At 36.0% G+C, this 70,315-nt stretch overlaps 8 protein-coding genes and 1 non-coding gene across 11 annotated transcripts; 3 read left to right on the forward strand and 6 right to left on the reverse strand.

Moving 5' to 3' along the window:
• Window positions 1-1,909: 1,909 nt before the first annotated feature.
• LOC113748582 (uncharacterized TPR repeat-containing protein At1g05150-like) lies at window positions 1,910-4,939 on the forward strand. The gene has a single exon (XM_027292051.1). It carries the CDS (start codon window positions 2,336-2,338, stop codon window positions 4,745-4,747), a length of 2,412 nt encoding a protein of 803 aa, XP_027147852.1. The 5' UTR covers window positions 1,910-2,335; the 3' UTR covers window positions 4,748-4,939.
• A 2,846-nt stretch (window positions 4,940-7,785) lies between these two features.
• On the reverse strand, window positions 7,786-11,553 carry LOC113750166 (protein LTV1 homolog). 2 transcript variants are annotated; one of them, XM_027294119.1, is made up of 5 exons: window positions 10,984-11,553; window positions 9,976-10,371; window positions 9,091-9,696; window positions 8,605-8,736; window positions 7,786-8,132 (listed from the first exon to the last, which is right to left on the reverse strand). In XM_027294119.1, exons 1-4 carry the CDS (start codon window positions 11,416-11,418, stop codon window positions 8,605-8,607), a joined length of 1,569 nt encoding a protein of 522 aa, XP_027149920.1. In that variant the 5' UTR covers window positions 11,419-11,553; the 3' UTR covers window positions 7,786-8,132. The 2 variants fall into 2 exon arrangements, with proteins under 2 accessions (XP_027149920.1, XP_027149919.1); XM_027294118.1 differs by having other exon boundaries at window positions 8,609-8,736; window positions 10,984-11,551.
• Window positions 11,554-11,661: 108 nt separating this feature from the next.
• Window positions 11,662-11,734, reverse strand: TRNAE-CUC. Its single transcript has one exon. It is a non-coding gene; the product is annotated as a tRNA-Glu (tRNA).
• A 1,300-nt stretch (window positions 11,735-13,034) lies between these two features.
• LOC113750037 (glycine-rich RNA-binding protein 10-like) lies at window positions 13,035-13,969 on the forward strand. Its single transcript, XM_027293954.1, has one exon. The coding sequence runs from the start codon at window positions 13,090-13,092 to the stop codon at window positions 13,675-13,677; it is 588 nt and encodes a 195-aa protein (XP_027149755.1). The 5' UTR covers window positions 13,035-13,089; the 3' UTR covers window positions 13,678-13,969.
• Window positions 13,970-15,126: 1,157 nt separating this feature from the next.
• Window positions 15,127-18,882, forward strand: LOC113749393 (SH3 domain-containing protein 2-like). Its single transcript, XM_027293119.1, has 10 exons — window positions 15,127-15,418; window positions 16,394-16,513; window positions 16,594-16,663; window positions 16,746-16,897; window positions 17,044-17,145; window positions 17,426-17,626; window positions 17,728-17,790; window positions 17,915-18,067; window positions 18,175-18,249; window positions 18,609-18,882. Exons 1-10 carry the CDS (start codon window positions 15,359-15,361, stop codon window positions 18,723-18,725), a joined length of 1,113 nt encoding a protein of 370 aa, XP_027148920.1. The 5' UTR covers window positions 15,127-15,358; the 3' UTR covers window positions 18,726-18,882.
• Window positions 18,883-23,705: 4,823 nt separating this feature from the next.
• LOC113750110 (B-box zinc finger protein 20) lies at window positions 23,706-25,301 on the reverse strand. Its single transcript, XM_027294048.1, has 3 exons — window positions 25,116-25,301; window positions 24,433-24,984; window positions 23,706-24,341 (listed from the first exon to the last, which is right to left on the reverse strand). Exons 1-3 carry the CDS (start codon window positions 25,299-25,301, stop codon window positions 24,006-24,008), a joined length of 1,074 nt encoding a protein of 357 aa, XP_027149849.1. The 3' UTR covers window positions 23,706-24,005.
• Window positions 25,302-34,262: 8,961 nt separating this feature from the next.
• Window positions 34,263-40,466, reverse strand: LOC113748784. Its single transcript, XM_027292333.1, has 7 exons — window positions 40,313-40,466; window positions 37,261-39,441; window positions 37,114-37,168; window positions 36,425-36,573; window positions 35,916-36,002; window positions 35,294-35,422; window positions 34,263-34,739 (listed from the first exon to the last, which is right to left on the reverse strand). Exons 1-7 carry the CDS (start codon window positions 40,382-40,384, stop codon window positions 34,632-34,634), a joined length of 2,781 nt encoding a protein of 926 aa, XP_027148134.1. The 5' UTR covers window positions 40,385-40,466; the 3' UTR covers window positions 34,263-34,631.
• Window positions 40,467-41,825: 1,359 nt separating this feature from the next.
• Window positions 41,826-43,736, reverse strand: LOC113749969 (floral homeotic protein DEFICIENS). Its single transcript, XM_027293862.1, has 7 exons — window positions 43,482-43,736; window positions 43,297-43,363; window positions 43,136-43,197; window positions 42,926-43,025; window positions 42,349-42,390; window positions 42,180-42,224; window positions 41,826-42,056 (listed from the first exon to the last, which is right to left on the reverse strand). The coding sequence occupies exons 1-7, from the start codon at window positions 43,667-43,669 to the stop codon at window positions 41,886-41,888; spliced, it is 675 nt and encodes a 224-aa protein (XP_027149663.1). The 5' UTR covers window positions 43,670-43,736; the 3' UTR covers window positions 41,826-41,885.
• Window positions 43,737-49,786: 6,050 nt separating this feature from the next.
• On the reverse strand, window positions 49,787-51,926 carry LOC113749785 (S-type anion channel SLAH1-like). 2 transcript variants are annotated; one of them, XR_003464584.1, is made up of 3 exons: window positions 51,063-51,926; window positions 49,974-50,410; window positions 49,787-49,819 (listed from the first exon to the last, which is right to left on the reverse strand). XR_003464584.1 is itself a non-coding variant. In XM_027293635.1 (2 exons), the coding sequence occupies exons 1-2, from the start codon at window positions 51,906-51,908 to the stop codon at window positions 50,129-50,131; spliced, it is 1,128 nt and encodes a 375-aa protein (XP_027149436.1). In that variant the 5' UTR covers window positions 51,909-51,926; the 3' UTR covers window positions 49,887-50,128. The 2 variants fall into 2 exon arrangements, 1 of the variants encoding a protein (XP_027149436.1); XM_027293635.1 differs by lacking the exon at window positions 49,787-49,819 and having other exon boundaries at window positions 49,887-50,410.
• Between the last annotated feature and the right edge of the window lie 18,389 nt (window positions 51,927-70,315).

Genomic DNA, 70,315 nt, shown 5'->3' on the forward strand with positions numbered 1-70,315 from the left:
CATCGTGGGACAAATCTGATATCTTGGTTTTTATTTCGAAAACCTGATGCGATTTACCATCAAAAAAAAATCTCAACTCAGGTGGAAAGATGTTAACAGAGGAGGAAGGTACTAATTAAGATATGGTGATCAACTTTTCTCATACGAACCTGCTTGCCGTCATTGGCGTATTATCAATCATTCAGTCCATCGAAACAAGATGCTAGCAGTCAAGAAGAAGCAAAGAAATCGATTGCCCATAATTCAAGGACCAGCTACTAATCTATCAACGGCCTTTTTATAATCCAACATAATTAACCCCATCAACTGAGATCATAGCCTGTATGATGAGAAATTAGAAAGATGCAAAGCAAAAGGCAAAACTATATGATAAAGAGTCCATCAACCCTTATTCTCCTTCGAGTCTTTAGCCAGCTGATGAGCAATCAATGCAACTAATCATTAACGCAACTAACTGAAGTATTATACATGAATGAAAAAGAAGCAGTCAAATAAGCAAGACTTATTTCAACAGTCCCCCTTAGCCAGCTTGGTAAGTAATCGATCAAGAAAAGTAATTACAGGTCCGTCCAACTATATCTATACGTTTAGTGTTCCTTCCATAGTTCGTGGGACAGTGTGTAATATTACTGAGCTATAATTTGTTTATATTATTCATACAATTATAACTTTCTTGCAATTTTATGTGTAGAAAAAGTTATTATTATTATTTTGTTTTTTTTGACTAAGGTCCCGTTTGATAACATAATTCAACACTTAAATTCAATGGATTCAGATCTTAATACGTTCAAAAGCATTTGATAAAAAAAAAATAGTACATATGAATTGGCACTGAATTTTCTAAATAAAACTTGTTTCAAACAATAGGTAATAAGATATTCACTTACCATTTAGTGTTATATACACTCAAATGTATCGGATTTAGTATTTAGTAATTCAGTAACTTTATAGATTTAGTTTCAAATTTTAGATTTTAGATTTCAATTTCCAGATTTAAATTTTATCAAACACATCCTAAAAATCTGAGTTCAAATTTTCAAAAATTGCACAGGTGGTCTCTTTTATTTTAAATAATCTATTTTGCCTTTTGACATGTAAAGTGCAGCATTACGATCTCCATTCTCCAACTTAAAACCATATCTATATTTCGTTCATTTTAAAAATATTCGTGCTTTCATTTAACCATATAAATGTGTAATAAACTTTCATCTATAATATTTTGTGAATTATACTTCATTGTTTGAAAAAAAATTTAAATTTAAGTATTGAAAATAACATGCTTCTAAGTTGTATATAAAATAAGAGCGACATATATCATAATAATTATAAATTTATACATATTTAAGCAATATGACAATAAAATTTTAATAAATTTAACGTCTCACAAACAAAAATAAGTTTAAAATTGGTATTAAAGTAGCATAGTTTTAGAAAACTATAGTAAATTTACCGGTATTTTTCATTTCGTAACTTTTTAATATTTCATACTATTTACGTATGAATTTACATATATAATTATGCCGGACATGTACTTTTACATTGAACTTTTAAGCATACTTTTTAAAAAAAATTATATATGATATATGTATATATCATATCTCATAGTATTATACTCATCCCGTATTTTACTAACTATGATCTTAACCATCCTGTACTTTGTTAACTATTTTTTCATATTTATTTATTTAAAAAATAAATATAATTTAATAAAATTATAAAATTCGAGGCTGACAAATACGTTCCTTTTGCCAACTAAAAAGAAATTAAAAAAAAGGAGAAAAAAGAAGGTCCATACATCCCATTCCCAGAAGCAGCAGGCATTCCCCGGTCTGTAACTCTGCCCCACCACTCCATCATCACAGCCACAAAAAGATAATATGAGACAGCTGAAACTGCTGAAGCAGCAGCAGCAGCTGGAGCAAAAAGGGGAACCCCTACACCCTTTTCCTCTTCTCTTTAGTCTTTTCCACTTTGATTCCCATTCCAATTCCCATTTGCTTCAGATCCAATGCAACCACTTTCGTAACCAATCAATTACCCTTCCCTATCCAGTTACCAATTCTCGCCCACATATAACCCTCCAAAAATTTGGACCATTTTTGCCCAATCCCCCATAAAAAATCCAGCTTTTAGGTTCTTATTGAACTCTGACTTAAGCCCTAACCCTAATTTCAATTATCCAAAATTCGATCCCCTTCAGTTCCAAGATTAGATTCCCCACCCTCTCAAATTCTTTTAGTTTTAGTCTTTCTTTGTTGGGTTTAAATTTTTAGTCCTTAGCATTTTGATTTCCAATTGCCAGCTGTAATATTTCATAATTAAGTTAGAATTCCAAATGGCAACTAGAGGTAGCAGATCGGAGAAGGTGAAGAGAATTTTCCAGCAATTCGACGCGAACCGGGATGGAGGTCTGAACAGGGAGGAGATGGCGGCACTGGTGGTGGCCGTCAACCCTAGGGTGAAGTTCAGCGACGAGCAAATCAACGCCATTCTCGACGAAGTTTTCCGAACCTACGGCGAATTCATTGATGGCGAAAAGGGCCTTACGTATGACGGGCTGTTGCGCACTTATGATGATGGAGCTGGCGATGTTGACCGTGATTTCGACGCCTTGGGTCTCGAGCTCAAGCCCGAAGCAGCTGCCGCTGGCATCTCCGACGAAGCTGCCTCCACTTCATCAATCGCTGACGAGCGAGTTATTGAGCCTCACAAGAAGCAGAGGACTGCGGCCTGGGCTGCATCACCGAATCACGGCATTGTGTTTGATGATACGTGGAAATTGGTGGATGATCTTGATATTTTAATTAAAAGGTTAAAATCGAAGCAAACGAAAGATGGGAAGATTAAAAATGATAATTCGGATATGTATTCAGATGCCGGTTGGTCCAGAGAATTGGGTCCATCAACAGAGATCTCGGACAAGAGATTTCTCTGGGAGGAATCTGGTCATGATTATGTAGTTTTTGTGAAGGAATTGGGTGTTTTGAGGTCGAGGGCAGACGGGGCAAGGTCAAGGGAGGAGGCATTTGATGGGCATATGGCTATTGGAAGGGTTTTGTATGATTACCATTTGTACAACGAGGCTCTTGTGAGCTTCAAGAGGGCTTCCGAGTTGCAGCCAACTGACGTAAGGCCTCATTTTAGAGCTGGCAATTGTTTATATGTACTTGGACGGCATGGGGAGGCTAAAGGGGAGTTCTTGCAGGCATTAGAGGCAGCTGAAGCTGGTGGCAATCAGTGGGCTTATTTGCTTCCTCAGATACATGTCAATTTGGGAATTGCTCTTGAAGGTGAAGGTATGGTTCTTGGTGCTTGTGAGCATTATAGAGAAGCTGCTATTTTGTGTCCAACTCATTTTAGGGCATTGAAACTTTTGGGTAGTGCATTATTTGGAGTAGGCGAGTATAAGGCGGCTGTTAAGGCATTGGAAGAGGCTATTTATATGAAAAATGATTATGCGGATGCGCATTGTGATTTGGCCTCAGCTTTACATGCTATGGGGGATGATGATAATGCGATTAAGGAGTTTCAGAAGGCTATTGATTTGAAACCTGGGCATGTGGATGCTTTGTACAATTTAGGTGGGCTATACATGGATATGGGTAGGTATCCAAGAGCTTCTGAAATGTATACCAGGGTATTGGCTGTTTGGCCGAATCATTGGAAAGCACAGCTGAATAAGGCAGTGTCGTTGCTGGGAGCTGGTGAAACTGAGGAAGCTAAGAAAGCTTTGAAAGAAGCTTTGAAAATGACAAACAGGGTTGAATTGCATGATGCAGTAGCTCACTTGAAGCAGCTCCAGAAGAAGAGGTTGAAGGGGAATGGAAGTGGTACTGGGGAGGAGGTTTATATAACTGTGGAACCCTCGAAGTTCAAGACTGTGGGGGAGAGAACTACATTGAGGCCAGAATTAGCAAACTCGCTTGATATTAGAGCTTTTCAGAAGATTACCAGACTGAATCGATGTGATGTGGAACTGATAAAGAAGCAAATGAATGACAACGATGTACCAGTGTCCTACTCTGGCGGTGGTTTGCCTGAAAAATCCATACGCAAGGCTGCACTAGAGGAGATTCTCCGCAAATTACTGAGTTTTTTGAAGCCTGACACCTTTGTGGGAGCTGTTAAGGCAATAAACCAGAAAATCCTCTCTGTTCTGGATGAATCTGAGTCAGGCAGGGTGGATTTGGGCTTGTTTTTTGCCGTTGCTGCCCCTCTTTGTGGAGGTCCTGCAGAGAGGCGGAAGCGGGTGGCATATGATGCACTGCTGTGGCGGCCTGTCAATGAAGGTAGCACCCAGATAAGAAAAAGTGATGCTCAAAGGTACATCAAGCTCTTGAGGGCCATCTACATTCCTTCTCAAGGTGTCAGTGAAATGCTGGAAATACACGGAGAAATGGATACATCACCGGTTTCTCTGACTGAGTTCCTTGCAATGTTTGATGATCAAGACTGGGGTTTTGGTATCATGTCTACTCTGCTGAAGCTAGAAATCGGGGACAGAAATCGCCATGGCAGGCATATTTGTGCAACTTGTAGATATCCTATCATTGGGTCCCGCTTTAAGGAGATGAAATCACACTTCAGCCTCTGCAGTCAATGTTACAGTGAGGGGAAAGTTCCCCCAGCATGCAAGCAAGAAGAGTACAGATTCAAAGAGTACGTTAGTGAAGCTGAAGCAGTGAAGGATAAGTGCCTATGGTTCAATTGGCATTCTAAGAGTTCCCCCCCTGCTGTACCTAGCTAGCAAGGTTTAGTTTTTGGGTGATTTTGCAGGCTTGATGTAGATGATTTGTTCAGTGTGAATTGCTTAGCACTTGAATGTATTTAGTGAGCTTTTTGGCCTTGTACAATAAATTCCTATGAGGTCACTGGTACCTCTGTATTCTTCACTTTGTGGCAGTCACTGTAAAGGTTCTCCTCTCTCTCCCTTTTCTTCTTTCTTTTTCTTGGTTGTCCTGTTGCTGTTTTGGCTGTAGCTGACTACTCCTAGGTACATGACATTTCTTTCAACTAAGGTTTTCCGTGTAAAGATCACATTCACTGAGCTGAGTTGGATTGTATTACGGGATATTAATTGTGTACAGAATTCACTGCAGAATGCAAAGAGGTTGATTATCATTGGTGAGAGCTGATTTCATTGTCAATTGTTTCATTGTGTTGCGCATTTCACGAATGTCAGAAAACGGGACTGATATCAGACATCCAAATAAACACTGCATTTTCATGGTACAGGTCATAAAAGTTGCAGTCACGCATAGGGGGATTTGCTGAGAATAGATGAATTTGGGTTGTTTCTGTTCGTATCCTATCTGAGCAGTTAATTACACTCCCCAACCTATTGAACAAGGTGCCCAGGTAAAGGAAATTTATGTGTGAAATCACACATACACATGTGATGCTTAGTACGAGTACTAACTTTATTAAGACCAAACGTATCCATTTTTTATGGAATAAAAGATCATAAAATTAAGTGAGCGAAGGTAAGTAATGCGTGCAGCGTGCGTGATAGGGAAAAAAACATCAAATGAATATCAGTACAGCCTGAATAACAGAATTGGAGAAATCATTATGTCGCAGAAAGAGGTCTGGATGAATAAGATGAAAACAGATCATATGAGCTATGAGTGAAAATGTTGCTGATTCGCCATTTGATACTTCTCCATTGCTTTATATCTTCACCTTTCATTGCAAGGATTCTGCACGACACGCCGTCTTCTTCTCTGCGGTATTGGATATTTGGTAGCATATACGTTTGGATTTGTCTGTTCCTAACTTCCTTGGTATTACCTTTTGTGTTCAAGTTATGATCCACCATATGCCTCAAGCTGCATTATCATCATCATCATCCATATCTGACAGGTTCCATCTCTTTTTAATTACTTTATATGCTGCAACTCATTTGGTTTACCTATAAATGCTGAATTATAACTAAACCACATTGCGCTTGAGAAATTCTTGGCCGGTTATGGTTGTCTTGGTTGCCTGGTCGAAAAGATAAGTTCCGAGTAAGAGGAGTTTTCTGTTTTCAGGCTCTAACATGTTAATGTTCTTGGACGTGTAATTTACACCGCTATAATAACCCCTCCCAAGTAATTTAAAGTTTTGATGTAACTAATTAGGCACAGTACTACGCATTTGTATGGTTGAAATGCAACAATTTTTTTAGGAATCATATTTAAAACTTTTAATCATTCGTCGAGGCAATAGGAGGATTTCTTTTTTTTTTTTTTTTTTTAACAATATAAAGAAAGGTTTAATATTTGGTTTGAAGTAAAACTCTAATTTTAGCGAATTTTACTTCATTTCCACTTAATTTCCTCTCCGCATTTGGATGAACCTACGAAACTCCAAAAGTAGGAAGTTGTCCGTTCTGCGACGACATGAGCTGTCTCATCTCTAAAAACCTTGTACATGCAAGAACCATGATTATGTCATACACGCATGGCATGCAACAAGTATTATCCAACCTCAAACGTTGTGTGCCAAACTTGTCCTTGTGCTCGTAGCATCCTCCAGATAATACGGCATAAATTAACGAGGTTGTGAGGATTGTTTGCTAACAAAGAGTATATGGTCCAAAAAGGTGATTTCTGAGATTATCAAGAAGCAAGCCAGCACTGCTTATATTGCTAAAAACTAATTCCGCGTGATCAGGGAGTATCGAATCAAGTTGGATATGGCGAACTCGATTGTGAGGTTGATCATGCGCTTGGCGATGCTGATGATATTGCTAATGACAAGGGCAGTTGCCGATGCAAGAGCCCCATCCTTGTTCACAGTCTCAGCAGAGGCAGAAGCACCATTCTCCTCCCCAGCATCAGTCGCCTCTGCTGAAGAACAGGAGGTGCAGCTACAAAGCCAGACTCCAATTCCTGATGATCCAATAGAGGAAGATTATGGCAATTGGGTTCCAACACCGTATTTCGGGGGAGGAAGCAGTGATCCCATTCCTCATGCAGTTCCAGAAGTTACCTTTCCTCATTCGGCCGCAGCAGCAGAAGCTCCCCTTCCCCATTCGGCCTATGGCTGTGCCTGTTATGATGGTGGTCAGGGGCTCAAACTGCAGTCCTCACCTCACTGATCTTCGGCAATTCGGCTCTATCTACTTCTCCATTTTATGTTGCCACCTTTACGTGGGGTATTATGAAAGGTTCGAATCAAATCATCTGACATATTTGCCGTGTCATGTTAACTACAGGTAGCTAAAGTCACTCCTATCCGGGCAAATTGGAAAATTTTAGTAGAGGGCATTTCATTGTCTCCTCCTATTGTGGAATTACTATACCACAGTATGATTAAGAAAATGTGAGCGGTGTCTGCTGTCTTCACACTTTGACTTAACTGCTCATCCACATGTTATAAAAGTCTCTGAGCTTTTCTTCAAATTTATGTCCATTGAAGCAATTCCAAGGAAACAAACAAAACAAACGTTACCGTAGCTGCATTTGGAATTGGACAGCAAAAGACACAATTAAAGAGTTGCAGAACATCCAATTCACAAAAAGGGGCATCCGTTCCCTGAGGCTATCAAAATATTGAATCTTAGAACTTATTGCCGGAAAACTTGGGAGTGTATCTCTATGAATCTACACTACTAACAAAAATACAGAATTTATCGTCATACAAACAAAATCCTGATAAACTTAGCAAAACCCTGGGATCCCACTTGATGCAAAAGCAAACTGGGGACTTTCTTCAAAAGTTACTTGCATCTTTGAGACCATAGATTCTTAAACCATTTTGATCTCTTAGGTATACGGCAATTGACATTGGAATCATACCTTAGTTCAAAAAAAAATATTTTCGCTGGCGTGTCGTCCAAAAATGTACAGTAATGCCAAACAACTCAACTGATCATTTTTTTTTTTCACCAGAATACCGATCACGCTAGACTGTATTTCTAACAAATAGTGTATATGCTTTCCTTCTATTTTTCTTTTTTTTTTTTCCTCACTCTAAAAACAGCATAGAGCCTGAAACACCAAAGCGTCAGAGCAATACAATCCCAGCTGCATGTTAGACTACGCTAGCCAATTTGAGCCAGTAATATCAGCTACTACCAGAAACTTGAGAGCAGAAACATCCTGGTGAAGCACCATATTGTCTTCTATGATCCGCAACCATATTACCTATTGGAAACATCAAAGAAAGAACAGATGATTAGTAATTAGTATCAGTCAACAGCACAAGGCACTCCCTAAAAGAAGCATTATTAATCGAAATGAACACCAAAAGCACGGGACAAAATAAAGGTTGGATTAGCAAAATGTTGGTCTCTGGGACTTTAACCCAAAACGTGTACTGGGGACAGGAGATTATATGATTCAAATTCCAAATGTAATTTTGTAACAAAAAAGTTGCACTTGCAATGACGAACATCACATTGATACTAAGGACAAATGCACAGTTGCAAAATGCATTTTGATGATATTTCAAACTACAGAGAACTGAGCTTAAGTACAGCTGGACTCAACAAATTTCAGATACATCAATGAATGTGAGGCAAGTTCCCCAATAAATCAGCATAGGTGAAAAGCACGAGATATCAAGGGACTCCTGTGCAGTGTACTGAACTTTGAAGTATGATCACATCATACATACTCACATTAGATGAACCAAAGATGGACCAGCAACAGCAGCAACCTTCTGAGCACGATTTGCTTCATACTTGTAAACCACCTTCAATTCTTTTTTCACACGACGTGCCTCACGTCGTTCTTCTTTGACAGCAGCCTGTAACCATTATACATCAATGACAATAGGAAAATTTGGGGGGGGGGGGGGGACTGTAAAAATGTCACTCAAACCTGAAAGGAAAACACTTAAGACGCATAGCAACACATCAAGTAAATTCAATAGTAGTTAGGACATCAAGGAAGATTGCCAGATTAATTAAGACACAAATATCAATTTTCAGCCCATGAGCACCACTTCTGGAAAATATTTATGGTACTTGTCTTGAGAACAAAACTACAATGTCAAGAGAAAAAAGAGGTTCAACCAAAAATATTTGGTGTAAGCAATGGTTCCACATTCAAAACCAATCATTGTCAAAAAAAAAAAAGAAGAGAGCAGCATAACAGATACCTTTCTTTCTTTCTTTTCCTCCTTTGTCTCTTGACCACGTTGTTTCCTCTGAGGTTGCTCAGGTCTCAGACCATTCATGTCCGTCACCATATCTGTAGAAGACTTTCTAGTGGGCAAAAAGTCTACAGGAAGCTTCTGTTTGCCTTTAAGAGCTATTATATGTCCTGGAGAACTCAACGTTGCAGCAAAGGTTTCAGCTAGCTTCTTCTTTCTCGTTTCTGGAGCTCCGATCTTCCCAGGGTGATTATCAAGATTTGAATATGTTGAAACTATAGTCTCACAATCCCATACCTCTGATTCATCACTACTTTCCTGAAAAACCACCTCCTTTTCATCTTCACTTTCATTTTCATATTTTTCAGCATATTCTCTGCACCTTTGGATGACATCTGCAGCAGATTCTGGTGACTCCAGATCCTCCAATTCCTTCTTCTCTTCCAAGAGATCAGAAGGAACTGCATATTTACTATTTAAGCCATCAAGATGACGGTCTTTTAATGCATGATTAAGCTTCTCAGCGAGGGATTCTTCACAAGCATCTTCTTCAGCGTCATCATAAACACCATAATCACCATCACTGTCTGCACCATATTCCTGAAGTTCAAGCTGTACCAAATTACACTATATGAGAAATTGAATCTATAAGATACCCAATTTTTGCAGACATCTTTGGTTCCCCTTCTTTATAAAATTTTTTATATGGTTTGTACTTCTGTTTTTCTGTCATTATCAAAGTTTTCATCCCTTTTCTAACAAGAACAGAAGGTCGAATGCAGCAATGCTGAATACTTGACTCATACTAAAGATTTGTGAAACAAAATCAAAACTTTTGTTCTAAAATATTAGGAAAGAAATAAAGATCAATATGTTAAAAAAAAAACTTACCAAGTCAAACTGCTCATCTAAAGGGCGGCGAACCCTTGGCTTCTCATTTTCAACAGTAACAGATCCTGCGACACTTTCCTCTGCACCAGAGACAACCAAATCGTTCCTTTCTACCCTATTAACCTGCAGGCTCTCTAGCAATCTCAGCTTTTTACCAAGTTCCAGGTCAGATGGTCCTTCTAGAAGGTTTGCTTTGACCACAAAGTCCTCTTCCAAGTCCTCCTCTATATCAGAGCCAAACCGTGACAAATCACTGTCATCTAGTAATGCTGCAATGTCATCATCAGCCACTTTCTCAACTTTTGCATTCCGAGTTTTGGATGCAACAGCATACATGGACTTCTCATTGGACTCATCCTCCACTCTTGAAATTTCTAGCCTTGATGCATTATAGGCCTACAAGAAACAAATTACATAAGAGGCTGACAGAACAAAACACATACAACACACAATTAATATCACCATTTAGAACTCAATGTCAATTCGAAACAACACTTCTTCGGTAATTATATCCATGAGAAGCATATGCCTTACTCATTTACTAATCAAAAGAAACTGAATTACTACTATTCTCTGTCTTATCTACACGGTATTAGCATTGAGCTAAACTGAGTAAGGGCACATTTAAAATTGATTGATAAACTAATCAATCCTCCCCGAACAAATTAAGCTTATGTTAACTTGTGAAGGTAGTCCATTCTGCTCGATTAGCATAAATCTTGAAATCTAGGGATACATAAACCAAGTTAAATCAAGCCGACGCAAAATCAACTTGAGCTCAGCTGGGTTAGACACAGAACTCTGAGCTCTTCAGTAGAATATTATCTAAATGAACACAAGCGTAATAACTATCTCTGCAAGATTAACAATTGCCCACAATGAAGGCTAGAAATTTGTCAATAAAACAAAATTTAATCCGAATTCTAAGCTATATAGTCCCATTTAGGCTAAAATCCTTAATATTGTACATAGCATAAATAAAGAGGAAGAGTCTCAAGCTTAACAAACCTTAACATCGGGAAGAAGATGACCAAGCTGAGCTTTGGGATTCTGATAATAAACAGAACCGCCGCCGGAATTCTTTATCTCCCTCAAATGCATCAGATAATTGTATCCATCGTCCGGAAACCCTAGCTCAAGTATCTCCCTCCTTACATGGTCCGGCAACGACGACCCCGTCCGAGCTCCATTCCCAGGGTATCCGCACTCGTAATAGTCCTCCGGCGCGTCGTCGAATACTGAATTTGGGTCATCAAACAGAACGCCGTCGATTGCTGGCTCCTCATCCTCAGAAAAGCCGCCAACTTTGTATTGATTATTGTCGACTCTCACGAAAACTCGGTCACTAGAGAGTCCGGATGAGCAGTTCGGATCCGAAGTATCCCGGGCGAGTAACTGGAACGTCGCCGAATTTTTCTTGTCGATGAATTTATTTTTTCCCATACTGATAGATAATTTAGTGGGCGAAGATAATTAAGAATTAAAATAACCAATACATAGATGAAAATCTGCTGAAGCAAAGGTGAAATAAGAAGAAGAAGAAACTAGTAAAGACGATATTTGACGATGGACGGAATTTTTTTGGATGGCTAAAACCCTAAAATTTGCTAAAACCGGAAGCACGTGCACCTCGCGTTGGAAATTAGCCAGTGAGGAAGGAAAATTAAAAAAAAAAATTTGAAAAAATTCCGTTGCCGGGACTCGAACCCGGGTCTCTCGGGTGAGAGCCGAGTATCCTAACCAACTAGACTACAACGGATTTGTGGCATAGGATTAAATTAGATCTCTATAATCTATGCTAAATACAAGGTTGAAATCGTGGTTAGACTAATAAATAAATGGTTACATGTAAACCCACGCAGTTCTACGCCAAAGCCAGCCCCGGTGGTAGGTACTCGGGAAAGTTCTTGTGTTAACTAATTTAATTTCCGTTCTGTCAGTTGATATTGTAGCAAAAATAACTCTTGATTGTGAAACATGTGACGATAGCCGTATGGAAAGATTACTATATAAATTAGTACAAATTAAGGGTGCAAATTGAAGTTTTAAACATATTGAATCTCCGGAAAATTCTATCATTAGAGTGTTTAACAAAGCGGCATTGCTCTACGGTTGCAGTCAAAATGCCTCAAGGCAGCAATGGCGTTCCGCAAAAAGCAAGCATGCTTAGAGCTTCCTTTTCCAATTCACTCTTTGGAGAAGGGGCTTTGAGCGAAAAGTAGGAGAACCATCAAAACAGCTTTAACCGCGGTAAATGCAAATCTCAAGCTGGAATATGGAGAGTCGGTTACTACTATGTTATATGCAGAATTGCATGCTTAGGCTTTGAAACAATTTAGGAACTTCATTACCGAAAAAATTGTGGGACTGGTTTGATGGCAAGCTTCTGGTGGCGTTTGGTCAAGTTGGCATCCTTCCTTCCATCTTGAGCGTACGATCGCTGGGTGCACTGTGCAGTGAGGGAATAGTATGTATTTCTCGATTGGATTACAATACACTCATCTGATTTTAAAAAAATAAAAATAAAAAGTTAGTAACCAACAACAACGTAATGTATTATGTATCATCAATCATGAGCATGCTACTATACAACAAGAATATTTCAAGTTCAAGATTGTCACCATCCAAGATTCACTGTGAAGCCACCATCTAAGGTCCCAACAAGAATACTTCTTCCACATGCAAGTTGTAGTTACTTGCATTCTACAGTAAACAAGAACTACGTACTTTTATGCTTTAAAATCTTTTCATGTCCTTGTATCTTTCCAATATGTAGGACAGGCAACAATTATGAGGTCCTTTGAGGATGGGATAGCTGAGCACTGAAACCTGCAGAACGTTCGCATGCGTGCCAGTTACCTTGCCTTATTAACCTGTGTTAGCACACTAATCGGTTCCAAGCGTGAACTGCTTCAAGGTGGGGACAAAAGTTCAAATGAAGCCATCTTTCCGCCTCCAACTGTTTGTTGGTGGGCAGTATTTGGTGAACGTTTGTTAGGTTGGCTTACCATTTAGCAGTCGGTGTGTACTTTAGTACCTGTCCTATATATAATCGGGAGAGCAACAAAAGAGTTTTACAACATCTTTTCAGGGGTAATAGTAGTGAAAGCATTAATGGAGATGACGAGAAAAGGTTCGAGCGCTTTATTATTCCTAGCTTTGATTGTGATGGTGTCAATAAGAGGTGAGGAACAAGATGGAATTAGCACTACTCTAGCTCAAACCAATGTGACTTCACAAACTTCAGCTAAGCTTCCACAAGGAAGTGGTCAAGAGGCACACAGAATGAACAAAACTTACAATGATGTTGTCGTCAAGTACAATGAAAAGCGAAATTATGGAGGTGGTGGTGGAGGAGGAGGTGGAGGAGGGGGAGGAGGGGGAGCTACTGCTGGTGGTGGTGGTGGTGGTGGGGGTGCGGGTGCTATGGGAGGAGGTGGTGGCTGGGGATGGGGCGGGGGCGGGGGAGGTTGGTGGGGGTGGGGATGTGGGAGATCACAAAAAAAGTACAACGGGCGAGAGCACCAAGGCCATGCACACAGGAAGAATGTGCCTGCGAACCAATACTATAAGATAGGGGAATTTGCGCAATGCACGACGGAGGGAAGGTGTCAAGGCATGAGACTGGATTGTCCTCTTCATTGTGGCGGACCTTGTTTCTATGACTGCAAAAATATGTGCAAGGCTCATTGTAGACGCTAGATTATTCTCCGTTCCAATTTTCTCCACATCTGCTTTTTTGAGATGAGTTTGAAACGAGGGCTGTTTTAAGTTGTGTCTATACGAGTTTTAGTCGGTAATGTGCTCTTAGTAAACCAAATGAGGTTGCAGTTATCATCTACTATAGTTGTTTTGTGTAATGGTTGTGCTCCTTGACTTTGCATTGGTTGTTCTTAATTGTATTGTATCCCTATTCTTGCCTTGTATTGTCTGCCAAAAAACATACTTGCACACTTTTAGAGAAAATGAAAGAAATATACTGCTATAAACTGGGGATTTGATGCATTAATTGGCTTTACAACTTACTTTGTGATGCACTACTTCACAAAATGCTTTGCATGCATGGTGGCAAATGTGTCGTATTACTGCTATGAATTGTTTCAGATTTGTCAATCTGCATGGTGGCAAATGTGTCATCTACATTTGTGGTGGCTTAATTAATTAATGTTGGCTAATTCCTTTACATATCAGTGCTGCCTCTTGCCATGGTTCTCCATTTTAGGAACGTCCAATCTGCAGTATCCTTGTGTATGGATGAAGCTCAAATCATTGGGAAGCACGATAAAGAGACCACAAATTCAAAAGAGGACCAAGCATTTTGGGGCGGCTTTAAAGCCTGCAAGATATTCTTTTCAGAGGGAAACAGAATACTACCCGGCATGATTATTTCCCGTAAGCAGTGATCATTGAGAGAGAAAAAGAGAGATGCTGGCAAATGAATGCATTCTAAGAACATCTGCACTTTATTTTGGAAGCTTATCATGATTGATGCGGGCAGGAGAGGATTCATTGGCTTTTGGGGTCGATGTTCAATACTTTCTTTTATACCTCACGACCTCACTTCATGAGTGAGGCAGAAGCATTGTGTTGGCCACAGAAACAGAGTAACATGCACAGGATGAGGCGCATGGTTCGATCCAAATCAAAAGAAGTCGGACTTCTTGTTGGGGGGGGGGGGGGGGTGACGGTTCTGAATATAGAGGACTTCTTGGGACCATTGTCATATACACCTCCTAGAAAGCATTCAACTTTACAAAATTGCTTGCAAATTACTCATCTTTGGCATTGTTTCATATTAACTCGGGATAGAAAAACGGCCAAGGGCCAAGGTTTCTTGACTATTGGCCCTAATATATATATATATATATATATATATATAATTAAATTATTTGTCATCTTCGCAGTCCACAGAAATTAAATAAATAATTAAACAGCTACAATTTTATTGGTTCCAAAGGCAGAGTACCATTGCGTTGGTGACTGAGTACCATGACAAATACTACACTAGTATTATAATTGGAACAGCTCAGGGTCCAAAAAGACCAAAAAAAAAAGGAAAAAGAAAAAGGGAAAGTAGATAGAGCCTAGAGGTCAAACAACGTTAACTAAAGCAAAATCTCAAGTCCGAAGTCCAAACAAATTCAAAAGCCTCCCAGGTCCGAATGTGTGTGGTATCGCTCAAAGCTCAGTTCCGAGTTCCGACACGTTTCAAACTCCCAAGCCTTCTTTTTGTCTCTCCGCTTTTTCTTCCCTCACTATAGCTCAAACTCTCTCTCTCTCTCTACTTGGCATTTACGTGGGATTTGTAGTATAAAGTATACACACAACACCAAAGTTAATGTGGAAGGTGGCGGTGGTGGTGGTGGTTTGATGGTGCTGTGAAATGGAAGCTATTAGGAAACAGGCAACCAAGCTCAGGGAACAAGTCGCCAAACAACAGCAGGTACCCCTGCCCCCACACCCCATAAGCCCTAATTTGATTCTTTTTTTTTTTTTGTTAAAATTATGCCTACCAGCTATAGATTTTTACTAAATGCTTTTACTGTCAAGATGGTGGTATTCTTGTTTCTGGTTAGGTAGGACCTTTTCTGTTTTTCTTTTCATTTTGGGGTTCGGCTTCTTTTTTTTTTTTTGTGGTTTTTTTGTGACATTGAAAGCTTTGGACTTCATTCTAGTGGTTGTTTCTAATATCTTCAGCCCTTGTATTATCTTCATATCGTTGTGTAATTGCATTTGGAGTTGTGTTTTATTCTTCCATTTTAGACTGGAAACGAAATTCATGAGTATTAATGATCTGTCAGTGGTAGTATAAGGAGGAAAAACTTGATCTTTTTAGAGCTATAATATTGGCTGGTTCGCCTTAGTTTATGAACAGGACCCTTTATTTGATTTGCGGGATTATAATTTGTCTTGCTCCTAGCGTTCCTTGGATCTTCGTTTGCTCTGCTACTCTTTTTGGGTGGAAAATATTGCTACTCATGGAGTTGCATACATTACACCTATAAGCTCCTTTATGTGGATTCTTTATGAGCATGCACTTGTTGAAACAAGTCTGTTGAGTTTTTACTTTGATGAGTAAGCGAATATAATTAGATATCCTTTAGTACTTAATTACAACTTGTCAGGTGGAGGAATAAAGCTCTTGATATCTCAGGTCCCCTTTGGTGAGTGGTGAAAGAGGTTATGTCCTATTGGAGTGATTATTTTTCCAGTTTCTCTGTGTTTGTGAATTGATATGCATGCATATGGTGGATAAGTAATGTGCCAATTCTACTGTTTTGTTTTTCCTTTTTTCTTTTATTTTTTTGAATGTGCGACTGGAAGTTGTTCTGTTAGCATTGTTTTCTAGTTGTTAATTTCTTCAAAGTTTGCTCATAAATATTTCTCCCTTGCATTTTCTTGTATGAGTTGGCTCCAGGCTGTGCTCAAACAGTTTGCTGGTGGACTTGGGGGTTCAGAAACTGCCGTAAATGATGACACAGAACTGCAGCAGCATCAAAAACTTGAGAAACTTTACTTCTCTACTCGTGCTGGAAAGGTTGATTTTTGTGGTACTGTTCATTTATGGCTCAATTATTTATTTTTTTCCTGACCTATGTGTCTTTTCCTGTTTACCAGCACTTTCAGAGGGATATTATTCGAGGTGTGGAGGGCTATATTGTTACTGGATCAAAGCAAGTTGAGATCGGTTAGTAGCCAACATTCTTCCTTTTCTCTGGTCAATTGGTATCTTGTTATATATCCTCTAAATTGTGCGCTTTCTCTTACAGGTACTAAGTTGTCAGAAGATAGTAGAAAGTATGGTGCTGAAAACACGTGTACCTGTGGTAGTACGTTATCTCAAGCTGCATTGAGTTACAGTAGAGCTCGTGCTCTAATCGAGAAGGAGCATGGTCATCTGTTGAAAGCACTTGGCACACAGGTTTGAGATGATTTTTTTAACTCATTAAGTGGTTGTTTAGTGGGACCTTTTTGAGATTAAATGTGGCATTGCTTTCTTTACAGTAGCAATGATAACTCTTTACCTTACTAGTAGTTCATCTATTTGTAATGGATTTTTCTATCCAGGTTGCTGAGCCATTGAGAGCCATGGTTGTCGGTGCTCCACTAGAGGATGCTCGGCAGCTTGCGCAACGTTATGACAGAGTGAGACAAGAAGTGGAAGCTCAGGTAACACAAAATTAGATTCAGACTCGCCTCCTTATTGTTGCCTATTTGGTTGATTTAGTTCTCCACCAAATCTAGCTTCGTGGATGTTCTTACCACTTGTGTGCATACAATTGGAAAGAATGACTTCCAGGAATTTATAAAGTAACTTAATCGCAGCTAGTCATTATCAAGAGAATTGAGTAATGTAATGCACCAAGCAACTATATTGTGGAACCGCATAGGACCCTGTTTCCATATTATCCTTTTTGCCAGGATTACATTCATTTTTGGACCCAAGCAGGCTATTGAGGTTTCCAGACGCCAAGCTAAAGTGAGGGAGTCAAATGGTCATCCTGATTATGTAGCAAAGCTGGAAGCTGCAGAAACGAAGCTTGAAGAGCTCAAGTCAAATATGGCTAAATTGGGCAAAGAAGCTGCTGCTGCGATGGCTGCTGTGGAAGCGCAACAACAGAGATTGACGCTCCAGCGACTTATAACAATGGTAATGCTATCTCTTTGCCTTTTTTGCAGTAAGCCAAACACCATTTTACTTCAGGTATTAGTTTATTGGCATAGGAAACTTGTAATTTTGTTCTAATGAAGGTCGAGGCAGAGCGCTATTATCATCAGCGAATTCTACAGATACTTGATCAACTAGAAGCTGAGGTATTTTTTTTTGTTTTCTATCCACTGCATTTTATATCTTAAGACAACATAAACCATTTTGTCTAGTGGTATGTGTATCATGTCATGATGGATATTCACTTATCTGTCGATTGTTTATTTACAGATGTTGTCAGAACGTCAACGTAATGAAGATCCACCAAGAACGGCTGCAGAAAATACCATGCAGCCACCACCTTCTTATGGAGAACTTAATGGTGTGTTTGCTTCTCAATCAAATGATGGGTCCATGGACGCCTTGGGTTACTTCCTAGGAGAGGTAAATATTGTTGTGTTCTTGATATCGCACTCTTATATCCAAATTGTCAGTACACTGTTTTTGGTTCTTATAATTTCGTCTTGGTGACCATTATGATTTGTACTTAGGTAGTGCATCCGTACCAAGCCGAGTCTGATGTGGAGTTATCATTGTCGGTTGGTGACTATGTCGTAGTGAGAAAGGTAAATACACGATTTTTCATTGCCAATTTACATCTCCTTGCGTGTTTGGTATCTTTCCCTTTTGTTTTTTTTATCATCATCATATTCATATCACACCTGAATGTTAGTGGTTATATACACTGTTGCAGCACAATGGCTGCTGTAAGATTGTTCTTCCTTAAATGCAGTTTTTTAAGTTGTGTGGGCGACAGCAAACTTGTAGCGCCAGAGCTGCTATCTGGTTGGTGCTGTAGGATTGGTCACCCTTGCTTGTTCTCTCTTTACATGTGCAGCTGCTCTCTCTTTTGTTTAATCTTCCTTTCATGTTAAGTTCAAATATATACTTTCCTGACCCAGTTGATTTTTGTGGCATTTTGTAGATATCAAATAATGGGTGGGCTGAAGGAGAATGCAAGGGAAAGGCTGGTTGGTTCCCTTTTGGATATGTGGAAAGACGTGAACGGGTTCTTGCAAGCAAAGTGGCTGAAGTATTTTGAAGCTTTGCAAACCTCCTTTTGGGTTGTGTAGTTTGAACTGGGCCTCTTGCTGGTACTGTTTGCAAAATTCCTGTTGCTATCTGCATTGCCTTGAGCGCTGGAACCCTTTTTGTTCGACTGTAGTGCCAACTTGGTTGAAAAACAACGAATTCGATTACTTGGGTAAACCGGTGAAAGGTTTCCTTGTTCATGTTGAGGATCTGTCAAATATCATTTTATATATTTGAGTAAGAAAAATTAATCCAATAAACCTTAAGAACTTACCCAAAAAAAAAAAAAAACTAACCTCTGTTTCTCTAATAAATAATTTTTTTATAATGCCATTTATTTCATCACTTGATTCGGTTTTACACAAACAATGCATTATATTTAGATTCATTGGGTATTGTCATTTGATTAATCATTACGATGTAGGATATGATTTTAACTATATGTTTTTGAAATTCAGACCGGATTGGGTGGTTGAATCGATTAAACCGTCAACCGGTCTGTTGTTTGGTCCGATCAAGGACTCAAACTCGAAACCCACATTGTCCCCGTTTAACTTGTTAGGTCAACCGCTAAATCGTTGACTAGAATACTTTTGCGTGGACCAGGTGGTTCATTACTCTTAGTGTAATTAATGTTGCAACTTTTAAATTTGGTCAAATTTCCATGACCGTCTGCATTAAATAACAATCAATTACCAATGCAATATTGTCTTCAAATTATCTCAGAATAACTATTCATACATTTATTATTATTATTTTGTGTGCGTGTGTATATAATTCTTCTACATTTTGTACCTTCCAATCAGCAACACAAGTTATTTATAGAGTAAATTTCAATAATTATGTGGATAAATTGTTTGGACACCAAAAATAGTTTTTTGCCATTCATGAAAAGTTATTTGACAAGTTATACTTGAATTCCATGAAGATGCTATTGCGGAAAAAAAAAAAAACAACAACAACAACACTCCTTTTCTTCATGGGTTATGTTGAACTTCTGAAATTCTCCAAAAGTGTGACAACTTTCTTTTTTATATTGAGTTACAATTCTTTTATCATTTACATTTGAGAAGACGCTTTCTAAAAGCGCTGACCTGATTCGTCAACTAACAAAACATGTTAATGTAATAGTGCTCTCTAAAGCCACTAGGCCTTTGATCCGATGGTCATCACCAAAGACTTAAGTTTTGATGGTGTCAATTTGTCATTTTATGTGACGGCTTTAATTGACATTCTTCCATAGAGTCTGTACTCACATCGAGTTCTTCTCCCCCATCCCCCTGGATTAGGTTAGATTAAGTTATAAGAATTCTATCGTTGAGACAAAAAAAAAAGTAATAGTGCTCTCTAAAAACTATCTACAGTCTTTTATTACACCCCGCATGATCTGAACTTCACAAAAGGGACAAAAAGGAAAAAAGACTAATCAATCATGGCCCTCAACCTGCAGGAACAGTTAATGGAGCAACTGTTCCTGCCTTAATTCCTCATAAACGTAGCAATAGCGGTTACTGCCCCTAATTTGCCATCAAACGTAGCAGATCAGTGAAGAGAAGGCAGGTGAAAGAGCAAAGATTCCAGCTCCGTTAACTTTCAGTGCGTTCTGCAGGTGCAGAAATGGAAATTGAAAATAATAATGATAGAGGCTGTCATGCTGGTTAATGTGTGGGTTCGCCATACTTAATTTACTTTATAGCCTAAACAAGTCATCGGGCGTACTGATGATGATTGATGATTACTGGCTCTAAGGAGGAATAGTTTCATCTATGTCGGCCAACCCTTTAATGCTTATAATAAATAAATAACACTAGTAAAGATTAGACTTCAGCTGAAATATTCTTACCCGCAATCTTGCCCCAGTTCACTTTTCTGCTCTTGGAATTCGTAAGACTGAAAAACAAAAAGCAGATACTGCAGTTCTTCTTTTTCCTTATTAGGAAAAAGTTTTAAGTAGATTCGATTTCGATCACCATCACGATCCAAAATACACATTCGAAATTATAAAGTCGCTTGCAAGTGCAAATACTGTATGTGTCTGTAATCGCCAAATATACATTCTCTGCATGATTGACTTGCTACCTTGAAAGAAGAAGGAAGCAGAAATTTGAACCCCTCGTAAATATGAAAATCGATCCTCTACCGACCTTAAATTATTTATTGGCCGGCGTAATTTTGCATCTTTCAATTTCATTTCCTCGATATTGGGATTTGATTTTGCATTACAATGGTATTCTAAGGAAAATGGGAATGAATCTGCTCACACACGACACGAGGTCAAATTCTCTAAATTCTTGCTTTCAAAAATAATTTGCATTAACATTCCCCGAAAAGGTTTGTTTGGATGGTAAGTTATTTGAAATATTTTTACTGTAACACTTTTTATGATGTGATGTATGTGAGATAAAAAAATGTATTGAAAATTGTAATGATGATATAAGCAAATATATTTGAAAAAATAATCAACTGTCCAAACAAACCTTTGAAATGGTGCGTTGAGGCTTGAGACATACAGAAAAGTTGAAGAATCCTGCAATCCTTTTATTCGACGTCAATCATGGTATGAAGGGTATAACTGCTATAATAAGAATAATGCTTGCATGATGATGCTGGGCTGATGACTGAAACAGGGGTTTTTACTTTTTTAGCACCCAAAAGAAGAATAATTATGAAAGATCCCAAAAGAGGAATAATTATGATCGGGGGCTGGGGGCAGGTGTAACACATTGCAAGGACAGAGAAAGGAAAAACAGTTTTGGTGGGCCAAAAATAGGACATCGCGATATGCTTGGCGACCATCAGAGTAATTCTCCTAGTTGTGAACCCATTAACAAGTAATAACTTCACCGCTCTCGAATCCACGGATGCCTACTTTCCTAGAACTAAACAAGATGACAAAACTATACTTTTTCTGTTCTATCTTTGAATTTTGAGGTGCATCTGTTATTCGGATGTGTGTTGAATTTCGATATCCTGAACAAATTTTCAAAGTCAATAACAGATGGTCACTTTTTCATTTTTTTTTCTTCCATTTTTCTTTTTTAAAAAAAGCCTTTCTTGGAGAAGAGGTTGCCGAAACAATTCTCGTAACCTCTTGCATGACGAATAGGCGTCCAGTCACTAGTCAAAGTTTAGTGTAATTACTACTTTTTCATACTTATGAAGTTTTAACGCTGATTTTGGAAAATATCAATAATGAGTCTCAAGAGAAGGGAATCGGGATAAGAACCAATTTGCATGGTTTTGTTAAAAAGTATATACTGTAACGATGTAATAATGTATGTGAGATAAAAAGATAATTAAAACATGTATCCAGAAAAATTTTCTCCTAAAAATCACGATCCAAACAATATAAAATTCATATGAATACACCATGTAAAATTAATCTAAACTATTGGAGTTACCCGAATGATGCTCTTTACATTTTTTTACACAATCAAGCTTATGGTTAGAATTCTGAGCCTTGAGAAGGGAAAGAATGTGGAGAGGGGGAGAGGGAAAAAATCATCTTAACTTTGTCTTGTTTCTTTGCCTCGAAAGCAGTCCTTGTCAGCAGCAGGCAATTGTGCACATTTGCAGCTTTAGACCCGGTTGGCGCCAACTCGGCTAAAGGCTCCACCGCCATCCAACCAGAACTACCCATTCTGGTCCGAAGATCAAGCCAACTCCCCTAATACTAATAGTGATGGTCTGATGGTCATACACACGCTAGATTTTTGGATCTGGCTGCAGCTTTGAGCTGCTGGTCCATGACGGTATTAAAAAAATGATGGTGGAGTCCTCAATGCCTCCCCTCCCCATCAAGGCCATTCGTCCTACTCTTGGCCTTCTAAAAACTTCTTTTGGTTCATACATTTAAATTGTCAATTTCAACTCCGATTAGATTGGAATTTATTGCATTTATGTTTTTGTTTCGTACTTGCTACTTGTCTGAAAACCAATTTTGTCTCTTGCAGTGGCCATAGGTTTGGCCTTTTCAATTCCTTGAAGACTTTTACTTAATATTTTCAAGGTTTTGTCTAGGCAAGAGCTATATCATTTCTAGGCAACCCCAAACTTCTAATTATTACGCTTCAAACAACATTTTACTTGGGGAAGAGGGCATGAGGGACGAGGATGAGAGTATGGAGCCAATCCCTTGTCTGGAAAATATCCAAAACTATCACTAGCCTAATTGGCTCTGGCCCTCGTCGTGCTCTTGAGTTTCTTGCCTCTTATTTGGAAAAGATTTCGAGCTTGCGGGATGAATGCAGCTAAGCCATTATGGAATGCCACAATATTTGCACCATAACAGCGTTATCAGCTAGGTGCATGGCTCAAAAGGTAAGCAGAGGATGCAAATAGGCTGAGACCATAACCAATAATTTCGTGAGGAATTAATTCTATCAGAAGAGGTCACATAAAGCTTTCGGGAGGAGAGGTGATGAAGTGACAGATTATGGCTGGGGCAGGTGGTAGGGAATCCAACAATTAATTGAGTGAGTTGAGGAATATATTAGTACCAAAAAAAGAAAAGGAGGGGAAAAATATAAAGTTGAAAACTTGGGAATTCAATTTCTATGTATGGGACGAAGGTAGAGCGATCCAATTTGCCAGTCTGTCCTCCTTATCTAATCAATTTGCATAATCATTTTCTCAACTTTCTGCAATGTCGCAGTCTCCACGAGATAAACCTTATTCCCAGTCCAAAAAGGGAAAGGACTTGTGCTTTTCTAACTGTCACTTCCTTGTTCCTTTGCTTCAAATCAAGACTCATGGTTTGCCTTTTCTTAATTTCCTTTCCAAATTAACATGAAAATTTTCCTTGATTCTACAGTTTCTTTCTCCTATGAACAAGCACGTGAGATGTGACCCCTGATTGTCACTCTGGAGAGCATGCTCAAGTTTAATTAGGGACCAAAATTGTACCCAAAATTTGCTGAATTGGATGGTTTCATATTCATATCATTCATGAAAAGGAAAAAGATATTTACATCCAAAAGGGATCCTTGCGGCTTGCGAGTACATCGCGAAAGCTGCATAGCAGGCACGTAGAAGATCTACGCATCAAACAACCTAATTCCATATGGACGATATTGGTTGCTCGAGAGGAGCATGGATCAGAGAAATTCATGATCCAACAGGGAAAAAAAGAAAAAAGAGAGAGAGAGAAATATGCTTGTCCATATGGTAGAGGGAAACAAAAAATGCAAAACCGTGACACTTGAGCGAGCGAAGCTAGATAGGGGTGAAAAAGAAAAAGAGAGACACATCGAGATGGGGTCTAAAGAGATGAAATTTGGATGAGTTCGGTCTACCATAAAGTAGTCGTTTTAAGTCTCTTGGAGGAGGCAGAAGAAGGTGGGCTGATCTGTGGAACCGCAAAAGAATTGTCGTCATTCCGCTTTCTGCTGGACTTGATGTTTGAGATCATGTCTTTGGAACCTATATGCCCACCGAAACCAAAACCAAAACCCACATTGGATGCGGAGGAAGTGGAAAAGCATTGAGGTTGAGTAGTAGGATGTGCATGCAGGGGCACAGGCGCAGCTTGCGGGACCCAAAGACCCGTATTTTCTGGCAGGAACGAGCTCAGATCGCTATGAAGACCTTCATCCCAAAATGGAATCATCTCACCATCACCAGTACTCTGATGAATCAAATTAGCCAAAATACATCAGTACTGAAAATTCATGACTATTACTAACAAAGAAAAGTGAATGAAAGGATAGCTTGCAAACCTTACAGAAACCAAAAGGAGACGAGGAATCAAGAAAGTCTTCAACATGCCATCCTGGCAGCATCTCTATCAAGTACTCAGCTATGCTACTTGTGGGAGTCGAACTATTATTGGTATCCAATCCATTCATCGTTTGTCCATTCATAGCAGTGGTGGTGGTGGTAGTAGTACCTTTCTCATTTGTAGCTGCTGCTGCAGTTACCGTGTTTGCACTAGCTGAAGTTGTACTGGTAGCCTTCGAGGCATTCGTTCGAGGGGTTGGATTAAACTGCAAAACGTTCTCGCGGCTAATAGAAACAGGCTTGTTAATAACTGTGCTCTGGGGGTTGAAAGTGGGAACTGCATCAGAAACGTTGGTCAGAGAGGAACTAGCAGAGATTGCTGCTGCTGCTTCTGATGGTGCATAAAGGGCAGAATTTGCTGAGAGCTTGACACCTGTGAGAAGGAACCTGTTGTGTTTTTCAGTGTGCTCGTTTGCTTTATGTATTGGAATATCACACTCTCTGCATAAAATAGCCCGATCTTGTTGGCAAAACAAGAAGGCCCTTCTCTCCTGTATGCATAAAAATCAGAAGAAAAATTATCACGATCAACATAACTATCTTATTCATCCAAGAATGTCCCTTTTTTTAAAAAAAATAAAATAAAATTTGGACTTCTACTTAAGAAGTGATGAAAACGTACCTGACAGATATCGCAGAGAGGGGCTTGTTTGGGTGGTGGCTGAAGAAGAGAGAAGCGGTGGTGCTTGCTTGCTAGCTTATTAGCATGGTGGACCCTGTGGTCGCAAGTATTGCATAGAGCTGCCTCATCTGCAACACAGAAGACCGATGCTTCTCCTTTGTCACACACATCGCACTGGATCTTCATCAGGTAACTTGATTGCTAGATCAATAGATATTGCAATCCGACACTTTTGAGGGAAACAGAGAACTGAGAAAGATCAAGAAGCCCGGAAACGAAGGAGAATCTAGACTCTAGAAAGAGGGGAGGAGAAAAGGTGGGGGATGATGGATGGGTGTTGAAGTTTGGAACTTGAAGGCGAGAGCAAGCAAATTTTTTAATATTTTAGTTACTATAATTAGATATGGTGAATATTATATACTCATTAGGTGAATAATGTATACCGGAATACAATACTGAAAACAGTACTGAGATGATAAGTACAATATAGGATGCAATATATGTTAGCGTAGAAAGTGGAAACTGGAAAGAGGAGGTCATGGGGTGGATTGGATATTTTGCCAAAATCGATCTTCTGTCTCACATTCTGTGTCATTCTCTGTCCCATTTTTTATTATATTGTTATTTCTCCTTCATAAACATCATGTTTTAGTTCTTTTTTGTTTCCTTATGATTCAATAACTATTAATTCAGTAAAAAATAAATACAACAGCTTTAAAAAAGTAATATATAATATAAAATTAAAAAATACAGCAGAAAATGCATAAAAAATCTTATAAAAAAAATCTCATTTTTTATGCATTTTGATTTTTTGAGTTTGTTAAATTTTTTGTATTACTGAATTAATAGTTATTAGATCTTAAGGAAACAAAAAAGAACTAAAACACGATATTTATGAAGGAGAAATAGCGATATAATAAAAAATGGGACAGAGAATGGCACAAAGTGTGAGACAGAAGATCCGTTGCGATATTTTACTATCCAAAAGAAAAAAAAATACTTAAAATGTACTATCGGATTATGTGTGGAGTATTTGAGTTAGTTGGACTACTTGACGGAGCGAGACATGGCAACCTGGCTAGGGGTGGCAATTCAGGTCCAAATCAGGTTGGCGGGTCGGGTTCGGGTCAACCCGTCAGAAAATCTGTTGACCCGAACCCGACCCACCAACCCGTGACAGGTCAGGTATGCTGACCCGAACCCGAAAATTTCAGGTTGACGGGTTGGCGGGTCGACCCGAAATGACCTGAAACTTAATTTTAATTTATTAATTTATCACTGTAATTTATAATAAAATCAATTTCTCACAAAACTAATTACATAATCAAGTAATAAAAAATTAAATAAATAATTCCAAACCAAATCTAAAATAAATTAAACACCGTAAAAGTGTTTTATCCCAAACAAAATATAAAATAAATTAAAACAGTATAAAAGTAAAAAATAATATAATATATTATTTGTCCAAATATAATAATTTCAACTTCACACAAATTAAATAAATTCATTTAGGATTAAGTAATTAATGCCTTTGAAAAAAAGAATAACTTAGTTTAGTTAGATAAAATTATTTTTATGTTTATTAAATTATTTTTAATTCGTAAACGGGTCATATCGGGTCATATCAGGTCACCACGGGTTGACCCGAAATCGACCTGTTTTCTTTTCGGGTTCATCGGGTCCAACCCGATTCTGACCCGAATTCATGAAACCTCAACCCAAACCCATTAATTTCGTGTTAGGTTCGTGTCGTGTTTTCAGGTCATGTCGAAAATTGCCACCCCTAAACCTGGCTGCTGGCCTGTTCCGTGTACATTATACCGCACTAATCCCTATGAAACATATTCAGCCAATGCATTAGTATTCAGAACCCGTTTGGACTGCATTTTTGGAAGAAGAGTTTTTTTAAAGTTTTTATTTGTATTAAAAAGAATTTTATGGTAACAAATATAAATGCTTTAAGGGAATATTTTCAAAAAAACTTAAAAAAAAACTACAATCCAAGGGTCTAAATTAGCCGTAATATGTTATAGCCATTAGAGAAAAACAACACTGAATTTGTAAAAGTTAGTGAACTAATTAATATGCTGAAATACGGCTTTGTTTGGATTGTATTTTTCTGAATTTTTTGTAAAAAAAATATTATAATGATTTAATATATGTAAGATAAAAGTGATTGAAAAATATATTCACAAAAAATATAATAATAATTTTCCTTTGAAATATTGCTTTCCAAACAAAGTCGCAAATGTTGGACCGTCAATTATCATGAATTTTCTAGAGTGTAAGTTGTGGTCCTTTCAATTAAGTATGCGTAGACAAATACATTAAAAAAAGGGAAAAGCTATTGGATAGAAAATTACAAGTTGATTTGATGGGATTCCTTTTAATTTATTGGATACAAAATTACAAGTTGATTAAGCTGATATGAATACTTTTGCCATAGTGTTGCTTATCATTAAAAAAAAAATACTATAAAAAAAAGGTTAGTTGCAGAGTAAATTGAAAGGATGATTTGATGCATCTGACACCCTGCATTCTATAGTCCTACGTTAAATTTTGTTTTGCTTCTCCAAGCTGGAATTCTGTGTTCCACATGCCATGTTTCGTTGGTTGTGGTCGTGGCAGGTGGAACTTTTGCTATAATATGTCCTTTTTCTTTTTCTTTTTCCAAAAAAATTAGGAACTAATTACTGTAGTAATTGGAGGCCGATTGGCCCCACTAATCGCAGGGAGCTTTGACCTTGCTCCAAGATCGCAGAAAAACCTAAAGAGTATCTCCTGCCTCTGTACGAGGAGAGCCTGTAAAGAAACCTCTTACCGGCGACTCGTTTCCATAAACGTTGAATAGTAACGTGGAAAATCCATTAAAACGTGCATCACATAAATATTTTTATTTTTTATTTTTAAAATATTAATTTTATATCTTTTATAAGTTTTAGTAAAATTTAGTTTCAATCTAAGTTTTTGATCACTTTTTATTTTGAATCCATCAGAGTGACTCACGCGTGATCATTTTCAGAAACAAAATGATTAGATACCATTGGTAGTTAAAACAAATAAGTTAATACACATTCATTTTTACCTCTAAAAATATAGAATTGGACCCGAGCTATATTTATTTTTCTTTAAAAAATTTAGATCTAACTCAATTTATATTCATTTTTTACCATAAAACAAGTGGGATCTAACCTTTTTGTACTAAAAAAAGTCACATATGAGTCACGTGATGATTTCAAATTAAAAATTAGTTGAATACCTAGATTAGGACTAATGTTTGCCAACTTAAACTTGTAAGGAGTGTAAAATTAACATTTTAAAAGTGAAGGTAAAAAAATTCATTTAGCAAAAATGTGAATAACATTTCGAACGATTCTTTCTAATAAATAGGGGGAAGTAGAAAGGTACTCTCAAGGACATGGACAAGCAGACTAAAAAAAAATGATGGATATATTATGACAATTTCAATATTATTACCATTCATCTTTGAATTGCAATACTTTTGCAGAATAAATTATACTTTTTACGCCAAAAATAATAGGGGGAAGTAATTTTGTTTCTTTAACCTACCAAAAGACCATTCAATCCTGTTTTACAGTAACCAGCAAAAAAATTGCATCATTGCTTGAAAAATACTACTGAAAGATATTTTCTTCACCCTGCAAAATAAGTCCTGTTACTGATGAAAACAACCGAACGATGATTATCGTGACGCAATGCTCCTTTCCAGTGATGACGACCGTGCTTGACTTTGTTAATACGCTTATCTCACGTGAAGCAGGCGCAGTAGTAGCACGTTAAAAAAAAAAAAAAAAGTCTTTTGAATGCTGATTATGGGGTCTTTTCTTGCCCCGTAAACGTTTAAGCTTTATTTATTATATATCCCGTTTTCTACAAAAAAAAAAAAAAAAAGTAGCACGTTTAAAAAAAGAATGAAAGAAATTGAATTTTCCACCCTATCCTTCGAATTAGTACTTCATCCATCTTCCCTTCCACATTTCTCTAGCCCGCCGTGTTGTTTTGACCCATGTCTAGGTCTCTATATTTCTAACATCATCATCGTTTCTTAAATTAATCCGGATTTATGCCTTCTAATTAGACCCATCAGGATTATGAAGGAATCTTATATTGTTTTTGGTAGAAAAGCTAATGGGAAATATTACAGTTCTTTTAGCAAATTAATAGATATAGAGTAAATCAACAGCCTTTGCTTTTGCCGACCAATGGAATAATTCGGCGTCTGCCATTTTAGTGCACCATTAAACTATTCATTATCTGTCTTGACAGGATAATCTTGTTTTTTTTTTCTTTTCTAACTGGATAACGTTATTTTTTTCAGACCCAATAATCAAAGCACTTTTTTTTTTTTTGGTGAGTACATTAAGATTACTCTCTCGGGCATTGGGCAATGACTAATAAGATGCTGCATTATTAAAAAAAAAAAAAAAAAAACCCAAAAGAGAGAGATAATCGAAGTTCATTACTTAATACTCCTTTCATCCCATTTTATTAGTCTTGTTTTCTATTTTGATTTGTTCCAATTTATTTATCCTAGTCTAAAATGGGAAATGAAAAAAAGACCAAATCTCTCCATTTTACCCTTGTTTCAATTTCCAAAAAGTGCATTAAAGTCATGTTTCAAAATTAATTGCTCTAACCATCCATTGTATAATTCAAAAATTTAAAAGCAAATTAATAATAAAATTTGAATTTAAATGAAGGGGGAGTCATGGAAAGAATAATTCAATAAAACTCCTAAATTGTGTGCAAAATTGACCATGATAAATAAAACGAGACGGAGAGAATAGTTAATATGAGTCCTCGCTCATGAATGCCAAAGCACTAGAGTCCATTGTGGACTTACCAAGGATAGAGGTATGCTTTATTTGACACCATCACTCAGGAAGAGGAATGAGTTAGATGGTACAGAGGAAGAAATTGTAAATGAGAGATTTTATATTCGAAATCTCCCACTTACCAAAAAAAAAGACCACCCAAGTAATTGGAATTATGCCATAGGTGTTATTGAACCATTGGAAGGCAACTTTACTTCGTAAAGGCAACCAATAAGATATATAGGCACACAACTAATTAATCAAATGATCATGAAATTATTGGTTCAACTCTTTTTGATACCTTTTTTTCCCTCTTCTCTGTAAAATTTGTATTCTTTATTTTAAAAAGGTTAAAAAAAAATTGTTCGGCCAATCCTATGTCGAGGGGCCACTCCCACCCACATTAATTTTATGGGCAATGGGCAACCAGCAGGTGTTGTTTTCATCCCCTTTTTTTTTTTTTTTTGAGTATTTTCGACCATGCTACATTTCTTGAATTCCACCACCACCACATCTCATATCGATTAGCCCATACCATGTGAATGATAGGCAATTGGATGCCTTCGCAACTGATATCTCCGAGAGGCATTGTTTAGTAGTAATCAAAGTTATAACTTGCATGTGAAGGACGGGCATGCGTGAGGATTGGGTTGGGTTACAGTAGTATATTTTGCTTAGATGTTGTCTCTTTCACTGGTATGCAAATACAAATTGGAGATGTCTTCTGACCTTAATCGGCCGTACAATATATTTTAGTATACGCATCTATATTTTAGTACATGCCTAGTTTCTGATTGTAATTAGCCGACTTATTATGTAAACCTTTCTCTGTGAACAGGTTGAAAACCTCACTAACGTGTACTTTATTTCCTGATCAATGAAAATTACTGAAATTCCCGATCTCGATCATCGCTTTTACATATTCTTTTTTTTTTGTGGACAGCTTCATTTTAATTGAACTTATTTATATCCCAAGATTGCAAGCATAATACTTTGAATTAATCTTTTCTACACTGTCAGTGTATATACTGACGGGGTTGGATGAATACCATATCATCTGAATTTGAATTTAATTATCAAATTCTGTATATGTGACATGCATTTAGACCCGCTAGTGTATACACTGTCAGTCAGTGTATAAAAGATTTACCCTAATACTTTTTGCATGAGTTAATAGGCAAGTCAACCATAAAATTCCTATTGGTTGAGAGCAGCCAATCTACTCGACTTTCTCCTTTTCATCCGTTTCATGAAAAAACGAATCATACGTACGTGCTCCTGCAGGCCCGAAAATGCGGCAGAAAATATCGGACAATTCAACATTATCCTAGATCAATCACCACCACGTCGGTAAAATGGAAATCCCTAAAAAAAGAAGAACCTAAACGCAGCCAGTTTGGTTTCAAATTTTCTTTTTTTTAGTAAATTCAACCCCAGGAGAATCCAACCACTTTTCGCAATATCAAATGACGACTCATGTGAAAGGGAAGTGGGAAATCGGGACTCGGGGCAGGGACGGTTCCCTGCCAATTTTAGCTCATTTCAACTGCGCGTAACATTGGTTCAACTGCGCGTAACTTTTTTTTCACAGGATGTATTTTCACAACAGATAGTGGTGGGCCCCACACTTGGCGCGGATTTCGAGTTACATGGTGTTATTTCAGCCGCACAAAATTTTGAGGGCCAATTTTCAGCCGCACAAATTTTTAACCGTGCAGGGACGGTCATCAGTATGACCGTCCCTGCCCCAAATCCGGGAAATCGCAGATTGGCAGTAACAGAAACCGCATGTTATATGAATTTTTAATTACCCAATTGGGAAAGAAAATTGGGCAATGTTTGACAAAAGAGGAGCAATAATTTGACTAATGGAATTAATTAAAAGCCTCTGATACATACTTTCTTAGAAGTAGTAGTACAAAAATCCGATAAGCAACGCATCCATAAAACAATTATTGTTCGAAAAATCTTCCTCTTCGACGAGCAGCTAACACTCAAGCTAAAGGACAAAAAACGCTTTTTTTTGGGCATAATGTCACCGCAAAAAAGTCACTTATGTTCCTTAAAATCAACGATCATTAACAGGTTGAAGATTAGATCCACACACATATTATCAGCTGACAGATGTCCACTCTCAAGTGCATATGGAAACGGACACCCGTCCATCCATCCAAGTTCATTTCATCTGGACAAAGCTTTTGCTAAAATGGAACTAATCACCGAATTAATAATAATGCGCAGATACAATATCATAATACTTAATGATTTGACCAGTATAAGAGAGCGGTGCAAGATAATGACCCGAAGTCAGATTACAGGGGGCGTGAATTTAGAAGTTAAGGATGTCGGGATGAGAAATTGAAGTAGTCTGAAACTTTGCACGTTCCCCGCCCCCAACAAAAATGGGAAAATTGTGGTCAGGCTGCATGGGACAAGAGAGCACTTTGCGCGTTCTGAAACGAGGATTGAATATGTGGACGATATTTGTGATCTCTTCTCGAGAATAGAATTGAATCAGTCGGTTCGGTTGTTTAATACTATTACTGTGTCTATTCGTGTTTTTGTGCAAGTGCGGACAATGGCTCCAGATACAACTAAGATCTGATGAGCTGCCTTGTTCGTCAACTCACCCAATTGAATGGGATTCCTGATAAATTTCAGTGCAAGTCGAAAGATACAGAATTTACACTCGACAAGGCTTTGGAAGGTCACAGCACAGACGAAAATTAGGAGTGTAATCCAATCGAACGAGCTAGTGTTCAAAGTTATTTAATTATTTTAGCAAGTTTGAAATTTTATTCAAACCAAACTTGTTCATTCGTCGAATCGAATTTGAACAATTTTTTTTTTTTTGAGTTGAGTTTGAATGCTGTCAAACATCAAACGTCGTTCAAATTTGATTTGACTAGTTAGACAAATCAAGTTCGAACGAGCTCCTACCAAGCTAAAGTCGATTCGAGTATCGAGAAGTTTGATTCATCTTTCAACCCTACGTAAAACGTCTGTGGGATTGGGACTTGCAAAGAAGTGGACTAGCAACTTTTCTTGCTCTTAATTAGAGTCTGATGGGTACGTACGGCAATGTGGTGAGAGCGCGCGAAATTGTACAGAAATTTCAGTCGGAAACTTTTGGTGATGTTGCAGGGTTAATGTGTTCCTATAGCAACATTCCTGTTAATGTGGGTCATAGTACTTCAGGGTGCCAACCTGCGGGGCTACGTCCAATTTGTACGAGAAGGTAGTTTAACTAATGCGTTTAGGGTAGATTAAAGTGGATAAACCATTATGATGCATAATAACTTGAGCTTGTAGATGAAATAATCATTCAATAATTAGGTGATTACACGGATAACTTCAAGAATCATGTGCTGCTGTGGTCCTCCTGGACTGTTTAATGGAGCCTAGTCAATCTTATAAATCCACTTCCACATGGACAAATCCGCAGAACAACACGCTCTTTAGTTCAATATCAGCAATGTCATTGGACCTCTGTGGTCCAGGGACTAAACTTTCCTCTTCTTCCCCAGGAAACGGTCCAAGTTTATATTACTATTTTATACTTTTTCTTTCTTTCTTGAGTGGATTGTAAGTGTCCAAGTTTTGAAAAATTAGTTCTACAAATCGCCCATTGAAAACAGCAGATAAGAGTACATCTTCTCATTTTCTGCATCCGCTAGAAGCAATGAGAATCAAACAGTAACCCCCAAAATTATACAAAAAAAAAAAAAAGGATGAATCATGTTGAAGTAATCGAGAACAGGGCTCGAGTAGTGAATTGTGATGAAAGCCATTAACCTTTCTATTTATCATTTAACTTTTTTAGGCCTTTTAGGCAGGTAGTACTGTAGCTGGTAAACCTCTAGTTTCACAGTCGGATTGGTCAGTACAAATTCAACAGAGTCTCTTTGTTTGGGAAAGCAAGCAAAATTCAGATGTCGATGATAATCAGATGCCTCGTGCATAATCATCCCTAAAGATGACGAGACATCTCTCTTTTCAAATTCTTTTCTCAGGAGGGGGAAAAGAGGAATGGGTAAACTGAGAACCAAAGTTCATTCCGAAACAGGGAAACGAGGTTCCTCAACCTTGTGCAATATTTGAAATAACAACAACTTGAGGAGGACTAACACACTAGATAGAGACTTTTTGACCATGACAAGGTAAGAAAATCCACAGCGGGATATGGAAATGAAACCTTACTTGAAAGTTACTGCAGATCCTTGCACCATCTGGAATTCAAGACTATTCGCAATGAAATCCAAAGATGATAAACTCGTAAAATCTTGGCAACCATAAAAATTAAAAAATTAAGAACAAATAAATAAACAAGAAATATCAAAACTTTGATTATGTGAATATGGACAACTTCCATTCACGGTTTGGTTTTGTTCGCCAAGTAGTCAATGTGCACGCAGCGTCTGTTTTTGAATAGCCACCAACATATGACACGCAAAGCAAAATTTTTGGTCCCAAACCCACAAATGAAAGGTGAGATTGGATTTTTGGTGGACAAAAATTGGAATTTATGCGTCTGCTCAGAGAAAAAGAAACTATTTCCACGCAGAGTGGGCTACAAAAGGTAGAGATCAGAACAAGTGCTGATATAATAAAGGTATTTAGAACCTATTTTCAGGAATCTGCTGCTAAAGAACAAGGAAACGCGCACCTTCCAGTACTTGTTTCAATCCATGTCTTGCGATCCCAGGTCTGACTTCATACCGCATATATTATCAAGATATGCTTTACGCAAAGTTCTATTTGTCTCAAATACAAATGTAATTCTCCCCATCTGCAATTTCCACAATTGCATTATTGCAAATATAGCACATATGTAATTAAATTTAAATTTATGCTATATGAGAAGAAAATGTTGACCTCATCATATCATAAACATTGAAGGGAAGAACTGATTACTTGAAATACCTAGAAAATAACAAGATTTTTGGCCCTATGTTTACGCTCAAATAAGAGACGTAATTGGCTGAATGGCAAGGTCATTAAAAAGACATCTTGTAAGCAACTGCTAGATCACAGTTGAATGTTCAGAACTCTTAGCAGCTACTATCACAATAATCCTCACACGTTTATGGTGTTCCAGAGCAAGAAAACGAGTCACTCTTTTATTCAAACCAACCAATATTCCTCCCAAGTTAAAGAATAGTGACATTCCAAAAAATAATAACAATTCAAAGAAAAATAATGTATCTATGTTCCATTAACACATATTTTTATCAGGGGAAAACATGAGAAGTGGACACAATTAGCACCTATTAAAAATAATCTATTTTAAGAGATAAAAAGATAAACAAATAAGCACTGTACTCCAAACAAGAATGAGCATACCTCAATTAAACAGCCAGAAATAAGGTTGACATTGTGCCCAGGCAGTACTTCTTTGCCATTAACAAAAGTTGGACATTTTCCATGGTTTTTTAAAAGAAATGATCCATCAATCTCCATCTTTAAAGTGGCCTATTAAAAAGCAAATAGAAGCAATTAAGAAACTTAATAGATGATAATAAACACACAGAAGGTCAACTGTAGGTCAACATCTATTAGACAAAACTTGTTTAGATTTAAAATATGACTTCCTCTTAAAGGTGAGATGTTTTAAAGATAAAAGGAAATGAGCTCCTAAAATATTGGATTTTCAAGGATAACCCTGCTGAATAAAAACTGATAAAAAAGCCTCTTTAACCAAATGCTTGTAGTCATGAGCATGGTTATGCTTGTTTACAACTATTCTCTCTTGCTTTTAAGTACTAGCATAATTAGTGTTTCAATTTTTTCCAACCAAACCCAAGCTTTCTTCTTCTACTCTGCAAGCTAAGTACAAATAAATCTGAATTTTAATCAGCATTACAGAAGATCGGATCATTTCTGAACATTTTTCAGTCATAAAATATGCATCTACTCATTCTACCCCTTTGGGAAGTGCATGCAAGAGGTAGGAGCATCATTTCACCTGCCGTCTGGAAATCTTGTTTGCACGGGCTTCCCTTCCCAAGTCAATATCAACTTTGAAATCTTTTGTTCCTCTCCCCAGTAACACCTAAAATCGACCCAACTTAGCAAACTCCATAATGAAACTTTATTATTAAAAAGAGAAAAGAACTCTACAATAGCATGCAATTTAAGTCAAAATAATCAATTTTTTTTTAACGTAACATGGTCATTTTAACACTAAATTACAGAAATTTGCATCCATAATTGAACATGTATTAGAAAACTTCAGGCAAGTACTCTATTTTCAAGACAACAGAGATGCAGAAAGGGCTCACTATGAAAATCTGTATTGAATGACATCCACCCCCCAAGAGAAAAGAAAAGCATGCATCATCTGATCCATCAAACTAGCCTTCAGATAAATCAGTTCACCATAGCAAAGCCATAAAAACCATAATTGGTCACTGGGTCAGCAAACACTTATTGGAACTCATTTGACTTAATGAGGCACTGAAAGAATCATAATACCTCGGGTTTCTTTATGAAGTGTCTTGAGCGGCGGCCATATAGAACAGCAAGTGCTCCCTGAGCTGCAATGCATCTCTGCACACAAGCATCTGCAGCCTGCTCCAGCCTTATGATTGTTTTTCTTGCATCTTCATGTTGGTATCTTAAGACTGCAAATCAAATAAATGTCGTTGACTGTAAAAGGCTGTCTATCCAATCATTAAAATGTTAATCACAAGACACGGGCTTAAGTTTCCCTCAAACTTCGAACACTACATTAACATGGAGATAAGACAGATATCATGTGTCACCAGAATCAAGAATGACATTGAAAAAGTTCAATTGACTCAAAATTTTTGTTGATATGGGCATTAAAATGTTAATTACAAGATACAGAGTTAAGTTTCCTCAAACTTCAAATACAGGACATTAACAATAGAGACTAGGACAGATACCATGCAATTTCAGTGAAGCAGAAATCAAGAATTTCTAGAACTGGTAAAGTTCAATTGATTCTGCTGACTAATATTTTACCAGAAATATCTTATTATCAACCGAAATGGACATATTATTAAATAGGCAAAACTCCATTTACTTGAAAAATATTTAAGAAGTCATGACCAACCCCCAAATTTCACACTTAGGTTAAACTTCTACTTGAGACATAATAAATCTAAATCACTTAACTTTTATCAAGAAACTGAGAATACCTCTTGGACTGTGATAAACATCCTGATCATCAGGACTTAAATCCATATCGAGGATCTGTAATATAGTGAGTAACAAAAATCTTGATGTTAGGAAAGCAAAGATTAACAGAATACTAAACTTTAAATTAACAGCAATGAATATATTACCATTGCTTCAACATCAGAAAAATATGGCACATCATCATCACTCTCACAAGAAAACTCTTCCTCATCAGATAAAGCACAATTTACAGCTTGATTCGGAACTATCTGTCCTATGGAGTACAATTCTGCATGTATATCATCGCTTATCTGAACAGGAGATATACAATCTCCTTCCTGCTTACAGACGATAGCTTTCTTTTGTCTGTCGTAATCACCAGAGTTGTCATTTTGATCACTGTTTTCTGCTTGCTTCATCAAACCATTGTTAAGAGATTCGTTGATGATATCCTTGTTGCTTAAATGTTTTATATTAGCACCATTTGGACACTCACTACCACCTGTCTTCTTGAGTGCAACATGTGGGACATCACTACAAGGCAGTTCAAATCTAAGCCCGTCATCATTACATTGATGGTTATGACCCATTTCTGATAGAAATCTTGATTCTTGGGGAGGCACATGTACTTTACTGGTGCTTCTTGGTTCGCATTTGACCATAACTCCAGCAGTAGCCTTTTCACCATGTGAGAAATCATTCACAGATGAGGTCATGGGATAATAAGCTTCATCAGATTTTGCATTAGTTATCAAAGAGATAGATGAGCATGGCATCCAAATGGGAAGAAAAACATCGTCATTGTCAGGAATCTCAGTGTCTTCAGTGTTGAGTGTGCAGCAAATAACTCCATTGCGCAGTTCTGGAAATATAGGATTCACAGTCAAAGCAGAAGATAACCTTTGAGCCTCCACACTCCAAACTTGTCGTCCGTCACCACAATCATATTGCTTGTTTTCACCTGAATCTCCAAGGTGTTCAGCGATAGACATATCAAGACATTCCTGTCCCTGGGGTGCAGCACTAGGAATATCAAGGCATTCCTGTCCCTGGTATACAGCATTAGAAATATTAAGGCATTCTTGTGGAGCGACTGAAGCTTCTGATAGACCTAGACTGGGTACATCACTTCCATCAGGAAAATCCAACAAGAGTGAGCTTAAGTTCTCAATATAAGATTTATCAATGATGTCCTTCCCATCAGCATCAGCATCCATGAAAAGTTGCTCATCCTCAGAAGTGAAATTGAGCAACGAATTGGATAACTGTTCAAAATACTCTTCAGCATTTGGAGCCAAAATGTTCCTTTCATCACCTATTGTTTGATTTGAAGAAAAATTTTCAGCACAAGGAGAGAAATCAGTCATGATACCAGACATGGTTTGATCTTTTATTTCAGATTTTGAAGGGACATCAATGTCGTCCAAAATTAGAAGTTCATCTTCTCCATGCTGTTCATTATCTCCAAGGCAGACACCAGGGCAAGCAGATGCTGAAATGTTGTCAATGCTACTCAAAACTGGCATCTGAGTGATAGGAGAACAATAACCCAAACTCTGTAAAACAGTACCACAATCAGATAAAGATGAGTTAATCACCTGGCATGTAGATCCAGAACAGGCGTTTCCTTCTTTATCAACACTTTGACCAAACATGTTTTGGGGTTTTTCCTCTACATTCAAAGATTGAAGTAAATTACAAGCTTGTAATTCTTGAGATGGGCCATATTCATTAATTGAAATGTGATCCCCAGTCAAAGAAAGATTTTCGTCAAATGGAGGACAAAGATTTTGAGGCTGATTGCCTTGACCAGGGGAAAATCTATGATGATCATTTAATCCTGTACAACATGCAGCAGCGGAAAGGCCATCACCACATGAACCGCCTTCATTGACTCCAAGTTTTCCAAGAGAATGATCTATAGCTCCAAAATTTAGTTCTTGATTCCCAAAATAGTTTGAAATTTGATCTCCGAGCAGGAAACCATTAGATGTAGGTCCATTTCCATTTCCAACATCACCATAACTCGATTCATCCAGAAATATCAAATCTATCGAGTCAAAAGATTCATTACATATTCTTTTTCGCATAGTATAATAGCATTTACGTACAGTTTTTGCTTTTCTCTTCCTTGAAATGCACTTTGCCTCTTTATTATTGTCAATCCTGTTCAATTTTGATTGTGCCATTGGAGCAGATTGTTCAAACTCAATCATGCGAACTGATGCCTCAAAAGAAACAACTGGGTCATACAGAAGAGTATGCCAACGATCTTGCAATTCTTGAACAGTAAATCTGTGAGAAAATTGCACTGCGCCTTTTGCAAGGGATTCCAATGATGCACCAGCCTAAAGCAGAAGAAAAGGAACCACAAAATGAGCACTCAGAAAACAATCTTTTCAGAATAATCATGACTAATCATAAGAAACTACAAAATTTTGGGTGCAAGACTTTCAATGATGTAGTGCATCCCTCTTAGCCAAATTCATTGCCATTCCGGGGCTTTATATAAAGGGAAATCAACAATGTAGTGGATTCCCTTCTATCAGCACATCAAGAATATCTATAAGACAAATGGCTCTCCAACCATAAGCCTTCTGCAACGACATAGCAAGAAATGTCGCACTTAATATGATGGGAAGCAGTGAAAAATCCCCATGGCCACCGTTCTGCTTTGGTAGTGCAAACTCTAGCCATAACTATACTACTACTACTACGCCTGAACTTCCCCATCTAAACTAAACTCCAACATCAGTTACTTCACCCCTTAGCACTGTAACTGAAAGAATAAACTTTCAGTAGTATATACAGGTATGCTTCAAGTAAAGCTTAATAGAAACGCAAACAATGCATGCAACTTTCAAGTCCCAAGGACAAACCACCAGAAGAAATGCAGCATAATAAAATTGGAGTTAAAAAAAAAGGACCTCTCTTCGAAAATCAAAAGCACAACTCAATTCAACACAATCGCAGCCGAATTCAGTTAAATAAAGTAAAAACAACCCAAAACAAGAAAAAAGAAAATTTTCTTCGTACTGAAAACACGAAAAATAATAGAAAAAAAAAGGAACAAGAAAGAAATAAAACAACAGCAACAGAATTTCAATAAAGCAAATTTTCCTTAGTAAAGCAATTCTGAGAAGTCCCAAAAAAAACAGAAATTCTGAGACAGAGCACAAATATATTATTGTACATGTTATATTTGGATTCTAAACTTACCTCAACGGCGTTTTTAAGCAGAAGATCATCTTGGGGAAGCCAATGAGTTGCCACCGGAGCGAGGGCTCCCATGTCTGCCCCAACAAGACTTACATAAAAAACTCTCTCTCTCTGTCTCAGTTATTCCCCCGGTGCCCCGGCGCCGCTTTCAGGTTGTTCTATCTTTGTACCTCTTTGCTAATTTACCTTTTTCTTTCTTGTGAGTGTCTTGAACTTGTGAATTCTTTGTCTCCAGATTGTGTGAGAGTGTGACGGAGAAAAGGATTTTGGTTTTAAGAGTGGGTCACCACTTCTGAAGAATTGTAGAAGTACAGTAGGAGTCCTAGAACTTTGTTAGTTTCTTACTCTATTCGCCAGGAAAAAGGGTTAATTTCACTTTATCCCTCAAACTATATATGAAATCTCACTTCCATCCCTAAACTTTAAAATGAAACGTTTAAATCCTTAAACTATGAAATCCTTCCCAACTAAGTAAAATCGTTGACGAAATTCAAAAAATCATCACTATTATTGGGGCATGAGAAACACGCATATGTAAGTGTTGAAAACCAAAATAACGAGAATACAAATATCATTTCGCCCTAAAATATCTAACAAACAAATAAACAAAGTTTAGGTCTATATATCTATAAACCAATTCCTTTATATGTAGAACCCCCTCCCCCTTTATATGTAGTATAGATTTTTTTTTTTCTACACTGTGGGTATCCGGGACCACCCGACTAATCCCACAGTGCCCAGACAGAGCGGGCCTGACCGATGTCTAGGACGTAAACAACTGGGTTGCGGACTGAAATCGAACCCAAGTGGACTTGGAGTAAAGACCCCGCCTCCACCATCCGAACAACCCAGCGCGGGCTTATATGTAGTATAGATATTAGATTGCTTTTTTTTATTTGTTTGTTGTACATTTAGGGGTGAAATTACATTTATGTCCTTGTTATTTTGGTTTCTAACACTTGATAACCACACTAAATGAGTGTGTTTTCGCACGCTCCAGAAACAATGATAGTTTTTTAGATTCCGTTAACGATTTTACTTAATTAGGACAGATTTCATAGTTTAGGGACTTAATTGTTCCATTATAAAGTTTAGGAACTGAAGCGAAATTTCATCTATAATTTGAGGGGGTGAGATGGAATTAACCCAAAAAGGAAAAATGAAGAAACTTCCAAAATTGGACTTGGGCCTCCTTGTCCTTATGTTGAAATTAATGATTAATAAGCTTTGAACCCGTTTGAATGGCAAGTTTTTAGAGTTCTTTTTTTTTTTTTTTTTGGTAAGATACTATATCGATATATATAAAACAAGAAAATTAAAGAATGTGTTGAGATAATATTTTTTAAAAAATTATTGTGAAAAGTTATACAATCTAAACAAGGACAAGCTATTCGTATTTTTACGTTTTAGAAGAAAGAAATGTAATTAAAAAAGAAACGGAATATGTGTTTTGTGTCAAAAGTTTTGAAAAGAAACAACACAGAAAAAGATATCAAATGTATTTAAAAAAGAAATAGAGATCATCACAACGTAGAAATAGAGATCAAATGTATATATATAGTACATCAAATTGCTACTCAAGCAGGGCAAAAGTCGTAAGATCCGAGCTTCCACCTCCACTGTGAAGATTAGGCTGGGTAGGCTGAAAGCGTAATGCCAACACACGAGGATAGCCAAGGACCGGATTGTAGTCCCCTCCGCCGTTATCAACCAAGCCATAGTGTGGATCCTCTCCTCTAGCATCCTGCGTACCAAATTTTCCAAAAAAAAAAAAAAAAAAAATTTGTGATAGGCCTCCATCATTTTCACATACTCATCATTTAAAAAAAAAAAAAAAAGGAAAGAAGAAAAGAACTAGGCAGCTCACCAGTTCAAGCAGGAGATTTCTGTGTATTTCTTCAACATTCCTCAGCTGCAATTGGCATGTTGGTAACCAGCGTGGTATGGTAAATACCAATTTCATAAATGCATACTAAAAAAATGAGAAAAAAAAAAAAGAAAACATTTCCAAGATTTTATATTTCAATCAAGAATACCTTTTTCTTGTGAGTCTCGATCTGATTCCCAATTACCTTATACTGATGCAGAGAAAAAGACCAATTTTAGAGATAAAAGAATAATAGGTATCATGAACCCTCCAACGGAGGGTATTTAATTAGGAAGTGATTAGATATGTTACTTAGGTTAGGTCCAATATCAATTTGTGATATAGATTTAGAAAGGGAAAAACAGTGGATAACATTTTGATACGATCCAAGAAGCATTGGCCAATTGTAATCCACACATGAAGGCCGCGAGTTTTACAAACCGTCTAAAATTCTGATTCAATTAATGGAGAGGCATGTTGGATTCATATAGGCCTAATCTAATCAAAATGCAAACAAATTCAGATGGAATTTTTTAAGATATTCTGCTTCTATTTTTATTGGTCAACATATATGTTTGAGGTATAGGGAAAAAGGTAGCCTTTACAAACTACTAGTGATAATTTCTCATAGGAAGAAGTGAAAAAACGACATAGCTTTTCCTTTATTCTGAAAAGTTCTTTTAGGTTTTGATACGCAGAAACAAGAAATCTTCTTGATACCCTAGATCTATGAAGCAAAATTCTACCTTCCTCTCCCGAATGGCCCTCAGAGAATTATCCACGTCTTCCATGAGAAAACCGAGCTCATCATAACTCAGATCATTCAAACTCTCCCCCATCCTCTGCCTGTTATTTGTTTTTTTTTTTTGGAAAAAAAATTACTCCAGCAAGAACATATAATATTATTAAATTGAAAATTCAAATATAAAGAAGCAAACAGACAAACAGAGAAGAACCTGATCTCCTTACGAAGATTTCTATTCACGTCCTTTAGCTTCTTCAATTGCTCTTGCATTTTCTGAGCCAAAAATTTGACAGAAAGCAGATTTCCAGACGTAAAAAGTAAGTAAAAAGGAAAAAAAAAAAAGTGTAGGCAGGGAATAGAAAAATCAAGGACCTCGTAGTGGGAGCTCCAAAGATCAACCCCTACAGCCTTTTGATACTGATCAACCAACTGCTTTGTCCTGTAAACCAAAACAAAAATGTCTTCGCACATGCATCAAAAAGAAACCCCAGTAGGGGCTAGCTAGTTTATTACCACACGCAGAGCACACAGTAAAAAAGAGCTCCCCGGACACGTACGTGGCTGTGGGACTGATGTATTCATGAAGCTTCTGGGTACTGGAGACCATGATGATGGAAACTCTAGCATCGCACAGGACGGTGAGCTCATGAGCTTTCTTAAACAGCCCGTTTCTTCTCTTAGAGTAGGTCACTTGCCTGTTGGTTTGATTCTCTATCCGCTTGATCTGGATCTTCCCACGAGCCATTTTTTGCCCTTTTTCTAAAACTATTACTACCTCAATCTGCTCCTCCTCCTCCCCCTTCTATACGACTATTTTCTTTTCTCTTCTTTAAGCCTAAGCCCTCTTTAAAGAGTTTTAAATAGTCAGTTTTTTTTTTTTTTTTTTTTGTCCAACTTAAATAGTCAGTTGAGTTATATGAATCTAGCCATCTACCAGTATTATTACTGTTCCTACTCAAGAAGAGGATAAGCGCACATGGATTTTCTGAAATGAAAGGAGAGGTTGAGAATTGTTTAGATCCATGGGTTACTAAAAATGGAAAGACTTACCAATTGCGCGAAAAAGTGTTGGCAGGAGTTGATAAAGTTGTTTAAGAATCAGTCACTTCTTAGTTATCTGTCACTGCCAATGCTTCAAAGATTTTAAGACTCTTCTTGCTGTGATTGGGTCCCAGTCGTTGCTGAAATTTCCAATCCTTTTGCCTTCCATCTCGAAAGTTAGAGAGGAAGAAATAGGAAAAACTCCGTCTTGTCTTCTTTTTTTTCTTTTTTTTCTCCTGTTACGCAATGACAAGTTGTTCAGTTCTGCTTTGCTCAAACCATCTCTATTGACTGGTTTTGGTTAATTCGTTCTTTCCTTTGGTGTATTTGGCTCGCGCAGTGACTTCGTCCACTGACTTGGGTCTCCAATTACTCGAGCAAAATCATTTTGTATATATGTATCAGTAACTAAAAATTATTTTCCTTCTTGTTCAGAATTCTTGTAAATTAATTTGTTTAGAGCAACAAAATACATGTAGAGGTAATGCCACTGATTTGTACTCTATTTGACTTCCATTTTACTTCCGACTTTCTTTAGTGGGAAAATTGTTCGAAATACTCATCACATTTTGTCAAATGAATTTTTTCATCCATTGCTTTTAAAATACTCTATTTATGCCTCTTACAAAATCAAATTGGCCAAATTTAGTCCCAAATTAGGTTTCTGACGATATTTTAACTTGTATCTATCACTAGACCATTACATGGTCATCTTTTTAGGGGCATAAAAATTAGATCCCATATATAGTTAAACATTCACTCTTTCCACTATTTTACCCATAAAAAATAGAATTTGACCTTTTTGTACTTAAAATAATAAACAAATATAAATCACACAGTGTATTCAGGCTAAAAAGTGCTAAAAAAAATCAAGTTAAAACCAAATTTGATGGATTTTTGTTTGTAAGTGAGACGGATTGAACCTAATATTAACTAATTACAGTCCCTCCACTTTTATCGTTCAATCCAACCCAATCATCCCTCCAAAATTTGGTGGATTTAATTTTATAGGAGACGTAAAATCAGCATTTTAGAACTGAGGAATGAAAAATATTATTTAATAAAATGTAAACTACGCTTTGAATGATTTTTCTGCTTTATTTATTTATGATAGAGTGAGACAACCTGATCACGGAAGGGACCCCGCCGGGGGGGGGGGTCCAACGGTAATTGATCCTAAAACCGCATGGAAATATATTCAAGAAAACACAAATTCCAACCATAGAGGCCCACGGATTATGTCCTTCGAATTTCAATAGCCTCATACAACCTGGATATGCACGAAGGAGAAAACCCAATAGTGGGTGGAATATGCTGCTGGGCTGCCCTCCTGAAATCACTGGACCCTGAGTAATAGTCAATAATGATCCACCAAAACAAAACTCCATAATAGATTTCTTTCAGATATAAAATTGAAATTAAGCCACTCGACGTCTCCACAGGTCACATTTTTGTCTTCCTAGTTTTGAAATCTTGGCTCTTTTTGAACCAATTCGGAGATAAATTTTTTTTTTTTAAAAAAATCCTAGCAGAAATGCACAAAGTTACAGGCTCATCCAGAAAAGGCAAACGTAATTAAGAAGGTGCTTGCTTACGAATACGACCGGGTGAAGAAAATCAAGCATGGCGTGCTTGCCCTTCCATTTCTCCCTTGCACTCCTCTCGTCCAGAGAACAACTAGCTGAAAAGGGAGGAGGAGGATGAGGTGGAGAAAGAGGAAGGGGGAGGAGAAAGGAAGACGGAGGGGATGGTAGCTGTGGTGATTGTGAATGTGAGTAGTAGCATTAAATTTTAAAAAAATCCGAAAAATATTTTAATTTTAAAAGGTACTCAAAAATATATTCCAAAAATCATTCTTAAAACATCTACAGTAAAATTTATATATATATATACTGTTATAGTAAAATATTTCAAAAATATCTAATTCAAACGGAATTGTTACCATGCTTTTCAATTATTGCAAGGAAGTAATAAAAACCGTATGATAGGACAAAAGAGTCAAATAAAGAAGGTCATACTTAATTAGCCAAGTAGACACGAGACTGGGTGCTTGTGGACTGAGCTATAAATTTTTTATTTAACATTGGCTGGAAAGAGTAAAGTAATGCAATAAGAATACTATTATTAGCATTATTTGGAAGCGTCTGTTGGACTTTTGAGTTTCTAATATTATGAATTTTTTTCTGGTCACGCGATCAGCTTCTGCATATAACAGTGACCATAAAACTGTATTCAAGTAAATTTTACTAAAATCCCGCTGGAGATGTCAAGAAAATCTGATAATTGGCAAGCAAATAAAATCAGACAGAGGTTGATAGACCAAATCAAAGTTATTGGGCAAAGTTGTGACCAAGGACACAGCATCCAGTAAAAAAGAGTGAGAGCAGCCAAACAAGATTCAGTAATCAAAAGAAATGATTTGCAAGCTTGTCCCACTCTTTTCTGGTCTTCTTCTAGGGGAAAAGAAGGCCAACAAAATGAAGAACTCACGCTATTGCTGATTTACGATCCATAACCTGAAAATATGGTCCTTCTAGAGGTTTGAGTAGCTCCGCGATTTATGTCTCTATGTAAAACACATTGAATCAAATAGCCATAGTGGTCAAGTGAATTAAATAGCCATCGAATCCACAAGGTTAGAGGCCGGCAAAAAAAAAAAGTTAAACATAGTAACTGATACAATATCAGTATATAAACCTGAAGCAATATAAGAAAGCTAGAGGCAATGATCAATGCATTTAACAGAACAGGGGAAAAGATGGAACAAAATCAAACCTGTTAACAGAAAAGCCGAGGTCAAAAAATATCAGAAATGGATGCTTCAATAGAAGGGAAACTAGCTTTAATCATGATCAAATTAGCAGATACCACAACTAACTAATGCAAAGGGCAAATTAAGAACAAGGAGGAGTTTAAAATGGTAAGATTTTGAGTTACAAAACCGCAAGCAGGCAAAAACAAATTTTGAATAAGATGAGCAATCAAAGAACACCAGGTAGATAACCCATACCATCAAACACAAGCATACAACCATCATAAGACGCAGTAGACCTGACCTGTAAGAAATAAGGGGAAAAGGCGAAAAGCAATAAACCTGTAAGATGAAAAGCTATAAACGAAAAGATGGGAAGGATAGGAGCTACATTTTAACGCATATTCCACAATAAATGCGTGTTAATTGTAATTATGAGCCTCTACGCCAACAAAATTAATGATCAGCATGCACAAATAAAAGCTAAACTGGTCATTTTGTACGTAATCCTGCTGCATATGATTGTACAATTTGCTTAACCTCTTGAATAAGAATGCCTCTGAATTACTTAATTAACCCATAGGAGGCAGATGAAAACTTATAAAAAGTGATTTTTGTTTATAAAACTTATAATTGCCTGGTAATTTTTGTTTATACAAGATTGGGTTACTTAACAACATTCTTTTGAGGCTAACAGACTATCTATTTTGAGCCCTTAAGAAATTGGAAGTTGAAAACCGTGCTTTTCTCTCCCATGGGACCTTCTTCTGGAAATATTTGTGTGTTTTAGATTCCTCAATTCAATATTCAGTTGTAAATCTTTTTGGGTAATGTGTCAAACTCGATAATTGTTTAGGTTGTAGCTCTTTGAGAACTCTTCACTATCCCAACCTGTGCATGTTATTGACAAGATGAGTTTTTTTTGGATGTTCCGATGATGTCTGTCTGTTGTCTTGTCTGCTAGAGTTGTTGATGCATCCCCACTTGTTGCAAAATTTATAAAAACAGAAGTCCGGATTTGTAATTTCAAACAATTTGGGCAATTAGAAATTATTTGCTTCTGTAGTTTGCTGACCCTGGATATCTAAATTGGAGGCTTTGTGCTTCCCTGTGGGTCTGAACAGCTTGTGGTCACATGCTGAGAGCTATAATGGTCCCAGTGCTAGTGCAAAAACAATAACAATGAATGGAGGTCAAGTTTTGCTGCCCTCGCACATCAGGGTTTAGAAAATAGGGACATGTTCTATGGAAATTCTGGTTGCCTTGTACAACCTGGATCTGCACTAAGGAGAAAACCCACCAAATTTCGGTGGAATATGATGTTCGGCCGCCCTCCTGAAATCACTGGTCCCTGAGGAATGACAAAACTCCATAGTAGTATATTGTGGTATACTATGTTACACCGTCTCCACAGGTCACATTTTTGTCTTCCTCGTTTTGAAATCTTGGCTCTTTTCGAACTAATTCGGAGATAATTTTTTTAAAAAAAATCCTAGCAGAAGTTACAGGCTCATCCTGAAAAGCCAAACGTAATTAAGAAGATGCTTGCTAACGAATACGACAGGGTGAAGAAAATCAAGCGTGGCGTGCTTGCCCTTCCCTTTCTCCCTTGCACTCCTCCCCGTCTAGATAACAACTGGCTCAGCCGAAATTGGCAAGCCAAGCACCCAAGATTGGCAATATTATTATACATACTACGTCAATATAAATTGATTCAATTGATAAGAATAAACTATTTTTTTTTATAAAATATTATGTGTTTGAATTCCTCTACCGATGCGAGAAATGTGTTGATAGACGAACTTTTGTAGGCGAATTCTAACACGTCTTGACCTGTGGTGGTGATCGAAATCAAATTCATCCAAATTTTTTATTACCAAAAGAATTATTGTACATACTAATGGTATTTTTTATTCCTTTTCCCATTATGCCCATCCTTACGTTTGAGGAGCCAATTAATTTCCCCATGCTAGTTTGTTCTTTATTAGTATTAATATTGGTTGTTAATTTGCCATGCACGCTGCTAATGATCTCATAACATTTCATTTGACGATGGACGCTGCATGGCCAGTCACCCTTCACTGGCTTTAAATATTTGTTAATTGAAAATTACTCTTTTGTTCTTTGTGTCTTTGACACGTTGTTCCTTGTATTTCAACAATCCTTTCGTTTCTAGTGAACTATAATATACTCAGTGGCGGATTTACACTGGGGGCACGGCCTCACTGCCCCTTAAATTTCTATAATACCGATAAAAATTTGATATAATCTCAAGTGTGTCTCTTAGAGTTTTGTGTATCTATTAGTTTATATGCTTTTATAATTGCTTTTGATTTTATCTGTTGTTACAACTACCTTAAAAAGGGTTTTCTCAATTATGAATATAATGAAGAATTGATTACAAAATAGAATGGAAGACACTTGGATGAATAATTGTTTAGTTACTTAAATTGAGAAAAATATATTTCATGAAGTTCAAAATGAAAAGATTGTAAATAATTATCAAAATATGAAAACTCGTCGTAAGTAATTGTAAATAGTTTAGTTTACTTTTTGAAATAAAATTATTATTACATTAATAAGAATTTATCTTTTTATATTTTTCATGAAATATATGAATCATTTGTACTTGTTGGTGAATATTTTTTTCCTTAAAAAACTAGAAAAAAATTAAGTAAAAAGTTTTAGAGTTTCTTTTGCCCCGCTGAATATTTTTTCTAGCTCCGCTGCTGAGTATACTCGTTGATGCTATTGGTCAAAATTGTCGCATGTAATATGGCGTATATTGTTTGACTATATTCTGCTCTCCGTACACAGAAAAGGAGACATTTTACGTCAATCTTTGACAAATAGGATTTTCGTTGATGGTATTGGTCAAAATTGTCCCAAAAATACTTGAGCCGCACGTTGTTTATACGTTGCTTTGGTGCTCAAAAAGAGATATTTGTTAGTGTTGATTTAGTGCAAAATCAAGAAGTACACAAGTCGTCTGCCTCGCAGCCATTGCAATCCATTAAAGTCAATGCTCCTTCAGTATCTCCTCAACTCGGGCAAATAAAGAAAATGTGAAAATCTTTGATATATCTTTACACTCCGGCGCAACTACCAGGATTCCAAAAAGAAACAAACTAAATTAAGTGATGAAGGAAGAATGTATTACAAAAAAGAAAAAAAGAGATATAAAGAAATTTTTATAGGTATGCAGAATTTCAAACTCCTGATCTTTTACAGTGAAGGATAGAGGAGCCAACCAGACCATGAATTAAACTTTGGGCTGTCTTCATTTGCCAGAGTGCAATATGTGCTAGTCATAGCAAGCAACTTGTTGCCACTGTGCAGAATCGACCGGGACCGCTGGTGAGGACGATATGATACAGCACAAAAATGACAATAATTTTCAGAAAACTGGCATCATGCAGTGGATAAGGGATGATCTGGGAGGCTAGTGGGGAGAATGGGATCATCGTCCGGCAGAAGCATTTTGGTATTTAGAGCAGTGAAGACCAAAAGACTCAGGATCACCAGAACAGATAGCCCTGATAGAATGAGCATGATCGCATGTGTTACACCGCCTTCCACCTCTTGAGCGTATTCTGCTGAAGCTAACGCTAGAGAAGTTACCGGAAAAGAGTAAGCCCACCATGCGACGTGGTATCTTCTCATGGATTTCTTGAAAAGGAAGGGTCTGCAAATCTGTTTTTTGGTTGGTAAAGATAATAACACCCAAAAAAAAAAAAAAACTCTTAATTAGTCAGATCAGTGTTAATGAAAAAAGGATCGAGTCCGATGCAGAAAAGTTAGAGCATTTTCTGGTATTCACGGGAGATTATACCACAAAAATGACCACAGAAATTGAAGATCCCATCCAATTTCAAGTCGTACGTCAAGATAGTTTCTACTAATTTCTTTAGCTGCGGCGTGGTCAAAACTCTAAAGCCGCCCAAGATACGCAAGTCATCTGCTTCTACAGGACAAATTCTCTATACCTACCATAATTTTAAGAATTAAATTACCATAATTAAGAAGCAACAAACCAAGATTATGCGACATCGGACCCGTGCCCGTGCACATGCACCGTCTATTTAACTCCAACTCAAATCAGCATACAAACAAAGGTTCTATTTTGGAAAACCATTCAGATTATGACTTTCCCAGGCAGGCCTTTATAGAAGAGCGGTGGTAGGAGTAGAAAAATTGTCTACTTTTTCATGTCCATCACGGCTCCTACTAAATAACTCCAAGAAATATCCTACTTAATTAAGACTCCCAAAAACATATATATCATCATCATTCATCACTATTTTAAGATCCTAGAGATCCATTTATTTACCCAACTTTAATTTACCAGTGATATGAACAGGAAGAGTGACAGAAAGAATAGCATCTTGGACGCAATATCGAAGCTTCCAGATATGGTGTCCCAAGCCAAGCTTGCCATGCTTGGTGCTGCAAAGAACAAGAAGAAAACGGGCCGTAACATTGCCGGCAGCCGATCGCACCCCGGGAATCTCTGATAAAGCGTTACAAATAGCACTAAATAATGAACCATCCCCAGTGAAAACAAGCAGACTGCAATTTCTTGCCATCCCATTTGAGCTGCAGCTCTTGCCCCAACCAAGTTCCCTATGACCGATATTTGGCTCGTCGGATTTGCTACCGCCGTCAAATACCTCTTTCCTTTGGTAAACCATTGGCCGTATATTTTGACGTCCAGCACAAAGACTGGAACTGCAAAAATCCACCAAAGGATAAGGTAGGAGACATTCTTGGGAGCTACAAAAGGAGAAGATTGAAGTAAGAGTAGCCATGATATCCATGGAGCAAAGAGATAATTTACTCCAATATGGTGCAAGAATTCTGCCTTGACCATGTTAAATCGGTATACACACCGTAGGATATATAGGATGGAGAATAAAACTAGGATGAACAAGGCAAATAACCACACTATGATTGGTATAGTCGTCAAGATAACATGATTGGCTGGTTGAAGAAGGGTCTTCCATAGCAAGGCCTGACCACCTAAAGAGAGGCTTATTCTGAAGTAGCCAGCATGGAATCTGGTTAGTAGTAATATCAGTGATTTTGAAACAATGGCGGCTGAGAGGTTAAAACTCTGCGTCATTGCACTTGGAGAGATGGTGGCTCCATCCATCACATGTTCGGTCTCAGATTGAGATTTTTGGCCTGCCATTAGGACGGTTTGTATGAGTTTTAGTATTACCCGAAATTTGGATTACAGATGTTGAGCACCTTGGATATATATAAATGATTATTGAAATCCAATGGAAATTGAGCGGTCCCAATATTGCAACTTGCATTGGAAAATTGGAGTAACAACCCGACCAATTGATCACAAAAGTCAATCTTTTTGTACTATAAAATTTGTAATTACTATGAGCACTACTAAAATAGTATAATAGTTCCACATAAAAGAAAATAAGGTAAACAAGAGTAAAGACGGCAGTATTTGATGTTGTATGCCGGAGTAGGATTTTATTTTATACGAAATTTTGTTCGTAGATAGCGCCGTTCGGGACAGGATAAATATGCTAAAAGTTTGTGTGAAAGGTAACAATAACGCAAAATGGTTTATGCTGATGTCAACTACATGATTCTGAAATCTCATGCTTATTACTTGTAACTCGAATGTGATCATGCACCATCCCAATTTGCAACTTATCATCCTAATTAAATTGGTAAAAACTTAATTCTCTATTTATTGGCATTTCTTCAAGAATGATTCAACGCTTTTTTTTTTTTTTCTCTAAAGACCAAGTTCTCTCCTCGCACAGACCTGTATATATAGGTGATTCTGTATAATCTTAAAAAGATAGCATGGATCTGTATATATAGGTGATTCTTTTCTGTATAACGTATTATCACATCCAAATCTCCATCCGCCTTGTTCTTATTCATGCGAAAGGTGAGTTAGCGTTGAGGTATTATCAGACCCTTCATGCCATTTCGTAGGAACTATTTTGCTGTAACATTTTAAATTCACTAATCATTTTTCCAAAAAAATGGGAAAATCGCTGAAGAGGCGGAAAATAGGGGAAGGGAGGGAATGGGGCAATGGTTCTTAGATTTGGCAGTTTGATTTGTGACTTATTTACTGTTTTCCCTTATGATGATTATATAAACTTGAAAATTCATCCCATTGTTGCTTGTAAGAGCCCTCTATTTTGGTTTTCCCACCATTCTAAAATTATAGGTTTTTCTAAATTATTTAGAAATTTGGATTCCATTTGTAATGTTGGGCACTGAGGAGATATAAAAACTACTGTTGAAATCCAATGCAAAATTAATTGGTCCCGGTATTGCAACTTGGATTGGACTATCGGATTGCCCACTCAGCCAATAATTTACAAAAATATTTTTGCAAATTTTGTTTTAGTTTCTATAGAATTGTGAAATCTGTAATTACTATGTATATGACTAAAAAATATATATAATATTTTCATATAAAAGATAAGTAACAAGATTAAAGAGTAACGATACAAGAACATAGCCTATTTCCTTTCTACTCTCAATCCACCCGTTCTCTTTATTTTTTCTCTATTCTCAACCTTCGCTCTACCGTTCTTTCTTAATCAAAGAGAGAGATCTTGGCCTCAAAGCAAAGTCTTCCCTCCTATTTCTTTGTTTTTATTTTAGATTTAATAAAGTTTCTCCTAATGTATTCTAGCGAGAGTTTCGTCTCTCCTAATATTTTACTAGAGTGTGCTTTCTTTTCTACTAAACTATTTTAGTGGGAGTTTTGTTTAGTTTTTGTTATTTTCTCGTAGATGTAAGAGTTTTTTAGATCTATATGTTAGATCTAAAATTTCTTGGGTCTTCTCATCAAATCTGAGCATTAGTTTTGAACTTGAACTAATTGGATAGTAGATCTGAGGGAATAGACGTTCACAGATATTTATGGAATAACTCGTATAATTGATCAGATCTGATAGTTTGTAGTTCACAGTATAATCCTTTATATTTTATAACTCAGATAAAATTAACGATTTTTCATATTAGATATATTTGTGACATGTCCTACATATGTTTTGCCATTAGTGCAGTTTTTTTTGTCAAACAAATCGTGTTGAACGATTTTCAATTAGTTTATTAATAATATTGGATTCTTTTTTACCAAAAAAAAGTAACAAGATTAAAGAAAGTAATCAGACATTAATCACTAGGACTAGCCCAAAGAACTCTCCTCATTGCCAGGTTCAAAATTGAATCTTGAACCTGACAGTTGAGAGTGAGAAAAATGTGAAAAGGTGTGGGAGTTAAAAAAAAAAAAAAGAGTAACAAGATTAAAGAAAGTAGTATTTCATGTTGTACCACTTGCATAATATATCCTGAATAAGAGTTCAACTATGAAAAATGTTATTCCCTCACAAGTTTTTCAACCATCTTTTTGGTCTTTTTAATAATTTTTTTTATTTTATATACATCAAATCACAAAAAATATCACAACATTAAAATAAATAAGTTTTTCAAATTATTTTCAATCCAAGCACACAGAAGCTTTATAGTCGATAAAATCACATCATTGATTGGTTCAAGAAGGGTCCTCGTAGTCGTAGCAAAGCTTGGCCACCTAAAGACAGACTTTTTTTTTTTTTGGTCGACACAGGGGTATTCGGGTCAATTCTTACGGGGCCCAAAAAAGACCGGCGCCCCAAAAAGACAGGCTTATTTAGGAGGAACCAACATGGATTCTTGTTCATAATGAAAACAATTGATCGTTCGGAAAGAATGGCTTACGGGCTATGACAGTCTCTGCTTGCACTGGAGAGACGGTATCTCTAAATCATAAGTTCGAAGATCTTTGATTTCCCATTAAACTTGATTCCACATAGTGAGATGAAGAATGAAGTATCCGCTGAAATCTCAATCCTTCTAATAAACCAATTGTTATATAAATATGTGTAAATCATGTATACCAATCGTTGGATCTCATAATACATGTGAAAAAGTTGAATTTCAAATTTAAATTTTACGTAATTATCATTCATCCAAAACTAACAATGTAAAAAGATTAATCCAATAAATATTGTTGTGTCAATGGAAATTTAGCGGATTGGAATAATTGCTACTTTTATCGTGGTAGTGGATTAGGACTCTACCAATCAATTGCTAATTCATATCTGGAACAAATACCATTGAAACATTTGTGAAATTGCTATGAAATCGAGTACATTTTGTAATTAATTTAAATGCCATTAAATTAAGAATAAGCGCCCATTATTATTTTTCTGTAGGCATTTGATACACCTCACTATCCATTAAGCGGGATGTCCAAGAAAGCGGGGCTTTGCCGAGGTTCTGCTTTTATCGTTAGTGATATTCTGCTTCTGGTTGTTATGTCCAAGAGGCAAATGACCTGCGGTTGCCAAAATCTTGACACGCCCTTCGTCTTCACCCAGGCACAAGGCATCATTGAACTGCGCCATAAGATCATTCTTTACTTCCGCAATTTTCTTCACTTTGGACAGCTTGCCTAAATTCCCAGTTATCAAATAAAGGAAAGATAACTTACCAAAGTTCTTCGTGCACATGTATGCATATTCTGCAATGCAGGTATAACCCCTATGAAAAGCTTCCTCCCCCAGCTTAGACCAATTAATTGTATTACCGACCCCTTTAGCAGAATCAACTGCTATCTCAATGTTCCCACTCTCAAGAGCCAAGCTGAAGTAAGTTCGCTTGTCCTTCACAAAATGTAGAACAGATTCTGGAAAGCCCTGCTGCAGCAAATATGCAATCATAGCTTTCCCACAAAAGTCCGAATTCCTAATCATGCCCATTACTTGATCATATCTCTTCCTTAGCAATGACAACTTGAAACTATACTCAGTTCGATCAATAATGGTTGGAAGAATTCTCCCTTCTTGGTCAAAGCAAATGATTGTATTTCCACATATTTTAGTGATGTATATTCGAGCATCCAGAGTCTTAATAATTCCACTCTCCCCGTTAGGGAGGCAATACTTGATGTGGGTCAGGGTTGAGCACAAAAAAACACCGTCATCATCCCAAGCTCCGCCCTTTATAGCATTTGTCTCGTTAAGAATGCAAGCTGGCACAAGTTTCTTATCAGCAAGAACTATGTTATGCTTTAGGAGCCAAGCGACGTTTTCCATATCATGTGATCATACAATGTACTTGACAGTAGGAATTTGAAGATACCAAAGAACAGTCCACCGTTGGAGGTCAACAATAAATAATCTCTCCTCTGCCCAGCACAACAAGTTTCCAGGGCCAGCATAGAATATTGCATCTGCTGCTATTGGAACTTGGAAGAACATTCTTCTTGACAATCTGATTTCCAAGATTCCGGAGAAAGACTTGGTTGCTGCTCTTCTCAAGCACAGCAAACATATTTTGCGCCACAAAAACTGCTGATCTTCCAATGCCTCTTTTTGCCTCCAGTATGTCGTTAGTATCGCTGCCCGCAGGTAAAATACAGAGCTCATAAAAATCCCCATCGATGTCAGAACTGATTACAGCAGCATTTACAGTATGACCGTAAGAAAGAGAACAGAGACCTAGGTTTGAGTTGTTAGAAGGAGGCCTATGAATTGGTATTAACTGAATACTTTCCCAGTTGAATAGTTGAAAATATCAAGAAATTGGTCTTTGAAGTAAAGCAGAAAATCACTACTCACAGAAAAAGCTGGGCGTTCCCTCTCCCACTTGAACACTTGGATGCCGCTGTCATAACCAGCAGCCAGAAAATTCATCGCATGATGAGATGCAAGGATCCAGAACCTGTCATGATCCTTATAGAAAGTCCGAATTCCAATGCTCTTCTTAGCATCCCAAACTCGAACTGTCTTTATCTTCAGAACTCGAGACAATAAAGTCCCCCTTCCCTGACTGGAACAATACACATGATACATTATTTACATGCCCTTACATTGTTTTGACTTCCCAACCTTTTGCATCTGAGGCAGAATAGTTTAATTTGGAAGTACCAGATTGTTAAAACCAAGTTTCAAAAGCAACAAAAGAAATTGACTGCAAAGAAACACTGGAATTACAAAAACATTTTTTTTGAAAGGAAAATTTCCAAGAAGAAGTTTGCATCCTCTGTTTATTCTCTAAGCTATGCTAGCCTGATTTACTAGACGGAAACAGCACATGAAGGGTACCAAATCAGATTGTCACAGCCAGGTTTCAAATGCAACAAAAGAAATTGACTAAAAAGAAAATTACGAAACATTTTCTGAAAGGAAATTTTCTAAGAAGAAATTCACATCTTCTGTTTACCTCTAACTCTAAGCTCTGCTAGACTGATTTACTAGACGGAAACTGCATACACAAGGCACCAACTCCAAACGATAACTCTAAAATATGTGGTTCACAAAATCATGAGAAAACTGCACCAAATCTTTCAAGAATAAACAAGTGATGCATAGAAGTCATTAAAGTTTTTAAAGCAGAAGAAGTAGTGTCGGAAAACATTGTCAACTACCATCCAACAGCAATAGAGACATCCCTGCATATTGAACTTGGAATTTATCATAAGATCAGTAAATACAACCACAGAAGTGCACTGAACCAAACCCTAGAAAACATACTTTAGTTCCACTCAAAGAATTCTCTTGTACCCAAACTAGTGCTGTCTATAATATATACACAAGTAAGTTTATGCTTCACGGGGTGTTGCTAGTTAAAAGAAACTACTAGTCAAAAAAGGAATGGCAGGAGAAAAATTAAAATAATCATGATGTCAGACCTTTAATTTGCCAGATTTTCACTTTGTGATCATTTGCGCCAGAGACAATTAAAGGGAGAGTAGGATGAAAAGAAGCCCCGTTCACGCCTTGATCATGACCCTTGGTATCCAAAACGGGTCCCCAAAACCGCTCCTTTGACATTTCTACTATCTACGGACATATATTTTCCAAAGGACAGTGCTGTAGTGCCTATAGTTATGAATTATGATAACGATATTAGGGTGATCTGTTATTGTAGATTTCTATTAATTTTAGCGACACATCAAGTTTTTTATGTTTTTTTAAATATTGTATTAAAATAATTAATATCAACATTAGTAAGTTTTTAATTAAAATTAGTAAGTATATGTCTGAAATAGTAGGTTTTAGTCAGAAATTAAAATTTTACACTTTGAGTAATATAATTTACTTATAATTTAACAAAAGTTATTTTTGTTTCAATTAAACTTACTAATACTAAGAGTAAAAAATTTGGATCTTTAAGTAAAAAATTTCCATTTTTCCGAAACCTTTTTGGGTATCACCTTCTTTCTAAAGTTACATGCTTCTTCTTATTTACTTCTCACGGTTGAATTCCCTAGCAGAAATTTCCTCTTTGGTCCACATTGTGTCTTGTTACGGTTGAATAAATGTTCTCCCTCCAAATTTTTCTTCTTTAGTCCACACTTTCCCTTTCTCCTTCCTTATCGATCGGTTGGTTTTAGGTGATGTCATATCCAGACACAAGAAAAGGGTTAGCGAAGGTGGTAGCTAGCCAAAGACCAATTGAAAAATAGCGGTAAAGAGGTTAGACCATCATGTCCTCTTGAAAATCATTTGATTATATTGCTGTAATTTATTTATCTTTCATTTGTTTTGTTTGTCAAGATTTTCTTACAAACTCAGGGCTGAGAATTTGAAGATTTTATTGCAATTTTGGAGCTGGAAATATCCGTAGTACGGGCATAGACACGGATTAAGCAACTAGTTTGAGGAGTAATACTCCCTCTGTCTCATTTTGATAGTCCTAGTTTTTTTACACACAATTTAAGAAAAATTAGTTAATTTTATTGGAAAAACAAATTTAGATTACTATTTTCCTAAAATATCCTTACATTAAATAAAGTTGGCTTTTCATATATCAATATGTTTTGAAAAATCTAAATGCATTAAATGGGGTAGGTTATATTCAATACAAACGATCTATATTAAATAAGGTAGTTTATAGTAATAACAACTTACATTAAATAAGAATATTTTAGAGAAATTAAAAGACAACTACATTCCTCAATTGGAAAGTGGACTACAATTTGGGACAGACAAAAAAGAAAAATAGAACTATCAAAGTGGAATGGATGGAGTATTTTTTTATTAAAAAATTAATTTGAATTAAATTAACAAGTTGATATTTGTTTAAAAAAATGTAATATTTTGGGACTTAGATTGTCATTTTTCAAAAATTTTGAAAAACAATATTTTAGCAATTGTTATCATTGACACTTAATTGTCTATACTAACTTTTATGAGCATAAAATTAGTGTCATTAAGAATAACTGAAGTGCTGATAGCAATACTCTATTCAAATGTAAATATTCAGCCTAAGTAATAAAATAAATGATAACTAAACAAATAAAATATGAGCTCAATTGATCGTGTTCACACTACATATTCTGTAAGTGGACAATTAGTATATACTAAATTGTATTTCCATTTGTAGAAAAATAATATGCATTTTATATCTACCAACGAATAAATTACCGATGTTTTAAACAAATCAAACCTAAACTCATGGTGTGATATGTATGTAGTTGTTCACAATTATACTTATGCCATCGTCCTTTCTTTCTATTTGCTTTTTAATAGTGCAAATTTCTTTTGATTATATTGGTAAAAAAATATATTTAACAAATTACTCCAATTTATTTAGAAAATGTTACTAATTTCATTAGAAATTATATAATGTAAAAATGGTTTAATAATTTTTTACTAAACATAAAAAGGAAAAGATATTTGATTTTGTTTTACTTTGATTGGAAAAACTTGTGGTAGCAATAACGAAATAGTGATAGGGGTGCAAATTTTGAATCATCAACGTACACTTGATTACGGTAATTTTTTAATCGATCAAACTAATACATGCCATAAAGTAGTAAGATTTAATCATTTATGAATTGACAATTTTAGCAATTATATACCATTCATCTACAAAAAAATTATGATTATTATAAAATGACATTCTATAACAACTTACATACTATTTGCCAATTACAAAAAAATATGCATACAAATCCATAATGTAAATGATACAAAATATATTTGAAACTCACGAAACTTAATATATGGATAAATTTACTATAATTTTCAAAGATTATGCAACATAAATACAACTTTAACTTTTAAACTTGTAACCTACAAAATAAATTTATCAAAAAACATAACATTTATAAATGATACACACATTTATTAAAATGATTAAAACACATAAAATTTATAAATGATACATACAATCATTTATTATACATTTACATTACCAGATTACTAACTATAATACTAAGTTTCAATCATTAATAAAAAAATCTTAGCATTATTTTATATAAACTTCCTAATACTTGTTTCATACAAGTTTCTTTAAGTAAAATAGTAAATTTATGCCACAAACTAGTAAGTTTTGACGATTAACCAAATTTACTATTCTATCAAAAAGATTTACTATTCATTTATAAAAACTTACTATTACTTGAACTAAACTTACTATTCATAATACTCTTGGTTAAAAAAGATAAAGCGTGACGTATTTGTACAGGATACAATACAGGTGGTCATATGGATAGAGACTTATGCAAGCTTTGTGTGCTATATCATATATGCTTAAGGAGACAATTGGACATTTGTCATCGCACACAACCTTGTGATACACACCAGAGTACTCTTGTACTACTAAGTTTTTTTTTTTCTTTTTTAGTTTTCAACCCTATCCTTTTACTACATTCCATAGTTAGTCCCATTTGAATTGAAATTTTTACCTCATCAGCAAATAATTGATATGTGATCACTAATCACCAACATAAATGGTTAATAAAATGGAACAACCACATCAAAAATGCTACTCAATGTAAATATGTATGATGGTAGAGGTGTATGGTGATTGTAAAAGTGTGCGTAGGGTGAATAATAACAGTGAAAATTATCCGATGATAGTATTTAAGTATAGTGGATAGCGGTACACAACCACAAGAGCAAGTCGACAAACAACAATAAAACGGAATGTCAGTAATGCCCGTAGCACTCTCCCTGCCGGGGGACACATGTAGTCTAAAAGTCTGTACCTAGTCTACTAGTCTGTACCTTTCTTCCAGTTGTATTTTTTACTTTTCTAATATTTCACCCTTTGATGGAAAAGTTTGAAGAGTCACAGACATGATCATCAGCTATATATATAATTAATCTACTATGCATCCCATCACCAAAACTCTCCTTTTCACTTCGTTGCTCTCCTCATTTCATTTCAGAAACTCTCTATTCTTTCCCTTTTTATTTCTTTACCTTCATCACCCATTTTAATTTTTTACCTTCATCACCAAATCTCTGCACGATGGACCCAACACATCAATTAGATGAATAACAGCAGCATCAACAACTTCCACAACAAGAGCAATATCAGATTAGGCCCAGGCAAAGAGGTTTTTACATGATCATTGGTATCCTTCTTACTTTTCTGGGTTTCTTTCTGCTTACAAAAAGTAGGTTTGTCCAAACTTTTGTGCCTCCCATTCCAAATCACTTGCTCTCTGCTTCTGCTTCTCGTTGGTTTTCAAAGTCACGTCCATCAAGCTCTTATACTAAAGTTCAACCCAGTAACTTGTACCAATACCTTCAGCTCAACATGGTGACTGGTATTGTAATGGCTATCACTGCATGTATCTCCGCTCTTTTTTCTATTTTGTTCTTAATAGTCTGCTGGCTTAATAGATTCCAAAGAGGACTGGAGAATGCCTTTGCAAGAATCTTGATGAGAATTTTGAGCTTCTCACTTTCTATCATAGCTTTTTATATGTCAACCCGCATGGGTACAAGAGCTTTTATGGCTCGTAATCTTTCTACTTCACACACGATCACTCTCCTCATGCATGATTTTAATCAAAAGTTTGACCTCTACTTGAAGGTAGGCAAGAAATTCAAAGTCAACTTTTTATTAATCCGTGGACTATAGGCCCAGTAGGTATTTTTTTCAGTTTCATCTATATGTCTAGCAAGACTCCTCCCAAACCCTGACACTTTCTATCACCTTCATGAGGTGTTATTGGACCTCACATGTCATTTGGCTGGTGTCTACTTTGGGAGTAGCACCCTTCATTGCTTACATTTGGATTTTGCCTACTCATAATCATTGTCAAAGAGTTAACAAAACCCAAAAGACACTTTCCTCAGGCACCTCCTACCCAAAATGCAGCCCAAGACCCTTTGGGTTCCCGACAAAGTTTCCCTAAGACAAGCTACAAAAAACATCTATCATCAATATTCGGCAAGAAGGGCAAGAGCACAAATGAATCGCAGGAGGCCAGGCGGTAGTAGATGATGGATTGGGATATGGTATATGAAGGGTTAGGAATATGGTAGCTTTTTGGGATTAGGTTTCTTTTGCATGTTTACATACCGTTGGTGGATGTATTGAATTTTTGTATTGAATTTTACCACTTAAAAGTTAGAATTCTTCTAGTTTCAAAAAGGTGTTCATGCAACATGGAAACTAAAAAGCTCAACACATAGTCGAAAGACTGTTGTGTGTTTGTTGCTCTTATGGTAAATTAGTGATAGTTAACTTGTTTTTTTGAGTTCTCTCATCCCAAGCCCTAATGTTTTGTTTTCCTTATGAGCGACTACCTTCAGCTTGTTTTGGTGTCAAAGGGGGATATTAGAGTTTCTTTTAAGTATCATAGTTTGGTGTTAAAATTATTGTTGAATAATGAATAAATATTTTCACACCCTGAGTTTGCAACAATTTCAATCTTTTAAAACTTAAATCACTATCATCATCCAAGGTTACAAATTTGAGTAATGATTCCTCAAAGAAACCATGAAATTTTTTTCTTTATTAAAAAGTATATTTTGCTTGTTTTTGGTTATGTTGCTTTCTTTTAATGCTTCTTAATTAGTCAGATGGATGGCTTAATCTCATATAAACATAGGACGATGCAAAATCAACAATGTGTGTGTCTCCACAAACAAAGCTAATGCTAGGGCTATGTTATTGGATTAACGATGCTTTAGAGCAACCTATATTCCACCATCTTTATGAATTTGACACATTAAATAATTAAAATTACGTAGAGTCAACCATGGTCAACGGTGATTTGTCACTTTTACCCTTTAAAAATTGGGCATTGCATGTGGACCCAGTGAATTCCGGCCAAAATTTGTTCGAAAAAGTGAAAAAAGACTAAAGATGATCATTTTTTATTTGTTAGGGACTAAAACTAATTACTTTTGTTCCGAGGGACTAAATTTTCACATCTGTGATATGTGAGGGACGATTGGTGCAGTTCTCCCTAGGCTTAAATTTGTCAAAATATGAAAAATCAAAATTTATATAAAAATTTCATTAAACGAATTTGATTTATTAATCTTTTCTTCAATAAGGCTATAGTAATCTAGCAATTACAATAAGTAGGGTGATTATTGGTAGTTGTGTTAACAAAATGCGATTAGAAAATTAGAATAAAAATTAGTTTTTATTACGAAAAATTGAAAGTTGAAAAATGACAAAAAAATGTTCACAATCAGTTGCCACTACTCTAGCTTTGTTTATTGTATAGAAATATATAGTATTGATATAGATAATAGTATAGATAAAATACATAACAATAAAGAAATTCATGCAATATATAATGCAAAAGGGTGAGCAGTGATACTTGGTTTAAACAATTTTTTCGTCATTTTTTGAACTTCTAATTTTACTCTTATAAAAATTATTTTTTGCCCTAATCATCTTTGCTAACATAAGCATTCATAACTATCTTAAATATTGTAACTATTACATTATCTATTATTTTATTGAAGAAAAATTTATTCATGAGTTGAAGTTTGTCAATGAAAAATTTTTTATAAAATTTATTTGCGTAGAAGCAAAATTTATATATTCATAAAAAAATAGTAATTATTTTAGATTGTACACACATTATGTGTGCCTTTAACCTTAGTAGGTATAGATATTTTTTGTAGATTAACTTTATATGCGTTAACAATATACTAATTTTTTACACTAGTAGCTACGGATGTATATCACATGTGTCTGTGATATTAAGTAAATACAGTTTCGTTATTATAACTATCGTTACTGCAGACTTTTCATTTTCCAAAATCTGGAGTCCAACTTTTAATGGTGAGGCAACAATTGATGTACAGTGCGAGATTAAAAAAAGGTAATAATAAAATGTTAAGAAAAATGTCCATTTAGACTTTTCTTGTTTTGAATTTATATTTTTGTATGTTAAAAAAAGCTGTAAGACTAGTTATTCTCTTATTTGTGGTTTCTATGTATCATCACTCTTTGTTTTTCTTTTTTTTCTTTTATTTCTTGGTGAAAAATATAAGTCACTCTTTCTTTTTTCTTCTTCTATTTCTTGGTGAAAAATATATGTTATTCCCACAACTGTTGACACAATGCAACGAGATATTGTATATATTTTATTTGGATTACACATTATTTATACCTTATTTACATACACGGACTTACTAGCATCATCAATACATTTTTCAATCACCTTTTTATCTCACACACATCACATCAAAAAAGTTCTACATCATTTTTTCACAAAATTATCCCAAATAATCTCCTTCCAAGTGTCTTTATAAATTCATTTTATTGGGGGAGCATAAAAGTCTTGGACCAACAAGTTTTTGGGTTTCTTTTACTATTACTAGGTGAGCATAATACTCTTGGTTAAAAAAGATAAAGCGTGACGTATTTGTACAGGATACAATACAGGTGGTCATATGGATAGAGACTTATGCAAGCTTTGTGTGCTATATCAAATATGCTTAAGGAGACAATTGTACATTTGTCATCGCACACAACCTTGTGATACACACCAGAGTACTCTTGTACTACTAAGTTTTTTTTTTTTTTTTAGTTTTCAACCCTATCCTTTTACTACATTCCATAGTTAGTCCCATTTGAATTGAAATTTTTACCTCATCAGCAAATAATTGATATGTGATCACTAATCACCAACATAAATGGATAATAAAATGGAACAGCCACATCAAAAATGCTACTCAATGTAAATATGTATGATGGTAGAGGTGTATGGTGATTGTAAAAGTGTGCGTAGGGTGAATAATAACAGTGAAAATTATCCGATGATAGTATTTAAGTATAGTGGATAGCGGTACACAACCACAAGAGCAAGTCGACAAACAACAATAAAACGGAATGTCAGTAATGCCCGTAGCACTCTCCCTGCCGGGGGACACATGTAGCCTAAAAGTCTGTACCTAGTCTACTAGTCTGTACCTTTCTTCCAGTTGTATTTTTTACTTTTCTAATATTTCACCCTTTGATGGAAAAGTTTGAAGAGTCACAGACATGATCATCACTATATATATAATTAATCTACTATGCATCCCATCACCAAAACTCTCCTTTTCACTTCGTTGCTCTCCTCATTTCATTTCAGAAACTCTCCATTCTTTCCCTTTTTATTTCTTTACCTTCATCACCCACTTTAATTTTTTACCTTCATCACCAAATCTCTGCACGATGGACCCAGCACATCAATTAGATGAATAACAGCAGCATCAACAACTTCCACAACAAGAGCAATATCATATTAGGCCCAGGCAAAGGGGTTTTTACATGATCATTGGTATCCTTCTTACTTTTCTGGGTTTCTTTCTGCTTACAAAAAGTAGGTTTGTCCAAACTTTTGTGCCTCCCATTCCAAATCACTTGCTCTCTGCTTCTGCTTCTCGTTGGTTTTCAAAGTCACGTCCATCAAGCTCTTATACTAAAGTTCAACCCAGTAACTTGTACCAATACCTTCAGCTCAACATGGTGACTGGTATTGTAATGGCTATCACTGCACGTATCTCCGCTCTTTTTTCTATTTTGTTCTTAATAGTCTGCTGGCTTAATAGATTCCAAAGAGGACTGGAGAATGCCTTTGCAAGAATCTTGATGAGAATTTTGAGCTTCTCACTTTCTATCATAGCTTTTTATATGTCAACCCGCATGGGTACAAGAGCTTTTATGGCTCGTAATCTTTCTACTTCACACACGATCACTCTCCTCATGCATGATTTTAATCAAAAGTTTGACCTCTACTTGAAGGTAGGCAAGAAATTCAAAGTCAACTTTTTATTAATCCGTGGACTATAGGCCCAGTAGGTATTTTTTTCAGTTTCATCTATATGTCTAGCAAGACTCCTCCCAAACCCTGACACTTTCTATCACCTTCATGAGGTGTTATTGGACCTCACATGTCATTTGGCTGGTGTCTACTTTGGGAGTAGCACCCTTCATTGCTTACATTTGGATTTTGCCTACTCATAATCATTGTCAAAGAGTTAACAAAACCCAAAAGACACTTTCCTCAGGCACCTCCTACCCAAAATGCAGCCCAAGACCCTTTGGGTTCCCGACAAAGTTTCCCTAAGACAAGCTACAAAAAACATCTATCATCAATATTCGGCAAGAAGGGCAAGAGCACAAATGAATCGCAGGAGGCCAGGCGGTAGTAGATGATGGATTGGGATATGGTATATGAAGGGTTAGGAATATGGTAGCTTTTTGGGATTAGGTTTCTTTTGCATGTTTACATACCGTTGGTGGATGTATTGAATTTTTGTATTGAATTTTACCACTTAAAAGTTAGAATTCTTCTAGTTTCAAAAAGGTGTTCATGCAACATGGAAACTAAAAAGCTCAACACATAGTCGAAAGACTGTTGTGTGTTTGTTGCTCTTATGGTAAATTAGTGATAGTTAACTTGTTTTTTTGAGTTCTCTCATCCCAAGCCCTAAGTGTTGTTTTCCTTATGAGCGACTACCTTCAGCTTGTTTTGGTGTCAAAGGGGGATATTAGAGTTTCTTTTAAGTATCATAGTTTGGTGTTAAAATTTATTGTTGAATAATGAATAAATATTTTCACACCCTGAGTTTGCAACAATTTCAATCTTTTAAAACTTAAATCACTATCATCATCCAAGGTTACAAATTTGAGTAATGATTCCTCAAAGAAACCATGAAATTTTTTTCTTTATTAAAAAGTATATTTTGCTTGTTTTTGGTTATGTTGCTTTCTTTTAATGCTTCTTAATTAGTCAGATGGATGGCTTAATCTCATATAAACATAGGACGATGCAAAATCAACAATGTGTGTGTCTCCACAAACAAAGCTAATGCTAGGGCTATGTTATTGGATTAACGATGCTTTAGAGCAACCTATATTCCACCATCTTTATGAATTTGACACATTAAATAATTAAAATTACGTAGAGTCAACCATGATCAACGGTGATTTGTCACTTTTATCCTTTAAAAATTGGGCATTGCATGTGGACCCAGTGAATTCCGGCCAAAATTTGTTCGAAAAAGTGAAAAAAGACTAAAGATGATCATTTTTTATTTGTTAGGGACTAAAACTAATTACTTTTGTTCCGAGGGACTAAATTTTCACATCTGTGATATGTGAGGGACGATTGGTGCAGTTCTCCCTAGGCTTAAATTTGTCAAAATATGAAAAATCAAAATTTATATAAAAATTTCATTAAACGAATTTGATTTATTAATCTTTTCTTCAATAAGGCTATAGTAATCTAGCAATTACAATAAGTAGGGTGATTATTGGTAGTTGTGTTAACAAAATGCAATTAGAAAATTAGAATAAAAATTAGTTTTTATTACGAAAAATTGAAAGTTGAAAAATGACAAAAAAATGTTCACAATCAATTGCCACTACTCTAGCTTTGTTTATTGTATAGAAATATATAGTATTGATATAGATAATAGTATAGATAAAATACATAACAATAAAGAAATTCATGCAATATATAATGCAAAAGGGTGAGCAGTGATACTTGGTGTAAACAATTTTTTCGTCATTTTTTGAACTTCTAATTTTACTCTTATAAAAATTATTTTTTGCCCTAATCATCTTTGCTAACATAAGCATTCATAACTATCTTAAATATTGTAACTATTACATTATCTATTATTTTATTGAAGAAAAATTTATTCATGAGTTGAAGTTTGTCAATGAAAAATTTTTTATAAAATTTATTTGCGTAGAAGCAAAATTTATATATTCATAAAAAAATAGTAATTATTTTAGATTGTACACACATTATGTGTGCCTTTAACCTTAGTAGGTATAGATATTTTTTGTAGATTAACTTTATATGCGTTAACAATATACTAATTTTTTACACTAGTAGCTACGGATGTATATCACATATGTTTGATTGAAATTTTAAATTTGAATTCATATTATGTGGCATGATCTAAATCTATTAGTATAAAAAATTGTACACTAACAATGTATAAAAAACCTTAATCATTCTTTATTGTAATTCACTAGTTTTTAAATATGAGGTGAGACCTTCAAAAGTTAGAACTTTATGGAATTCTTATTGCCATTCCAACGGGGGTCTTAGCCTTTTCATGGATAATTGACATAAATAATACGGATCATATATTTTTTTATAAAGTCTATGTGTAAGGATATTTTGACACTATTAGGTTTAGATGAATCTTTATTCAATTTTTGTAAATGTGATATATTGTTACTATGAAAAATATTTAAATTGATAGTTTATGATAGATTTATGCAAATAATACATTTGTTTGTTGAAAATTCACACTTTTAGTATTTTTTTTGCTCTTTCTATATTATATAGAAAGGAAAACGAAGAACTTCATTGCATCTATTAATAAATAGGATTGGTTTAGTGATTATACTAGTTTTCTTTTTTATATTATTTCCTAAATCTTTTTCCAACCAATTTTTTTATTCAAATCACTTTTATATTTCATATACAGCACATATTAAAAGACTAGGAGGGGATCACCGCGCGATGCGCGGTGTTAATTTCATCTTGCCCAGATTTTCAAGTGAAGATATCATAAATCGTATGCATTGCATTTAAGTTATTTGGTTATAAAATGATTAAGTTTTTAAATAAGCAATGTTGTAACAAAACGTGAGTAAATAAGGGTTTATATCTAACATGGCGTTGAGAAAAAGATCGAAAAGAAAACAATTGAGGTGACTAAAATTGAAGCTCATCAGTATGATTTTGCTTCATGTAGAGATGGGACGAAGTGTTGGGGGAAGTAAATGGGAGATTTAAAAATATTAAAAATGAGTAAACACTATTCATTTTTTCTATTATTCTGTGGAGGATTGATTATCTTTGCTGTTTTTAAATTTACAACAAGCATTAATTTTGATGTTGTTCAATTGTTTCTATATTGTTTATTCAATTCTTTGCATGTAACATGAAAATCGGAACAACTACGCGACAACTCTAGACAGGAGAATGGAAGTGTGAACATGGTCTGAAGTATGTGTAGACTGAGAATGAAGAGGGTTCATATTTTTTAAAAAGGATCTTCTGTGCAACAATCTATCTTCGCAATCAATGGAAACGTTCCCTAACTGAAGTTTATTGTTGGGAGAATGAATCGAAATAGAAAAAAAAAACCTTACGATTTATATTTATAAAATTGAACTCCTTTTGAAAATTTCAATTGCGCTCATATTCATCACTGTAGGAATTGGGTTCAAACTTTCCCCAGCAAGCTGACAAATAGAAAGGTGGAATTCTTAGCGTACTTGAGTTTCATGCCACAACAGGCCATTTATATGAAATTAATTACTGATTAATTACTGATTATGCAGAAAAAAAGTAGCACCAAGAATAGATGTTAGGTATTTGTAATGTTCTTGCTGCATGCTTAATTTCATTGCAATTCAGTCATATTTAGCAGGAATGTAGAGTGCGCTTCAACATGAAAGGGCCAAAAAAACCTTTAAAGTTACTTTTGTTGCATCATAGATGAATACATGAAAGGGTTCGGACCACCTTAAGCAAATGGATCAAAATGCAATCTACTACATAAAAGGATACGCAGAATCACATAAGAAATCTGATAATATCTGATAAGTCAAAAAGGAAATATTTACAAGAATAAATCAGCATTTTCTGAAATCTTTTCGTACTTCCTATAACAACATAAGAAAGTTCCAAACAACGTGATATGATAATTCTACCACATTTCCAAACAACGTAGTAGAACTATGCTATTAAAAAAAAGGCTTTCTAAATCTAAAACCTAAACAAAGGACCTAAACCTTACAATAGCAACAATTAAGGACCAAAAATACTTTTAAAGTTATTTTTGTTGCATCATAGGTGAATACATGAAAGGGTTTGGACCACCTTAAGCATGCAATCTACTACATAAAAGGACACGTAGAATTACATAAGAATTCTGTTAATATCTGATAAGTCAAAAAGGGCAATATTTACAAGAATAAATCAACTTTTTCTGAAAACTTTTTGTACTTCTTATAACAACACAAGAAAGTTTTCAAACAATGTGATATGATAATTCTACCACATGTCCAAACAACGTAGCAGATTTAGTAGAATTATGTCAGTGAAAAAAGGGCTTTCTAAATCTAAAACCTGGTTCTTCTATAATCATTATAAAACAACCAATTCTCAAATGTGAGAATTGGCCACAATCTAAAATGCGGGAACAACACTAAAATGAAGTCACCAATTCTCAAAAGGGATAAATCACAAAAATTGAGGTCATTAGGTATGAGCGCCTTGATTACTAACTCATACTGCTACTCAGATAGCATTTTGAATATCCAGTG

Source organism: Coffea eugenioides, chromosome 10 (genome assembly GCF_003713205.1).
Source record: "Coffea eugenioides isolate CCC68of chromosome 10, Ceug_1.0, whole genome shotgun sequence".
NCBI classification, from domain to species: domain Eukaryota; kingdom Viridiplantae; phylum Streptophyta; class Magnoliopsida; order Gentianales; family Rubiaceae; genus Coffea; species Coffea eugenioides.

Bases quoted from the DNA above. Each gene is read 5' to 3' on its own strand.
- LOC113748582 (XM_027292051.1), top strand. From the start codon at position 2,336: ATGGCAACTAGAGGTAGCAGATCGGAGAAGGTGAAGAGAATTTTCCAG.
- LOC113750166 (XM_027294119.1), bottom strand. From the start codon at position 11,418: ATGGGAAAAAATAAATTCATCGACAAGAAAAATTCGGCGACGTTCCAG. The intron at 10,372-10,983 runs GTTTGTTAAGCT...TGTTTCTTGTAG, and splicing joins ATCTTCTTCCCGATGTTAAG to GCCTATAATGCATCAAGGCT. The intron at 8,737-9,090 runs GTATCTGTTATG...TAATGGTTACAG, and splicing joins AGGAAAAGAAAGAAAGAAAG to GCTGCTGTCAAAGAAGAACG.
- LOC113750037 (XM_027293954.1), top strand. From the start codon at position 13,090: ATGGAGATGACGAGAAAAGGTTCGAGCGCTTTATTATTCCTAGCTTTG.
- LOC113749393 (XM_027293119.1), top strand. From the start codon at position 15,359: ATGGAAGCTATTAGGAAACAGGCAACCAAGCTCAGGGAACAAGTCGCC. The intron at 15,419-16,393 runs GTACCCCTGCCC...AGTTGGCTCCAG, and splicing joins AAGTCGCCAAACAACAGCAG to GCTGTGCTCAAACAGTTTGC. The intron at 16,514-16,593 runs GTTGATTTTTGT...CCTGTTTACCAG, and splicing joins TCTCTACTCGTGCTGGAAAG to CACTTTCAGAGGGATATTAT.
- LOC113750110 (XM_027294048.1), bottom strand. From the start codon at position 25,301: ATGAAGATCCAGTGCGATGTGTGTGACAAAGGAGAAGCATCGGTCTTC. The intron at 24,985-25,115 runs GTACGTTTTCAT...TTATGCATACAG, and splicing joins CTCTCTGCGATATCTGTCAG to GAGAGAAGGGCCTTCTTGTT. The intron at 24,342-24,432 runs GTTTGCAAGCTA...TTGATTCATCAG, and splicing joins CTCCTTTTGGTTTCTGTAAG to AGTACTGGTGATGGTGAGAT.
- LOC113748784 (XM_027292333.1), bottom strand. From the start codon at position 40,384: ATGGGAGCCCTCGCTCCGGTGGCAACTCATTGGCTTCCCCAAGATGAT. The intron at 37,169-37,260 runs GTAATATATTCA...ACTATATTACAG, and splicing joins TTTCTGATGTTGAAGCAATG to ATCCTCGATATGGATTTAAG. The intron at 36,003-36,424 runs GTATTATGATTC...GGTCGATTTTAG, and splicing joins ACTTCATAAAGAAACCCGAG to GTGTTACTGGGGAGAGGAAC.
- LOC113749969 (XM_027293862.1), bottom strand. From the start codon at position 43,669: ATGGCTCGTGGGAAGATCCAGATCAAGCGGATAGAGAATCAAACCAAC. The intron at 42,391-42,925 runs GTAGAATTTTGC...TCTCTGCATCAG, and splicing joins GGGCCATTCGGGAGAGGAAG to TATAAGGTAATTGGGAATCA. The intron at 42,057-42,179 runs GTGAGCTGCCTA...TTTGGTACGCAG, and splicing joins GAAATCTCCTGCTTGAACTG to GATGCTAGAGGAGAGGATCC.
- LOC113749785 (XM_027293635.1), bottom strand. From the start codon at position 51,908: ATGGCAGGCCAAAAATCTCAATCTGAGACCGAACATGTGATGGATGGA. The intron at 50,411-51,062 runs GTAAATTAAAGT...ACCAAAAAACAG, and splicing joins TCTTCCTGTTCATATCACTG to ATTTGCAGACCCTTCCTTTT.